Source organism: Canis lupus, chromosome 38 (assembly GCF_011100685.1).
Source record: "Canis lupus familiaris isolate Mischka breed German Shepherd chromosome 38, alternate assembly UU_Cfam_GSD_1.0, whole genome shotgun sequence".
In the NCBI taxonomy this organism is placed as follows: domain Eukaryota; kingdom Metazoa; phylum Chordata; class Mammalia; order Carnivora; family Canidae; genus Canis; species Canis lupus.
This window is the reverse complement of record NC_049259.1, coordinates 1,160,846-1,232,934: the sequence shown is the minus strand read 5'-3', so window position 1 is coordinate 1,232,934 and position 72,089 is coordinate 1,160,846. Positions and strand designations below refer to the sequence as shown.

Sequence of the window (72,089 nt, the reverse complement as noted above, 5' to 3'; positions counted from 1 at the left end):
AAGGAAGGAAGGAAGGAAGGAAGGAAGGAAGGAAGGAAGGAAGGAAAAGAAAGGACTCTGCCCTCCCCCACTATTTACCTAGAAGCAGGCTTAGGCTCTTAATAACCAGAGACTCTTATCAGCCCAGAGACAGCCCAGAGAGGAATCTGCAGGACAAAACTCACTGAAATAACCCTTATCTTCCATTAGCTTTCCCCATATATTTTCCTTCTCACAGTTTGCCACTCTTCGAAGCCTAAAACCCTTTCCTTTGGTTTGCCATTTCTCTACAAAGTACTGGTTTTTGTTAAGATGCTAGAAGCCTAAATTGTAACCAGTCCTTTGAATGATTCATCACTTTTCACTGTTACTCCCTCATTTATGAGCTCTATGTGGGTAAATAAACTGTTTTTCTCCTGTTAATCTGCCTTTTGTCAGTCTAATTTCCAGGGCCCCAGGAAATGAACCTAAGAGGGGAGAGGGAAAAGTTGTCTTTTTTTTTTTTTTTTTTTTTTAACGTCCTCTCCAATATTTCTCCCTTTAAAAGGTAGAGTCTAAGGATGCCTCAGTGGCTCAGGGGGTTGGGTGTCCAACTCTTGATTCCGGCTTTGGTTATGATCTCAGGGTCTTGATATGGGGCCCTGCATCAAGATTCTCAGCTCAGCAGGGAATCTGCTTGAGATTCTCTCCCTCTGCCCCTCTCCTTCTGTTTGTGCTCTCTCTTTCTCTAAAATAAATAAGTAATATTTAAAAATAAATAAATAAAAGATGAAGTCTAATTCTCCTACCTTTGATGGTGGGCTAGACTTAACGACTCACTTATCAGAAATATATTAAATTTTTTTTAAAGATTTTATTTATTTATTCATAGAGATGCAGAGAGAGAGAGAGAGGAGAGAGAGAGGCAGAGACACAGGCAGAGGGAGAAGCAGGCTCCCTGCAGAGAGCACGAGGTGGGACTCGATCCCGGGACTCTAGGATCATGCCCTGGGCTGCAGGCGGTGCTAAACTGCTGCACCACCGGGGCTGCCCCAGAAATAGATTCAAACAAAAATTGGCAATGTGTGAATTTGGAGACTAGATCATAAAAGGACTACACATTCTTCCCCTTTCTTTCCAGAGGAAGTTATGCCATATTGTGAGGACACACAAGCTGCCTATGGAGACATCCACATGAGTGGCTGAGGCTTCCAGCTGAGAACCAGAGAGGACCTGGGGCTCCCTGCCAAAAGCCATATAAATGAGCCATCCTGGTAAATCCCCAGCACTATGCAAGCCTTCAGATGACAAGAGCCTCAGCCAACATCCCAACTATAACTACGTGAAAGACTCTGAACAAAACCACCCAGCTGAGATGCTTTTGGAATTCTTGACCTGCAGAAACCTTGAAATAAATATTTGTTTTAGGTGACTAAAATTTTGGTGTAATTTGTTACACAACGGATAACTAATACAACAAGGGAATAAATGTTTTAAGGAAAGCATAATCAATGTCAATGCAGCTCAGAGGTCAAGCAGAATTTAGCAGGCGGTGCCCATAGTTACCTTCTAGAGTGTGTTGAGTCCTATGGGATTGTAGGAGTCCCTTGGCCAGGAGGAGTACAGCTGTGTGAAGCTGGCAGTCATTTGTCTTTTTCACTTATGTAATGCTGGAGGGGAAGAAAAGAAAGGAGCATCTGGGAGCTGCTCTGGCATCAGTTCTCCCTTATAAGATAGTTTTGGCCCATCCCAATGTGAATTTGGAAAAGTCTTATTTTTTTTTAAGAAGGCACCAATCACAAGTCCTCCTTGGGCCTTTGGCCAGGAGGCTTATGAGTAAAATCAAATACATAAATGTTCTCTGCTACCTCTCTGAATTCATCTGGGTGAAGCTGACAACTGTTGATGACCTTATTATTTTCTGTAAATGATCCAAAGTGACTTATGTGTTTCAGTCAGTTATCACCTGACCACGCAACTATTGAAGAGGAAAGTGTCCCAGGAATCTTCCTTCAGTTTCTACTTCTCACCTAAAATTTGTCTCTCAGAAACATCAGAGAACTGTGTGCCAAATTGACCAATCCTTTCTCAATTGCATACTTTTTGACATAGATCAGCTAGTTTGGTGAGAGAATGAAGCCCTAATGCTCCAGGCATCCCATATGTACGATGAATTGACTTTTCTGTGCGTTTATTTTATTTAAAAAAAATTTTTTTTAAATTTTTATTTATTTATGATAGTCACAGAGAGAGAGAGAGAGAGGCAGAGACACAGGCAGAGAGAGAAGCAGGCTCCATGCACCGGGAGCCCGACGTGGGATTCAATCCCGGGTCTCCAGGATCGCACCCTGGGCCAAAGGCAGGTGCTAAACCGCTGCGCCACCCAGGGATCCCTTTTCTGTGCATTTAAATGTAAATGGTACTAGCTCTGTACCATTTGGGGGGAGCATTGAGAAAATATTCACTCAAATAATTTTCAGTGTTCTGTCGTTTGGATGGGGAACCCTGGTTGAGAAAGACACTCACATATATGTGTTGGATTTTGGGGTTTCTTCAGCTTGAAGAATTCTGGCCAACTTAATGTGAGGTTGCTAAGCTTTCGAATTTGTTGCTCCATATTTAAACACATTTACTCTGGCTCCTTACTTCCTTGGTTCTTACATTTTATTTAATTTTATTATTTTAGCTTTTATTTTTTTTAAATTAATTTATTTAAATATGATAGTCACAGAGAGAGAGAGAGAGGCAGAGACATAGGCAGAGGGAGAAGCAGGCTACATGCACCAGGAGCCTGACGTGGGATTCGATCCCGGGTCTCCAGGATCGCGCCCTGGGCCAAAGGCAGGCGCTAAACCGCTGCGCCACCCAGGGATCCCTTATTTTAGCTTTTAAAAGTTATTTGGCCCTTTTAATCATTCGATCTTCAATTTGAACTGATTTGGCACAGTTTAATTGTTCTTTTTAAATTTATTTATTTATTTATTTATTTATTTATTTATTTATTTATTTATTTTATATTTGAGAGAGACCAAGAGCAAGAGAGATCACAGAAGGAGAGGGAGAAGCAAACTCACTGTTGAGCAGAGAGCAAAGAGCCAGATGCAGGGCTTGATACCAGGACTCCGAGATCACAACCTGAGCCTAAGGCAGATGCTTAGCAGACTGAGCCATCCAGGCACCCCCACTTTAATTGTTCTTAATGTGTTTTGCCTTTTCTTAGTATTTTATACATTTTCTTTTATTTCATTTTTTAAAAAAAGATTTTATTTATTTATCCATGATTGACACAGAGAGAGAGAGGGGGGTGGGGGCAGAGACAGGGGCAGAGGGACAAGCAGGCTCCATGCAGGGAGCCTGATGTGGGACTCGATCCCAGGACCCCAAGATCACACCCTGGGCTGAAGGCGGCACTAAACCACTGAGCCACCCAGGGATCCCCTCTTTAATTTCATTTAAAGTGCTTGTTCTCAATGATATTTTTTGTTTCTCTTTATCACTTTTAACTTTACGGTTGCCCTTTTTTAGATCTTGGGTTTATTACAGTTTCAATTTTCCATTTATTTTTATTTTTTTCTTTATATTGTGTTTTAAAAAATAACTTCTTTTCTGTTAGTTTATTAACTGGGATTCATAAACACAGTTCTGGGGGGAGCTCCACTATATGTGACCCATGTCAGAAGTTAAGGAGGCTTCCCTCTCCTTCACCTTTCCAGGTCCCTTTAAGGATACCATGTGGGGATGTCCCTTCCTGGTTCCAAAAAGTTTAACCTGATTAACATAGGAAACCCACCTATCAGAAGTTCCTCCCAGACCAAGTGTGATGGCCTCTGAGAGTCCCATCCCCCAGAGTACAGGACCATATAATCTGTTCTCTGTGCTTGAGTGTGATGGGATCCTGCATCAGATGGATTTCACTCCCAAGATTAGGTTATGTTATCTGACAATGTGAAGGGATTCTGCAGATATATTTAAGGTTCCAGATTAGTTGACTCTGAGTTCCTCGAAATGGAGATTATTCTGGTTGGGGCCAACCTAATTAAGTGAGCCCTTAAAAGAGACAGGGTCTGCCCTGAAGTCAGAGATGGGATGTATGACAGATTCTGCTGCTGGCCTTGGAGAGGTAGGTGCTGTGTTTGTTTGCGGATTGTGGCTGTTTTCTTTTTTTCCCTTTTTTAATGATACCTGACATTTATTGAACTTTTAGAGTGTGCCACCATTAACCTAAATATTTTTTATTGGCATATATAGGAGTATAGTTGGCACACAATAGTACATTAGTTTCAGGTGTACAACATGCTGATTCCACGACTCTATACCTCATGCTGTGCTCACCACAAGTGCAGCTACCATCTGTTACCACACAATGCTAGGACGGTCCCATCAACTAGATCCCCTGTGCCGTGCCTTTCATCCCTTGTGGACTTAAAAATGCCATAACCCGAAGCCTGTACCTCCTACTCCCCTTCCTCTAATTTTTTTTTTTTTTTTAGATTTTATTTATTTATTCATAAGAGACGCAGAGAGAGAGGCAGAGGCAGAGGCAGAGGGAGAAGCAGGCTCCGTGTGGGGAGCCCGACGCAGGACTCGATCCCAGGACCCCAGGATCACGACCTGAGCCAAAGGCAGACGCTCAACTGCTGATCTACCCAGGGGTCCCTCCCCTTCCTCTAATTTATCCTTCCTTCCTCCCACCCTCTCCCCTCTGGCGATCACCAGTTTGCAGCTCTGTGTTCACGGTTACGCTACTAGGTTTAAATGGCCTGTGAAGGCTATATGGCCAAGGGCCTTAGACCTACTTGCTGACAGGAGCCCCCAGCTAACAGCTAGCGAGGACAATGACGACTCCAGGCATACAAATGCAAGGAAATGAACTCTGCCAACAACCTGAGCGAGCTTGCAAATGGACCTTTCTGTAGATGAGCCTCCAGATGAAAACAAACCAGCTGACACTTCGATTTCTGCCTTGTGACACCACGAGCAGAGGGCCGTCTAAAACATGCCGGACTCCTGACCCAGGGAAACTGTGGGGTAACAACTGTGTGTTATTTTAAGCCACTAAACTTGTTCTGCATCAATAAAACCTAATGTGTCATGTGAAGTCATATTGATAATTTTTTTGAACTGCTGAAATGGAGCAATTCACATCATAATGTCAAGTTTCTTTCTGAGGAGGTACAGCCTACAATCTCCATCCTCCTCCAGACACTTTGGACATTGAGCAAATCCTTTACACACATCACCACGCATCAGGAAGGGAAGCTAGGCAAGAAGTTCCATTTGGGGAAGGATATTTATTTTTTCAATTTTTAATTTTATTTATTTGAGAGAGAGAGAGTACAAATAAGGAGGGGGCAGAGGGAAGGAGAGAGGGAGAGGGAAAAGCAGACTCCCCGCTGAGCAGTGAGCTTGACATGGGGCTAGATCCCAGGATCACCAGATGACAACCTGAGCCAAAGGCAGACGCTTAACCCACTGAGCCACCAAGGAGCCCCTGGGGATGAATCACCCTAAAATTTACCTAAATTTAGGGTGATTTGCCTAAATTTACCTAAAATTAACCATAAAAATGGTTAAAGGTAACAACAACAACAACAAAAAACCCAACAAGATTCCTTGGAAGGAAGTAAGGTAGAAGACACCAAACTTAGTGTCACAATTATATTTTCCAAAGCAAAACAATATTGCCCATTCCATGTTATCGTATAAAGTGACTTTGAGGGCAGCCCCGGTGGTGCAGCGGTTTAGCACCGCCTGCAGCCCGGGGGGTGATCCTGGAAACCTGGGATCGAGTCCCACCTGCGGCTCCCTGCATGGAGCCTGCTTCTCCCTCTGCCTGTCTCTGCCTCTCTCTGTCTCTGAATAAATAAATAAGTAAATAAATCTTAAAAAAAAATAATAAAGTGATTTTGACACTCCTCCTGTTAAGAAGTAATTTCTATGTCCTCTTCCTTTGACACCAAGCAGATTTAGGACAGAAGTAACACTGTGATTTCTTCTCTTTTTAATCTAAAGATTTTATTTATCTATTCATTAGAGACACAGAGAGAGGCAGAGATACAGGCAGGGGGAGAAGTAGGCTCCCTGCTGGGTGCTCCATGTGGGACTCCATCCCTGCACCTGGGACCACGACCTGAGCTAAAGGCAGATGCTCAACCACTGAGCTACCCAGGTGCCCCAACGCTTTGACTTCTAAGCTAAATCACCAGGACATTCATCCTAGAAGTTTTCAGCCACCGTGGAAGAAGTCTGATTACCCAGAGGACACAATCCTTGGAGCTAAATGAAATCAGCCCGGCAGCAGGCCCTGTGACAATATGAAGAGTAAAACATCTCACCAGCCCCCAACCTCTTCAGATCCCCCACTGTTCCAGCTCCAGCTGGTTGACTACAATCATATAAGAGATCCCAAACCACAACTGCGCAACCAATCCCTTGCAAATTCCTGCCCCACGGAAACAGTGAGAGATAGTGAAACTACTGCTGATGTTTTAAGTCATTAAATTTTAGGGTGATTCATTATGCAGCAACAGATAACCTCATTTGAGCTTGAAATTCTTCCTTAGGTCAGCCTACCTCTTGCATTGTTCTTAGTCTTGACTGGTCTCCTTTCTACTCTTACCTACTTTGCCCCCGTAATCTTCATGAGCAGGATTATGAAAGGTGTATAAATTGCCTCCATCCCTTTCTTTTGTTTTGAGAGCAAGGAGAATTTGCCTAAAATTGGAATCATCCTCAGTGGCTCTTCCAGTCCTGAGTCATCTATGTTTTTGCTGGGTTAACTGAGAGACAGATGAAAGTTATGCTAGCTAAAAAAAAAAAAAAAAAAAGTTATGCTAGCTATGAGGGACAGAAGGCATGAAACATGACGGTGACCTCAAGGAATTTACAATCTATTTGGTGGTTTGGTTTTCTTTTTTAAGATTTTATTTATTTATCCATGAGAGACACACACACACACACACACACACAGAGAGAGAGAGAGAGAGAGAGGCAGAGACATAGGCAGAGAGAAAAGCAGGCTCCATGCGGGGAGCCCGATGCAGGACTCTATCCTGGGACTCCAGGATCACGCCTTGGGCCAAAGACAGGCGCTCAACCCCTGAGCCACTCAGGACGTCCCTATTTAGTGTTTTTTTTTTGTTGTTGTTTTTTGTTTTTTGTTTTTTTTTTTTAAGAATCAAACAACGGGGCACCTGGGTGGCTCAGCAGTTGAGTGTCTGCCTTTGGTTCAGGTCTTCCCAGGGTCCAGGGATTGAATCCTGCACAGGGCTCCCCACAGGGAGCCTTCTCTCTCTGCCTGTGTCTTTGCCTCTCATGAATAAATAAAATCTTTAAAAAAAAAAAAAGTCGGGATCCCTGGGTGGCGCAGCGGTTTGGCGCCTGCCTTTGGCCCAGGGCGCGATCCTGGAGACCCAGGATCGAATCCCACATCAGGCTCCCGGTGCATGGAGCCTGCTTCTCCCTCTGCCTGTGTCTCTGCCTCTCTCTCTCTCTCTCTGTGACTATCATAAATAAATAAAAATTAAAAAAAAAAAAAAGTCAAACAATGATGCATGCTCTTGAGAAAACCCCAGTGGCTCCATGTTACTCTATGTAGAATGATCATTTCATTTGTTACCCAAATGAAAACAGTTTTGAAAGTGAAAGGGAGCACTATTACTGATCACCTTGGGAAACCAGGCATAAGGTAGCACTACCCTGGGCAAACCAGCGCATGTGTTCCTCAGAACCACAAGAACATAAATCAGGCGAGCCATACCAGCTCTTTCTCATTGTCTAACCTCAACTTTGTTTATTTATTTTTTTTTTTTTAAATTTTTATTTATTTATGATAGTCACACACACAGAGAGAGAGAGAGGCAGAGACACAGGCAGAGGGAGAAGCAGGCTCCATGCACCGGGAGCCCGACGTGGGATTCGATCCCGGGTCTCCAGGATCGCGCCCTGGGCCAAAGGCAGGCGCCAAACCGCTGCGCCACCCAGGGATCCCTCAACTTTGTTTAAACCCAGTCTCTCCTTCCGCACTGCACCTGCTCCTACGCAGCTGAACAGGGCTGAGAGCAATCCACAGCTATGCTGACTGGTTAACTGTACATCCATGGGCATTTGTCACGCATGACTCTTAAGGCTGCATAGCAGACATGCCCTATTTCCTACTCTCCTCCCTTCTCCCTCTCAAACTCCAACACATCCTCACACTGAGTCGGAGATTTTACTCCATCCAGCCACTCCCCTGCTCCTGGGCCCAGGCCCTCTGCCCCTGGCCCTGCTAGTGGGTACACTGTCTGTGCTCTTTGATGAGGACAACCTGCCTCCTACACTAGCTCTCAGCAACTCTCACCCCCTCAGGATTCTGCCCCAGCAGTTCTACTGTCCTACCTCTTCCATTAGGTCTCCCTTCTCATCACTTGTCAGCACACAAACATGGGGCTGTATCTCCCATCTTTTAGAAACCCTCTCTTGGGGATCCCTGGGTGGCTCAGCGGTTTGGCGCCTGCCTTTGGCCCAGGGCGTGATCCTGGAGTCCCGGATCAAGTCCCACGTCGGGCTCCCGGCATGGAGCCTGCTTCTCCCTCCTCTTTTGTCTCTGCCTCTCTCTCTCTGTCTATCATAAATAAATAAATAAATCTTTAAAAAATAATAAATAAATAAATAAATAAATAATTAATTAATTAAATAATTAATAAAAAAAAAAACCCTCTCTCGAGGGGCCTGGGTGGCTCAGTCGGTTAAGCACCCAACTCTTGGTTTCAGCTCCGGTTAGGATCTCAGGGTCCGGAGATGAAGCCCTGCATCAGGTTCTCCCATCAGTAGGGAGTCCATTTGAAGATTCTCTCCCTCTGCCTCTCCCCTTGCTCTCTCTCTCTCAAATAAACAAATCTTTAAAAAAAACATCTCTTGACTCCATTTTCCCCTTCAGTTAAGACTCCAACTTACTTCCTCCCTACACACAAAATTATTTGAAAGAATACTCAGTCTCGGGACACCTGAGAGGCTCTGTGGTTGGGCGTCTGCCTTTGGCTCAGGGCGTGATCCCAGGGTGTTGGGATCGAGTCCTGCATCGGGCTTCCTGCAGGAGCCTGCTTCTCTCTCTGACGATGTCTCTGACTTTCTCTCTCTGCATCTCTCATGAATAAATAAATAAAATCTAAAAAGAAAGAAAGAAAGAAAGAAAGAAAGAAAGAAAGAAAGAAAGAAAGAAAGAAAGAAAGAGAAAGGAAGAAAGAAAGAAAAAGGAAGGAAGGAAGGAAGGAAGGAAGGAAGGAAGGAAGGAAGGAAGGAAGGAAGGAAGGAAGAAAGAAAACTCCGTCTCTCTTGGGGATCCCTGGGTGGCGCAGCGGTTTAGCGCCTGCCTTTGGCCCAGGGCGCGATCCTGGAGACCCGGGATCGAATCCCACGTCGGGCTCCCGGTGCATGGAGCCTGCTTCTCCCTCTGCCTATGTCTCTGCCTCTCTCTCTCTCTCTCACTGTGTGCCTATCATAAATAAATAAAATAAAATTAAAAAAAAAAAAAAAAAAAAAAAAAGAAAACTCCGTCTCTCATTTATCTCCTTTCAAACTATCTTCAACGCCCTCCAGTGAGGGTTTTGCCTCCACCACTCCACCAGAACTGCTCCAGTCATGGTAGCAGAAGAACTCTACAGGCCATATCCAGGGGACATTTCTCATCCTCTCAGTAGCTTTTTTTTTTTTTTTTTTTTCCTCTCAGTAGCTTTTGATAAAGAGCATCTTCTTCTTCTTTTTTTTTTTTTAAGATTATTTATTTATTTATTCATGAGAGACACACACACACACAGAGAGAGAGAGAGAGGTAGAGAGAGAAGCAGGCTCCATGCAGGGAGCCGGATGTGGGACTTGATCCCTGGTCTCCAGGATCAGGCCCTGGGCTGAAGGCAGCGCTAAACTGCTGAGCCACTGGGGCTGCCCTAAAGAGCATCTTCTAAGTCTTCCTTTTTTTCCCTTCCTTTCCTTCCTCCTCTTCCTCCTGACATCCCACAGCCTACCCATTAGCAAATCCTGAGTGTTCAACCAAAATTAGACCATCGTCACCTCTCACCTCCTAACCATCACCTCTTACCACCATCTCTCACCTCCTAACTTAACTTCTTGCTCCTGCTCTTGCTTCCCCTTTGGTCTATTCCTTCTGTTTCTTTTTAAATATTTTATTTATTTATTCATGAGAGACACACAGAGAGAGGCAGAGGGAGAAGTGGGCTCCCTTGGGGAGTCTGATCCAGGACTCAATCCCAGGACCCCAGGATCACGCCCTAAGCCTAAGGCAGATGCTCAACCACTGAGCCACCCAGGCATCCGCCTTTGGCCTATTATCAAAACAACAACCAGATAAACTCTGTTAAATCCTGAGTCCGATCATATCACTCCTACTAAAACTCGTATTTCACTTAAGGTAAAGAAGGAAGCATTCCCCTTTCCTGTCACCTCTTTGATATCTTCTCTTCCTCTCCCTCTCATCCATTCTGCTGCAGCTCATTGCACACGGTGTACTTCCAACACACGAGGCATGTGCATTTGTTCATGCTGTTTCACCTACGTAGAATGACTTTCCCCCAGATATTCTAATGGCTACCTCCCTTATTTCCTTCAAGGGTTAATCCAAAGGTCATTTTCTTAATGAGGACTTTCTTTTTTTTATAGTTTTTTTTAAAAAAGATTTTTAAATTTATTTATTCATGAGAGACACATACACACACACAGAGAGAGAGAGAGAGAGAGAGACATGAGGCACAGGCAGAGGGAGAAGCAGGCTCCATGCAGGGAGCCGGACATGGGACTCAATTCCGGGTCTCCAGGATCACGCCCTGGGAGGGAAGGCAGCGCTAAACCTCTGAGCGACCCGGGCTGCCCTTAATGAGGACTTTCTTGGTCACTATGATAGTTAGCCTCCAAAATAGCCCCTAATGAATCTTAAAAAAGGAGGGGGGGCACCTGGGGGCTCAGTGGTTGAGTGTCTGCCTTGGCTCAGAGCGTGATCCTGGGGTCCTGGGATCAAGTCCCACCTCAGGCTCCCTGCATGGAGCCTGCTTCTCCCTCTGCCTGTGTCTCTGCACTCCCCCCGCCCCCCGGCCCGTCTCTCATAAATAAATAAATAAAATTAAAAACAACAACAAAACAAAAATAGCCCCTCATGATCAATTGTATCTTGATACCCGTACTCTTGTGTTTTCCTGTTGTCCCCTCCCACGTTGTACTAGGGTTAGTTTGTGTGGCAGCCGAAGTGATGATGGGTCACTTCTGAGGTTAGGTTATAAAAGCCTATGACTTCCACCTTGGGCATGCAATCTCTCTCTTGAATCATTCTCTCTAGGTAAAGCAAGTTACCATGTCACAAGTTGTTCTATGGAAAAGGGCAAGGAACTGAGGCTTCAAGGTATGACGTGAGCATGGAAGCTGGTAACCCATACCTTAACTGTGATTTCATGAAAGATCCTGAGCCAGAACCACTCTAGTTAATCTACTCTTGTCTTTCTTAACCTCAGAATCTGTGTGAGACAGTAAATATTTTTGTTTTGTTTTTGTTTTGAGTAAAGGGATAGAAGTTTATTAAGTAACGATACAGAGAAAGCTCTCAGAAGTGAGAGGGGTCCTGACAGGGTTGGCCGAGATAGGAAATATTTGTTGCCTTCAGATGTTAAAGTTGAAGATAGTTTGTTATACAGCAGTAAATAATATTGACACCATATCCAAACCCAGCCCCTGAGATATTATATCAACTTTCTTTTTTTTTCCCCGCCCCCCTTATATCAACTTTCTTGTTTTATTTTTTTCTTCTTAGCATTGATTGCTATCTAACATACTATATATTTTATTTATTTATCTTGTGTTTGTCTCTCTCCTCAACTAGGATATAAACTCCTGGCAGGCAGGATTTTTGTCCCTTTTCTTCATTGCTGTAACTTCAACACTTAGAACAGAGCCTGGTATACAATATGCACGGAACAAGTATTTGTCAACTGAATGCATAAAGAATAAATTAATCTAAAAAAAAAAAGAATAAATTAATCTGACATCAACTTTATGTCTGAAATTCTCCTACATAAATGCAGCCATAATCCTAATCATTTGTTCACAGTTTTCCAAGTAGTATTTTATTTATTTATTTATTTATTTATTTATTTATTTATTTATTTAGATTTTATTTATTTATTTATGAGAGACAGAGCGAGAGAGATGCAGAGACACAGGCAGAGGGAGAAGCAGGCTCCATGCAGGAAGCCGGACCTGGGACTCGATCCTGGGTCTCCAGGATCACACCCTGGACTGAAGGTGGTACTAAACCACTGAGCCACCCGGGGCTGCCCCCAAGTAGTATTTTTATTACCAAAACCTATACAGTCAGTTCTGCTATAAAGTAACATATGCTACTAAAAATAACCACACTATGCAAAAGCCTTATGATGAAAACCAAGGGCTTATGGGAAAAATGGGGTCAGAGATCACAATACTCAAACACTTTGTTAGTAACAACAAAAGACAGGAGCCTAATAAAATAGTAGCACAGTTTATTCACTTTAAATAGTTGAGAAATATGTAAATACTATAATAAACATAGCACTATACCCCAGAACAGACTTGAACTTTGCATATGGAAGCGGATGTTGGAAGGGGCACAACTTTTGAGTTACTGTGAAGTGGTGGGAGGGGAGTTTATCTGAGACTGGAAAGAACATTATAACGCCGGATATAAATGGGTATGGTTTACAACACTGTGAACTGCGCTCACTTCAGCAGAACATAGACTAAAATATAACACTGTGAACTCAGGTGGGGGTAAACATTTGAGGGGTGTGCTTTATGTACATTTTGTGTATTCCTACCCTGCATAGTTCTGCTGGGTGCATTTTCTCCACCTAATGTTTTCCAGGGCAAAATCAAGCATTGCGCAAATGCAAAAATCACATTATGTTCAAATTGCTCCCTAATGTATGAATCAAATTGGAACAAATTCATGTTTTCAAAACAAGCCTCACAGCATAACCAACTGTATCTTTGTTTATATCATTTTCTAAGGTCATTCCTTCTCCTTTTTGCCTGACCAATTCCACTTTTACTTCAAGGCTTATTTTCCTTGACTCTTTTATTACCGGTATTGACTTTATCTTCTTTTAACTTGTGCTTCCTTCTCAATTTTATTTTAATGTCCTCTTGAAATCTATCAATTCACTCTACATATGATTATGTCTTTTTCTCCAGCTAGCTGTGAACTACTTGAGGGCAGGGCTAGCCTCCAACTCACTGCATCTTTTTGCTCATCCTCCAGTTCTCGTCCTAGAACTGTGTCTTGCATACAATGGATATTGAAAAACCCTTGTTGACTTGATCCCCGAGCAGGGGCGGCATGAGGCCTTTTTCATCTTATAGCTTGATGCCTAATGAAAGCAGTAGGGTCGCTTATGGAGAAAACTCAGACCAAGAATGAGTAAGGGAAACCAAAGCCTGAGAGCAAAGATGAATATGCTAAGTAGGTAATGAATCCCAAGAAAGGGGCAGTGTTCAATGACCACAGCCTAGCTGGTTTGATCAGGAACTTAATCCTAGAATGCCTGACTTTTCAACAGAATTTTGAAAAAAACAAAGGATAATTTTGACTCAGATTTTTTTTTTTTTAAGATTTTATTTATTTATTCATGAGAGACACAGGCAGAAGAAAAAGTAGGCTCCATGCAGGGACCCCAATGTGGGACTCGATCCCAGGACTCCAGGATCATGCCCTGAGCCAGAGGCAGACACTTAACCACTGAGCCATCCAGGTGTCTCTTGACTCAGAATTTAAAATGTCTAAGCTAGAAGGAAAGTAGTCCTTGATTTTGGACACCTAGTCCACTAGCACAGCATAAATTAATGCCTCCTGAAAGGTAAAGGATAGGTTGAAATTACATTTTTCTCTCCAAAGATAGCAGGCAGAGACACAGAACAGGTGATGACAGTGATCTAGGTACCGAAGGTTAGGCAATGGGAAAGGAAGTGGGATGACTTTGGTGCCTCACTGATGGGGCACAGACTTAATAGGCAAAAATGGGTGGGGCCACATCCTTGCTTATTCCAGAGGCATCATTCAGATGGCAGTCTCCGTGAACTAACTTTCTTTCTTTCAAGTTTATTTAAGTATTCTCTACACCCAGCGTGGGGCTCACACTCACAACCCTGAGATCAAGAGTTGCATGCTCTTCTGACTGAGCCAGCCAGGTACCCCTCTGTGAACTTTCTGTCTGCCACCTGGAAATGAGTCTTTAAAAGAGAGATTGACAATCTACTCGCTTCCAAGTGTGCCTCAGGTTGGGGAAGTAGATGAGGGCAGGGAGTGGTGCAGATAATGCACAATACTAATTAGGGTCTATGGTAGGACAAACAATCAAAACCTTGCATTATTAACTCTAAAAGAAGAGCTCAAGTTTACAGTTATTTTACATGTGCCTTTCATATTCATCAGCAAAAGCTGAAATCCCTTCTTCAACTTTCACAACCCAGAAGGCTCTTTTTCAGAGGATCACCCTCCCTCCTCTCATCTTTCCAAGAAGTCCAGGGGCCCTTGCATTTCCCCAAATAGAGGAAGAAAAACTGTTTTCTCTCCACATATATTAGGTTCACTAGTTGCCTCTGTAAATTAGACTGATAAAAGACAGATTCACAAGAGAAAAATAGAAGTTTACTAACATGTATGTTGTGCATACACATAGGTGTACCCAGTGATGAGTAACTCACAGGTGGTTAGAACTTGGACTTATATAGCATCTTAACAATAAATTTTTAGAGAAGTGACAGGACAAAGGACTTTGAGTTTTTGGTTTTTGTTTTTTAAGATTTTATTTATTTATTCATGAGAGACACGGGGTAGGGGGTGGGGTGGGCAGAGACACAGGCAGAGGGAGAAGCAGGCTCCATGCAGGGAGCCGGACGTGGGACTCGATCCCGGGTCTCTAGGATCATGCCCTGGGCTGAAGGTAGCGTTAAACCGCTGCACCACCAGGGCTGCCCGGACTTCGAGTTTCTAAGGAAGCAATTGATGGGAAGGTAAATACATGAGAACTAATAGCTGATATGGGTTACTTCAGTAAAATTTGTTAAGTAGATTTCTCTGTTGCCATCTCTGGGCTGATAAGGGTCTAGAGTTGTCTCCAATGATTGATCTTTGTTCTTCCTGGTAGAGCAGGGAGGGGGGACACCTTTACAAATGTATGTCCTGCTTTTAGGCAGGAAGTCAGAGCTATTCTTGTATCTGCTTCTTCTCAATTGCCTTCAGGTCAATATAGTGGCATGTTTTGGGCTTGCATATTTTGCTACCCTTCATTAATGAATGTGAGTAGGCTCTTCAATTCTCCATCCCAGGATATGTCTGCAGTAACCTAATTTCTACTTGTTGAACTTCCTTGGGAACTCTGAGCCATTGCCCAATACTGGCTGACGGGATCCTATAGCTTATCCTTTGACTTTGGAAAATGGTGTCATCCTTTCTGCCCACACCCTGCTATGTATTGGCCAGAGAGGTAGCTGGTGGAGGATGATTAGGTCATGTCAGGAGACACAGGAACGTGCAGAAGTGGTGGAAGATCATGTAAGGCTCTTGTTATCCCTGTCTTAGGAGAGCTAAGAGCACAGCTGCTGTTGTGGCGGCTGCTGCTTGCTGAGTGTTGTGCTCTGTTGCTGAGAACTCAGAACTCATTACAAATATGCTCAATGGTATGCCATCCCAAACCTTAATATTTTTTCTCTCCTCTGCTCTCCCCTAATCTGGGGAGTGGAGGTGGAGGATAATCTGAGATAAATGGGTCTGGGAGGAGTTGGAAAGAAACTTTTGAAAAGCTGATTTTCCAGTTTGGCTGGCCAGTAGGTTGCCAGCCCCAGATACTCTCCCCTCATCCAAGACATTGCCCACAGATCAGAAATTACACTGCTATTCATTTCACCGGAGGAAATGGACTGGTTTGATAAGGGAGGGGTCAAATAAACCCTGCAATGGTTTATAAATTCTTTTAAAGATTTTATTTATTTATTCATGAGAGACACAGAGAGGGCACAGACACAGGCAGAGGGAGAAAAGCAGGTTCCCTGCGGGGAGCCTGATGCCGAACTTGATCCTGGGACCCCAGGATCATGCCCTGAGCCAAAGGCAGACACTCAACAACCACTGAGCCACCCAGGCTTCCCTGGTTTATAAATTTGTATACATTGGTTGAGTACTTGGGAGTCATGATTGTCTTTATAGAAGATGATGAAATTGAACATATTATGATTAAAACAACCACACGAAGAAAGCTTTTTAGAAGTTAGCACCAACAAATGTACTTTTTTTTAACCTCTGGAGAAAGAAATATTTCATTGTAATTATAAAATTTTGATTCTATTCATTTATAACTTTCCCCCCTACAATTGGGAAGATAGCACCATTGTCTAAACAACAGCAGCAGGGCAGCCCGAGTGGTCAGTGGTTTAGCACCTGCCTTCAGCCCAGGGCGTGATCTTGGAGACCTGGGATCGGGTCCCACATCGGGCTCTCTGCATGGAGCCTGAGTCTGTCTCTGCCTCTCTCTCTCTCTGTGTCTCTCATGAATAAATAAATAAAATCTTTTTTAAAAAAATAAACAACAGCAGCAAAATCTTTCAGTCCAAGAAAAGAGTTTTGAATTGGTATAACCATAATAGCCCTGAATGCCCATCTCTGCCTGGGAATGACTTAGAGTTGTAGGGCAGGCAGCAGCAGCCCCCCCCCCCCCCCGCCCCCCGGAAACCCCATTTGCACCAAGGACATCAGGAAGGAGGAGGAGATGTTACCATCTATACTTTGAAAAAATAATGAAATTCTATGTCCTGTGCTCTGAGGCCCTTCCAGAACCCTTCATTCCACCCTGTACAGGCCTAGAGACCTCTCCTTCTCTCCTATCATTATAGATTGTGTTAGCCAGCCTCAGGCTGCCATAACAAAATACCATAGACTGGGTGGCTTCAATGGTAGAAATTTATTTTTCACAGTTCTAGAAGCTGAGATGTCCCAGATCAAGGTCCAGCAGGGTCAGTTTCCAGTAAGAGCTCTCTTCCTGGGATCCCTGGGTGGTGCAGCGGTTTAGCGCCTGCCTTTGGCCCAGGGCGCGATCCTGGAGACCCGGGATCGAATCCCACGTCGGGCTCCCGGTGCATGGAGCCTGCTTCTCCCTCTGCCTGTGTCTCTGCCTCTCTCTCTCTCTGTGTGACTATCATAAATAAATAAAAAAATTAAAAAAAAAAAAAAAGAGCTCTCTTCCTACCTTATAGATGGCTGCCTTCCCACTCTCTTTCCTCATGTGGTGGGGACAAAGAGAGCTCTCTGGTACCTCCTCTTATAGGACCCTTAACCTATCAGGGCCTCACTACTATGACTTTATTTAACCTTGATTACGTCCCTACTCCAAAAACTGTCACGTTGGGAGTTAGGGCTTCAGCATATTAATTTGGGGAGTGGATACAATTTGGGCCATAGCATTCTACCCTTGTCCCCCACCCAAATTCATGACTTATTGCATGCAAAACACAATTGTTTCCATCTCAACAGCCCCCAAAGTCTTAACTCATTCTAATATTAAACCTAAAGTCTAGGGCAGCCCAGGTGGCTCAGCAGTTTAGCGCTGCCTTCGGTCCAGGGCCTGATCCTAGAGAACTGGGATCGAGTCCCATGTCAGGCTCCCTGCAGGGAGCCTGCTTCTCCCTCTGCCTGTGTCTCTGCTTCTCTCTCTGTGTGTCTCTCATAAATAAATAAATAAACAAATAAAATCTTAAAAAAAAAACACCCAAAAACCTAAAGCCTAAAGTCTCATTTAAATATTTAAATCAGGGGATACCTGGGTGGCGCAGCAGTTTAGCGCCTACCTTTGGCCCAGGGCGAGATCCTGGAGACCCGGGATTGAGTCCCACATCGGGCTCCCGGTGCATGGAGCCTGCTTCTCCCTCTGCCTGTGTCTCTGCCTCTCTCTCTCTCTCTCTCTGTGTGACTATCATAAATAAATAAAAATTTAAAAAAATATTTAAATCAGAAAAAATAAATATTCAAATCAGGTATGCATGACTCGAGGTACATTCCTTTTTTTTTCTTCCTTTTTTTAAAATAGGTTTATTTATTTATTTTTTAAAGATTTATTTATTTATTCATGAAAGACACACACACACACAGAGGCAGAGACACAGAGGGAGAAGCAGGCCCCCTGCAGAGAGCCTGATGTGGGACTCGATTTCAGAGACTCCACGATCACCCCTGGGTCAAAGGCAGGCACTAAACCACTGAGCCACCCAGGCGTCCCAAGGTATTCCTTCTGAAAGAAAATGCCTCTTCAGCTGTTAATTTGTAAATCAGACAAATTATGTACTTCCAAACTACAATGGTGGACAAGCATAGGATAGACATTCCCATTATATCTTTTTCTCTTTTAAAAAATTAATTTTGTAATTAGGCTCCACCATCATGGGGCTCAAACTCATGACCCCCAGATCAAGAGTCCTGTGTTCTACAGACTGACCCAGTGAGATGTCCCAATTTTTTCCTTTTCTTTAAGAATATCACACATTTGGGACTGGGTGGCTCAGCGGTTGGCATCTGTCTTTGGCTCAGGGTATGATCCTGGAGTTCTGGGATCGAGTGCCACATCGGGTTCCCTGCATGGAGCCTGCTTCTCCCTCTGCCTATGTCTCTGCCTTTTTCTGTGTCTCTCATGAATAAATAAATAAAATCTTTAAAAAAAAAAAAAAAAAAAAGAATAGGGCAGCCTTGGGTGGCTCAGCAGTTTAGCACTGCCTTCAGCCCAGGACTTGATCCTGGAGACCCGGGATCGAGTCCCACGTCGGGCTCCCTGCATGGGGCCTGCTTCTCCTTCTGCCTGTGTCTCTGCCTCTCTCTCTCTCTCTCTCTCTCTCTCTGTCTCTCATGAATAAATAAATAAAATCTTAAAAAAAAAAAAGAATATCACACGTTTGATAAATAGCCCTATGGTCCTATTCTATAGGATCTAAAAAAGCCCAACACTCTTCCTTCATTTTGTCTTGTTTTAGTTCAAACACTGGCAGTGTCTTTGCTTATATAATCACATTTCTTTGCCTGGCTGCTGCTGAGGTGGCTGATTATATCCATGAGTTACACCCAGAATCTCTTCATCAAATTGTTGTTTAGCCACACTCTTACTGTTCTCTGCAGAACAAGCTTTCTCATTTTTTACAGTCTGGATAGGCTGATAATTTTCCCAATCCTTAAGCTCTGGTTCCTTTTTTAAAAATTTATTTCATTTATTTTATTTTTAAAAAAGATGTTATTTATTTATTCATGAGAGACACAGAGAGAGAGACAGAGACATAGGCAGAGGGAGAAGCAGGCTCCATGCAAGGAGCCCGATGTGGGATTCGAACCTGGGAATCCAGGATCATGCTCTGAGCCAAAGGCAGGCAGGTGTTCAACCTCTGAGCCACTCAGGCGTCCTGCTCTGGTTCCTTTTTGCTTAATAATTCCTTCTTCAGGGATCCCTGGGTGGTGCAGCGGTTTGGCGCCTGCCTTTGGTCCAGGGCGCGATCCTGGAAGCCCAGGTCCGAATCCCACGTCGGGCTCCCGGTGCATGGAGCCTGCTTCTCCCTCTGCCTGTGTCTCTGCCTCTCTCTCTCTCTCTCTCTCTCTCTGTGACTATCATAAAAATAAAATAAAATAAAATAAAATAAAATAAAATAAATAATAAAATAAAATAATAAAAAAATAAAATAAAATAAAATAAAATAATAAAAATAATTCCTTCTTCAATGTATCTCTATAAGAGTCAGGAAGAACCAAGTCATTCCTTTGATACTTTGCTTGGAAATCTCAGCTAAATATCCAGTTTCATTGCTTAAAAGTTCTACCTTCCACAAAACACTAGAACATAGTTTAGCCAAATTCTTTCCACTTTATAATGAGGATCACTTTCCCTCTAGTTTTTTTTTTTTTTTTCAAGACTTTTATTTATTTGAGAGAAAGAGAGAGAGCACAAGTGTGGAAAGGGGGAGAGGGAAGGAGAGATTCTGAAACAGGTTCCCTGCTGAGTGAGGAGCCCATTGCTAGGATCCATCTCAGGACACTGAGATCATGACTTGAGCTGAAACCAAGAGTTGAATGCCCAACTGACTGAGCCATCCAGGTGTCCCTCCTCCAGTTTCTAATAACACGTTCCTCATTTCTATCTGAAACCTCATCAGAATGACCTTAACATCCATATTTCTAGCATGCATGTCAAAAATCTGCCAGCCTCTGCCCAGTGCCCAGTTTTAAAGCCACTTCCACATATTTGGGTATTTGTTAGAGCAGCATTCCCACTTCTTGGTACCAAAATCTGTATTAGCATTCTCTAGAGAAACAGAATCACAAATACAAAGAGATTTATCACAAGGCATTGGTACATATGATTACAAGTCCCAAGATCCACAGTGAGCAAGCTAGAGACCCAGAGAGCTGATGACATAGAACCAATCCAGGTCCAAAGGACTGAGAACCGTCGCAGCCAATGATGTACATTTCAGTCCGAAAGCTAGTAAGCCTTAGACCCAGGAAGAACCATGTTTCAGTTTACCTCCCAAGACAGAAGACCAATGTCTCAGCTCATCAATCAGGCAGGCAAAACTCCCTCCTAGCCAGCCTTTTTTGTTTCATTCAGGGCTTCAGTTGATTGGATGAGGCTCACCCAACATTAGACCCAGCAGCTTGCTGCTTTACTGAGTCTACAATTCAAATGTTAATCTCATTCACAAATACTCTCACAGACACATCCAGAAGAATGCCTGAACAAATGTCTGGGTATCCTTGGCCCAGTCAACCCATAAAATTACCCATCACAGCGATCATCCAGGGAGGTTCTAACAAGTGATTTAAACCTTTCTCCTGGAGCAGCCCCAGTGGCTCAGTGGTTTAGCACCGCCTTCAGCCCAGGGCCTGATCCTGGAGATCCCGGATCCAGTCCCAAGTCAGGCTTCCCTGCAGGGAGCCTGCTTCTCTCTCTGCCTATGTCTCTGCCTCTCTCTGTGTCTCTCATGAATAAATAGAAATCTTTAAAAAATAATAAAGTAAACCTTTCTCTCAACATGCCTTGAATGACCATATGCTGAGTGCAAGGTCCCATTTCCTAAGCTCTTAAAAGTCAATGTAATCCTGTTCACATTCATTGGAGTCCAACTATGGCTGAGATTGTTTTTGTTTTGTTTTGTATTTTAAAGATTTTATTTACCCATTCATGAAAGACAGACAGAGAGAGAGAGAGAGAGAGAGAGGCAGAGACACAGGCAGAGGGAGAAGCAGGCTCCATGCAGGGAGCCTGATGTGGGACTGGACCCCGGGACTCCAGGATCACGTCCTGGGCCAAAGGTGGCGCTAAACCCCTGAGCCACCCAGGCTGCCCCTGAGATTGTTACCACATGTGGTGAGCTCATCTCTACAGAGATTTTATTGTAGATGCCCACTGAATGGCCTGGTCTAGCTCCCAGAATCTAGGCTATGAATGGCAAGGAGTATGGGCAGGAGTATGGGGAGGCAGAGAGGGAAGAAGCTATAGTAGGTCCAAGCTTCTCAAGGAGTATGTGAATTACTTGGGGAACTTGTTAAAATGCAGATTTGATTCAGTAACTTGAGACGAAAGCCTGAGATTTTGCATTTCTAACAAACTCCCAGGTGATGCGAATGCTGTTGGTCCAGGGACTACACTTTGAGTAGCAAGGTAGTAACTAGATGAGCTTTATTGTATTTTATTTTTATTTTTAAAAGATTTTATTTATTTATTTATGAGAGACACAGAGAGCAGGCAGAGACACAGGCAGAGGGAGAAGCAGACTCCTCACAAGGAGCCCGATGTGGGACTTGATCCCAGAATTCCAGGATTACACCCCGATGTGAAGGCAGATGCTCAACCGCTAAGCCACCCAGGCATCCCCTAGATGAGCTTTAATGTCCCTTCTGAGTCTCTAAGTTTGGTCCAATTCAGCGAGTGTTCATTGAAAACCAATTATATGCCATGATGCCATAAGGTAGCCCATAGAGGTATGAAATGTGTTTCCATCCTTTAATGAGCAAACTTATATTGAGAAAGATGGACCAACAGCCACAAGTCCCACAAGTTAAGCGATGGCTCAACCTCCTGGGTCAACCTCTTTGTGTCTAGTTTCTTAGGAAGGCATTCTCACTGAAGTTTTGTTGTTGTTGTTGTTGTTGTTGTTTTTAAGATTTTATTTATTTATTCATGAGAGACACACAGAGAGAAGGGCAGAGACATAGGCAGAGGGAGAAGCAGGCTCCATGCAGGGAGCCTGATGTGGGACTTGATGCCGGGACTCCAGGACCACTCTCTGGGCTGAAGGCAGGCACTAAACCCACTGAGCTATCCAGGGATCCCCTCCCTGAAGTTTTAATATCAATACCTTACCAAGAAGTTTGGTCTCCATTTTTTTGTAGAAGCCAGAGACCTGAAATGTAGTAGTTCAGCCACCTAAAAAAAAAAAAAAAAAAAAAAAATCTAAATAGAAGAATATGAACAATAACAAAAAGATCAGTTAATTCAGAAAGTGTAGGGTTTGTTCTTCCTAAGCACATGGGGACAGCTGCAGTGGGTTACAACCCTGAGAAAACCAAGAGTGCAACAGTGTCATACACAAAGTGGCCCTGAGAAAGGACAGCTCTGACCCAATAGTTTTAAGGTCAGAGTCCTTCTAGGAAGGAAAATAGTGGAGATACTTAGTGGGGAATGGCTACCACTGGGGTCAAGGGTGCCCTGATGGGAATGGCCATTGGGTTTATAAAAAAGGCCTGTGCTACCAGTCTTTTCCCAAGCTAAGACTAGTTATTCTGATCTTTAGGTTCAACTTGGAGTGGCAGAGGTGGTCTGGAGGTGGGGGGTGGGGGCTAGTCAAGAACCTGTTAAATCTATGTATCTAAATGGAAGAAAGCAATGGCTCTTGAAGGAGGGGGACAGAAGGCTGGGTAGGATCCCTTATGGCCTTGGCTATTAAATGAAGAGCCACCCACAACAGGCAAAACACTTGCTGAGCACGCCTTTTTACAATGAATAGCTCAGGCTGGTCTTGTGACTATTGGTGAAGGCAGACTCCACTTCCCCTTAAACAATCCTCCTCAACACCTAGTTTTCTAATCCCTACTTCCCCAGTCCTAACCTCGTCTTTCTTCCCTCCATGGAGGTCCTAGTAAGATTGGGGGCCCCTGGAAGGCCTGATAGAGACCCTCCCTGCTTGGTCCCTTGGTCCCCTTCCAAAATGCACACACACACACACACACACACATACACCCCTAACAGGCCAGTGACTTGAGCTCAGAATGGCTGGAGCTGGTGGGGGTTGGAAAGGGGGGAAGGGGGAGGGAAGGAAGAGGAGAATCAAACAGAAACCTTCTCATCTTTCTATCAGCAGCCATGCAAGGAATATTGTTCAGCATGGCACAAAAGCAGCACTGAAAATAGCTACAGCCAGAGCGGGGCTGCCAACCACTGCCTGAGATAACGTCTACTTGGAGACACTGGTGTCTTTGTGGGGCTGTCAGTGTCCCTATTGTTCCTGAGCCTATTGCCTGGGGAATATTGTTCCCAGCTTTTGTCTCCCCCGGTTCACTTTTGTTTGCCTTTACTTACCATTTCATTCCTCGCTCCCTTTGTGCTCTCCCATTCCCTCCTTTGTCTCTCCCTCTTGAAGCCTGCCTGTGGCTGTGGATTAGTGCCCAGGGAGACAATAGGCCCTACCCCCTCTCAACCTACGGTCCCACCCTGAACCTCCACAACCACAGTGCCATTCATTCCTTCTCTCCTTCTCCCAAGAGCACCCAACAAGTCCCAGAGGCAGGACAGCCCTAAGGGAGGGTGGGGTCCAAGCCACGACTCCCCTTCCAGCACAGCAAGAAAGGGCCAATGGAATATTTGGACCGCAGAGGAAGTCTGAGATGCCTGAAGTACGTTCCTGCTTCTTTCTAGATCTCCTTTTTTTTCTTTAAAATAGGTTTCTCCAGTCAAAAGAAGAAGGACAACTCACACTCCACATCCCCCAAACCCTCTTGCAAGTGCCCAGCATGCACTTCTCTGACCAGGGCACTCCATTTTCTTCTCCCTCCCTCTCAGCCTGGCGGATCAAAGCCACTTCTGTTTATTTGCACATTCAAATCCAGACTGCCTCCAGTAACCCGATCCAGTCAGGCGCCAGGGTGGTGCGAGAAAAAGCCCGCCTGCACACCCTCCCCCATTTAACAGCCCTTTTGGCAGCATTGGGCAAGGAAGGGGCACAGGGGTCTCCTAGGGTCAGAGTTGGGAGTGGAAGAGGAGCCATGCAGTGACCAAAAAGCAGACCGCCAATCCTGTTAGAATGTCCTTTGGTCCCCTCACCTCAATAGCAGGGGGGAAACCAAGGCATCAAAAGAGATTTACAAAATACAGGAATCAAGCCCTGGGCTTTACTGCCCACCTCCAGCTTATTCAGGTGTCCTACTGCAGTCCTGTGGAGAGATTCCTTCTTAGTGCTAGCTCTAGAGGGCAGACCACAAGTAGTACTTAGAAGCTGGGGCTCACTTTGGGTTTCAGAAGCAGTTAATAGAAAGTGCTTTTTCCGCCTACCTCCCCCAACTTCCTGCCTTTAGACAGATGGAAACAGTGATTGGAGAGTTGAGGAAGCTTTTACTTTGGTGGGGAAGGCTGGGAGCTGGGATGTAGCCTGAAGCCAAGGAGGAGGCTCTACTCTCTCATTGTTCTAGTTCCAAGGACAATGGGAATAGTCTCCAGAGAGTCATTGTTTCAAAAGCTGGAAATTGGGTAGGGGATTTCCGGAAAGTTTGAATGGAAGCCAAGCTTGGCTGTGAGGAGACAGGAGGAGGAGGAAGAGGAGGAGGAAGGGGAAAAGGATGGGGAGGAGGCAGTCTGGGGTTAGGAGAAACTACCACTAGGCCCCGAGGGCAAATTTGTCCTCCTGATTTCACTGTTCTCTGTCTCAGACTACTCATTTTTGTTCTAATTCTTGCTCTGCCCTTCTCACCTAATCCCCTTTTCCAGCTAAAATTAGCTCTAGATTCCTAATGCTCTTAAGAATAAAGAGAAGCTAAAATAATTTGTCCCTGCCTTGGAAGCAACAATTGAGTCTGATCCACCTTTACAACCCTAGTCCCAAGGCCAGAGCATAGTACAAGCTCTGGAAATGTGTGAGGAATAAATGAAGGAAGGCAGTGTTGACTCTTGATCCCAGAAAATCACATTGACTATCCCTGGACTTCCAGGACAGTAGGCATGGAACTGAAAGTTTAAGATGAGAAAAAACTAAAGATGGGGGATAGTGAGGATTTTGGGATAGACCAGACATATGGTGGAGAAGGCGAGGTGTGATTATTAGAGGAGAAAATGCACGGCAATGTAGTGGTGCCTGTCTGGCTCAGTCAGTTGAGCATGCAGCATTTGATCTCAAGGTTGTGGGTTTGAACCCCATGTTGGGAGTAGAGATTACTTCAAAAAATAAAAATCTTAAGAAAAAAAGAAAAAAAGGCACAGCAATACAAAATAATATTTGGCCTCCAGAGTGAAATCCCCTGCCTTAAGCGTCTTGTCTTTTCCTATTCATCCTACCTAGCCTGGGCTAGCTTTCAGAAATACAGATGTGATCACATCTCTCCTCTGTGTAAGATGATTTGGTGGCTTCCCCTTAAGGGCCTTCAGGCACCTGTGAGTCAGTGAAATTGGAACTCCCCAAAGACAGGGCCATGTTGAGTGTCCCTGTACCCACCACAGGTAACTGGCACCTAGTCAGCACTAAAGCCACTCAGTAAACATGGAACTGAATTAACCAGCAATTGTGTGAGCTAATTTTGCCAATTTTACAGTGCTCTCTGGATGGTATTTCAAGGTTGGTACAGTCAACGATTTTGACACTTAATGTTTTATCCATTTTATAGCTATTGATTTGATCTTTGAAAATAGCCAAGGGCCATGAAAGTCAAAAGATATATATATATTTTTTTTTTTTAATTTATTCATTCATGATAGACAGAGAGGCAGAGACACAGGCAGAGGGAGAAGCAGGCTCCATGCCGGGAGCCCGATGTGGGACTTGATCCCAGGACTCCAGGATGATGCCCTGGGCCAAAGGCAGGCGCCAAACCGCTGAGCCACCCTAGTGATTCCCGATAAATATTTATTTTAAATATTGGATCATAGTCCATCTAACTAGAATATAATTGAGAATGAGGAAGAAAGCTAATGTACACCATAGAGCAACCAAAGGGGATGGCACAAAGGCAATATATTCCATTTAGATTATAGCTAGGGATGGCCAATGAAATACAAATAGAAGATGTAGGGTGTCTAGGAACTTCTTTTTTTTTTTTTAAGATTGTATTTATTTATTTATGAGAGACACAGAAAGAGGCAGGCAGAGACATAAGCAGAGGGAGAAGCAGGCTCTATGCAGGGAGCCTGATGTGGGACTCGATCCTGGGTCTCCAGGATCACGCCCTGGGCTGAAGGCAGATGCTCAGCCGCTGCGCCACCCAGGCATCCCCTGTCTAGCAACTTCTAAGAGGGGGTTGACTCAGGTAGGGAGCATACTTTTTGGCCCTTCTCATCTTTTTCTTGGTCTTGGCTGGAATGTGGTTGTGATGGCTGGCAATCTAGCAACAATTTTGTGAACATGAAAGGACAAGGAGTTTGAAAGCTTTATGTTAAAGAAGGCTAAACAGAAAAATAGAAAGTGCTTGGATCCTTGAAGACTAAGGAGCCACAATACTAGCCTCAAACTTCCTATGAAGCTTAACCTATCAAGTTTATTTAATGTGGAGTAAAAAAAGCTTTATTAGATTAAGCCCTTTTATTTGGGTCTTTATTATTAGGAGTCAGACACAATGTTCACTAATACAGTAGCATGATTTATATCAATAAATAAATTTCTATACCATTTCTTTCTGTTTGCTGAACTGGTAGAAAAAAGAAAAGGAGTCAGAAGATATCTCCCACTGTGTACTAGAGCACATGAATAATCCTATGGGTTTTCAAAGTGGAGCTGCAAGCTGAGTTTGGAGGCAGGAGCTAGAGAGAACACAATGCTCTGCACAACAAAGCAGAAGGAATAAATCTGAGGTAGCTGGGGAGCAGGGAAGAGGCCAAGCAACATGCAGTAGATTGCTATGGATGGGTATATGGGCATTAGGATGAAATGGCAGCTGATAGCCTGAAAGAAAAGAAGCGGGAGGGGGAAACCCTAAAAAAAGACACAGAACTACAAAAACATAGAAGTTTATTAATAATACTTAAGGTAGGGCAGCTCCGGTGGCACAGCCGTTTGGCACCGCCTGCAGCCCGGGGTGTGATTCTGGAGACCCAGGATCGAGTCCCACGTCGGGCTCCCTGCATGGAGCCTGCTTCTCCCTCTGCCTGTGTCTCTGCCTCTGTGTGTGTGTGTGTGTGTGTGTGTGTGTCTCTATGAATAAATAAATAAAATATTAAAAAAATAATTATAATGCTTAAGGTAAATCCAAATAGTTCTGTAAGCTTCATCAGATGCCTGAGGGGCATCAGGCTTTTGCAGCATTACACAAAAATGGACAATTCAAAATGATGAGTACATGTCATTAAAGCAAGTCCTCTCCTAGTAATACAGAAGCCAAGTTCTGCATCAAGACAGCAGGTGGAACAGATGCTAAAACCTCCTCCTCCATCTCTGAATACATGAAATGAGGGAGAAAATAGATTTAAAAACTCATAGCCACACTTGAAAACAAGAAAGGGAAATATTAAAAGCTATCAAAGAAGGAAGATGGATTATGTACCAAGAAACAAGAATATGATTGATACCAAACTTTCTCTTATGTAACAGCAGATGCTAAAAGACAGCGGAATAAAATCTTCAATATAATGAAATAAAATAATGGTAAAGTTCTATGCCTGGTGAGACTATTATTCCAGAGTAAGAGTAAAATAAAGACATCTTCAGGTATGCAAGAACTCAAAAGTTTTAGTAATCATAGACTTTCACCAAAAGAACTGTTTCAAAAGAAGAAAAGTGAATCCTGGAAAGAAGAAATGTGGGATGTAGAGTTCAGCAGGTTTTACATACAGCACAGGTAAAATTTTGTAAAAAGGAAGTACATAGGTAGGTGATGCTACAGTGACAAATAACATCCTCAAATCCCAAAAGTTTATAATCCCAAAGGGGTTATATTTCTTGCTTATGTCAGCTCAGCTGCAGGTTGACTCAGATTCTGCTCTATATGTCTTCTTTATTCTGGGATTTAAGTGGAAGCAAAAGCTTCTCTTAGGAAGAAGGTCTTTTCCTGGCAGAGGGAAAAGAAAACCATGAGAAGAACCAAAGAAGAACCAAAGAACACCATGGCTCTTAAAGCATCAATTAGGAAGTGGCAAATAGCTTTTGACTCACAAAACATGTCAGGTGGCTAGGCCTGCCATCAATGGGATGTGTCCTGAAAATCACAATGGCAATGGGAAGGACATATGTAGAATTTTTTTCAGAAAGGGGCATGAACAATTGGGGAAAAGTAATACAATCTACCAAACAGAACAAACTCATTTGTATCCTGCTTTTTTAAGTCGAATATTAATATTGTGAATGTAGAGAAGGGAAAAAAAATTCTCTGGCTGGGGCGGAATTAAACTGACAAACGATAGAATGCATACACACAAGGGGAGGGCACCCAAGGATGAGTAACTCAAAGGGATGGTTAGAATTTGGAGCTTATATAGCATCTTTTTAAATTTAAGAGTAGGGGAAGGAGCAGAGGAAGAGGGAGAAAGAGAATCCTAAGCAGCCTCCACGCCCAACATGGGGCCCTAATGGGGGCTCAGTCTCACAACCCCAAGATCATGATCTATGCCAAAATCAAGAGTTAGACACTTAACTGATGGAGCAACCCAGGTATCCAGAGCTTATACAGCATCTTAACAGAGAATAATAAAATTGCAGAGAAGTGACAAGATAAAATGAGTTTAAGCTTTTAGGGGTGGCAAACAGGGAAGGTGAATATAGAGGAGTCAACTAATAGAAGATAAGGGTTAGGGATGCCTGGGTAGCTCAGCAGTTGAGCGTCTGCCTTCGGCTCACAGGGTCCAGGATCGAGTCCCACATCAGGCTCCTTGCATGGAGCCTGCTTCTCTCTCTGCCTCTTTCTCTGTGTCTTTCATGAATAAGTAAATAAAATCTTAAAAAAGAAGAAGAAGAAGAAGAAGAAGAAGAAGAAGAAGAAGAAGAAGAAGAAGAAGAAGAAGAAGAAGAAGAAGAAGGAGGAGGAGGGGGAGGAAGAGAAGAAAAGGGTTATTTCAGTAAGGTTTATTTGCAGCAGTGCTGACTTTCCCTCTTCTACATTGTCAGAAAATGTCCCCAGGAGATTTATGACAGTCCTCATTTCCCAGAAGTTTCCGCTTTCGGTTCGACAGGGAAGGCTCTGAGGAGGCTTCTTTCTGGGATCCCTGGGTGGCGCAGCGGTTTGGTGCCTGCCTTTGGCCCAGGGCGCGATCCTGGAGACCCGGGATCGAATCCCACATCGGGCTCCCGGTGCATGGAGCCTGCTTCTCCCTCTGCCTGTGTCTCTGTGCCTCTCTCTCTCTCTGTGACTATCATAAATAAATAAAAATAAAAAAAAATTAAAAAAAAAAAAAAAAAAAAAGGAGGCTTCTTTCTACAACTGCTGATTCTCATTTGCTGCAGCTCAAAATCATTCTTCTGCCAAAGTGGTATATTGGGAGGTGGCATATTTTGATCTTTCACAGGAACATTTGCTCAGACCATTAATAGTCCTCCTTGTTTTCTTTTATAAGAAGTAGAGAACTAATATGGTTTAGGAAAAGCAAGATGGTTGGGGTGCCTGGGTGGCTCAGTTGGTTAAGCATTTGACTCTTGATCTCAAGGTCATGAGTTCAAGCCCTGTGTTCTGCTCCATGCTCAGCATGAAGCCTACTTAAAAACCAAAATGGTTGAGATGATAGACTTTGGGGCTCAAAGAAATAAAACTTACGCAGGGGCACATGAGTGGTTCAATGAGTTAAAAATCTGACTCTTGATTTTAGCTCAGATTGTGATCTCATGGATCTTTTTTTTTTTTTAAATATATTTTTTAATTTTTTATTTATTTATGATAGTCACAGAGAGAGAAAGAGAGGCAGAGACACAGGCAGAGAGAAGCAGGCTCCATGCACCGGGAGCCCGATGTGGGAATCGATCCTGGGTCTCCAGGATCGCGCCCTAGGCCAAAGGCAGGTGCCAAACCGCTGCGCCACCCAGGGATCCCTAATCTCATGGGTCTTGAGATCAAGCCCCACATTGGACTCTACACTCAGTGAGGAATCTGCTTGGGATTCTCTCTCTCCTTCTCCCTCTGCTCTGCCACTCCAGTACATGCACACATGCTCTCTCCCTCTCTCAAATAAATAAGTAAATCTTAAAAAAAAAATAAAGAAATAAAACTTACACACATTTCCCAAGGAACCCAGATATCTGGTGCTTTATTATGCATGATTATGACTGAGTGCCATATAACTTTAAATAATTAAATATGAAACCTCATTTTAAAAAATGAAAAGGCACAAAACACTGAGCACATAAAAATATTGGATAGTGAGAGAATCATAAAGAAATATGCTTACCAACAACTCAGGTTTTTTCTGTTATCAGGAAAAAATTTTTTTTTTTTTCAGGAAAAATTGTGAAAGATTTTGAAATGGGTCAAAAAATTATTGGATGTTTTTAATGGAAATCTATGCATTATCTAGAGCACACCATTCTAAATTCCCTAGTTCTATGGGAGTTTCACTTTTCATCTTTTTGAGCTATTTTACAACACGGTAAATTGTAGAGAATATAGCAATACAAATAATTCAGTTTTATACAAGTGAAAACGAATCCTATGTAGTCCGTAAAGGGTTAACTTATTTCTCTGCCCTCCCACCCTCCGCCAAACAACAACAACTAGTTTTACATCTATATGTAGATTCATTTTATGACTACGTATTTGCACAGTCTTTGAATTTCTCTTTTGAAGTGGTTGAAACATCTTATTTATCCCTTCATTAATTAATGAGTTAAATAAAATCTTTGATGTGCTCACTTTATATTTGTATGGGCATCAAGATTTTATCTTACACTTTCACACTGAATATTCCATAAAACGTCACTGGAACACTTATTGGGTATAATATAAGTTATAAGACACTATTTTGAATTATTAACTCATGATTTTTCCCTCTTGACTCACATCTTGTTTAGCCCAAACTTAACCTGTCAGATTACCTGTAGCGGGACCCTGTCTTTTGTAGGATTGTGGATGGAGTCCTGGGAGAGGAGGCATGCTGGTTGATGAGGAGGAAGGCAGACACACAGAGTGCCCTCAGATTGGTTTCTGCCTGCTTCCTGACTTGGCAACTTTTTTTTTTTTTTTTAAAGATTTTATTTATGGGACACCTGGGTGGCTCAGCGGTTGAGCGGCTGCCTTCGGCTCACAGGATCCAGGATCGAGTCCCACATTGGACTCCCTGTGGGAAGCCTGCTTCTCCCTCTGCCTGTGTCTCTGCCTCTCTCTGTGTCTCTCATGAATGAATGAATGAATGAATGAATCTTTAAAAACAAATACAGGCATGACTCCTTATGTCACTCAGAGTAAAAACCAAAGTCCTTACGATGGTTTAGAAAGGCTCTGCATATTCTGACCCCTATCACATCTCTGGCTGTGGAGGCCGAGAAAAATTAAGGCCATTCCACCTCAAGTTTAGCATCAGCACAAGTACAGCCATCGTAGGTCCCTGGGAATAAGAGCTGAACTTTACGGGAAAAACTGCAGAATGTCCTAGGCAGGGAATCCCATATCCGAAAGACAGTAAAGCCTAGAATGCCCTCGGCAGAGAATCCCATATCAGATATTAAGAAACTCCCCCACCCTTTCCCCATATTGGAAAGAAAAAAAAATTTTCCTCCACCCGTTTTGAAAATCCCCTAGACCAGCCCATAAAAACCCAGCTGTAACCCACTTCGGGGTCCAAGCCCCTGCTCTACTGTGTGGAGTATACTTGGATCCAAGCTCGAGCTTGTAAATAAACCCTCGTGTACTTGCATCGGTGACGGCTCCTTGGTGGTTTCTCGGATTCACAATCTTGGGCACAACATGGCTTTATCTCCTACCGCTCCCAGTCACCCTGCTCCAGCCACACAGCTTTTCATAAGATGCCATGCAGGTTCCTGCCTTAAGACCTTAGAAGAATTTTGCTTCCTTTGCCAGGAATTCCCTGCTTCTAGATATTCACATGACTGAATATCTAATTCGCCTCCTTCAACTTTTGTTCCAATGTCACAAGCTAAAGGAGGTTTCTCTGTTTAAAACTGAAATCTACACCTCCCCTTCTCTGTACTCCCATTGACTTTTACTTTTTTTCTTTTTTTCTTCAAAGTGCTTACTTATCATGTTCCAATATCCTATACAATTTAATTATTTTTATTGTGAGCCCATCCACCGTCCTTACCACGGGGGTGGAAACTGCTCTAGGGCAAGGAACTTGCGTCTGTTATGTGTTCTAGTGCATTCCAAGAGCTTACAACAGTGGCACATAGTGGACACTCAATAGGTATCTGTTGAATGAATGTTAGGCTAATCAGAGTAGACTGATGCAATAAGACAAATTCCAGTTGTGGGTGGCCAAGCTGGAAGCAGAAATGAAAAGCAGAACCACAAATCAGATTCTGAAATTCAAATCAATACATCAATTACTCACCAGGTGCAAATGCACCCAACCAAATGCTCTCTGATTTGCTGCTCCTTTTTCTCTGGGACAAGAGGATACACTTGCTTGGGAAAGTGTGGAATCCTGAAATCCCTGGGAATATGGGGAAAGCATCAGGCATTCCTGGAACCCTGACCCTGGCCCCCAAATAGCCGCTTCTCCTGCATGCCTTTGCTGAAAGAGGGCTCTCATTCCAAGGCTAAAAATGGAATGCAGTTGGGGAGCATGGGCAACATTCCTTGGGCGATTAGAGAAGATAGGTTCATTGCAAACTCCTTTCTACCTCTTTGTTTTGGGTCAATGCCTGGAGGTTAAGGCCATTAAGGAGAAAACAATTGGAGATGCTAAGAAATAGAAGACCAGCAGTCCTGGCTGAGGCCTGATTTTTCAGCACAGTAGGGATGGAAGTTCACGTGGCAAGACCCAGCAATGTTACAGACATTCCTTCATCCATAAACAAATATTTATTGAGCTCCTTTTCTGTATCAGACAATTCTTGGCCTTGAGGAAACAATGGTGATTAATATAAGGTGTCTCTTTTCATGGAGCTTTATGTTCTGGTTGGGGCAACAAAATAATCAAGTGAAAAATATCTAAGATAATTTCAGATCAAGGTACTTAGTAGGCACTAAGGAGAAAATAAAAGTGGAAATGCGCTGGGGCTGGGCTGCTTTAGACAAGATAGGCAGGAAAGACTTCTGGGAGAAGGTAAGATTTCATTAGAGCTAGATGATGCAAGGGAGCCAGTCATGCAAAGAACATTCAGGTAGACAGAACAGCAAGCACCAAGGTGCTGGATTGGGAAGGATGACCACAGGAAGCCTATGTGGCTGGAGTAGTGAGAATGAGTAGAAAACAAATGGAAGAGGAAGCTGAAAAGGCAGGATGAGGTCAGACCATACAATGAACAGACACTAACGGTTATAGAGCAGTGAATATTATATTCTGATTTTAATTTTATAAATAGTATCATGAATTATAGGGATAATTTAAAAACCAGCTCAATGGTCCAGGTGAAAGATTATCACAGCTTAAGCAAGTGTGATGATAGAAATGAAAACACATGAATGGATTCAGGAGATATTAGATAGGGCAGCCCTGGTGGCACAGCGGTTTAGCGCCGCCTGCAGCCCAGGGCATGATCCTGGAGACCCAGGATCGAGTCCCACCTCGGGCTTCCTGCATGGAGCCTGCTTCTCCCTCTGTCTGTGTCTCTGCCTCTCTCTCATTCTCTCTGTGTGTCTCTCATGAATAAATAAATAAAATCTTTAAAAAAAAAAAAAGGAGATATTAGATATTTTGGAGTGTGAAGAATAAAGTACCCTGGACTGTTGTGCCCAAGATTGCGAATCCGAGAAACCACCAAGGAGCAGACACCGATGCAAGTACACGAGGGTTTATTTACAAGCTCGAGCTTGAGTGGAAGTACACCCGACACAGCGGAGCAGGGACTTGGACCCCAAGGTGGGTTCCAGCTTACTTGTATGGGCTGGTCTAGGGGACCTCCAGAAGGGGTGGAGGAATTTCTCAAGTTCTGTTTACATTCTGATATGGGGCTTTCAAGGGCATGGAGCTCTGTTCTCATTCTGATATAGGACTTTCTGCCAAGGGCATTGAGCTCTGTTCTTATTCTAATATGGAGCTTAGCTGAAGTAAGGTAAAGTTCAGCTCTTATTCACAGGGGCCTGAGATGGCTGTACTTGTGCTAATGCTGAACTTAAGGTGGAATGGCCTTAATTTTCTCGGCCTCCACAGGACAATTAACCAAGGTAATTTCTATTTCACAGAGAAACATAAGAGGTGGATAATTACATACTGTCAGTCACACAGCAGCATTTATACATTTTTAAAGTGCATACATGAAACCCAAAGATAAAAAAAAAAAAAAAAAAAACGAAACCCAAAGATACATGGCAGGCCTCAGTGGCTTAGCAGGTTAAGTAGCTGACTCCTGATTTTGGCTCAGGCCCTAATCTCAGCCTATGGGCTCCTCTCAGACTCCATGTTCTGCAGTGGGAGTCTGCTTAGGATTCTCTTCCTCTGCCCCATTCCCCCATGCGTGTGCGCACACACACACACACACACACTCTCTCTCAAAAATAAATAAATAAATAAATAATTTAAAAACCAAACCCAAAGATAGAGTTTTTCTGTAGCATATAAAAATAAGAAGCATAAGAACTTAAATTATACCGGGCAGCCCGGGTGGCCCAGCGGTTTAGCGCTGCCTGCAGCCCAGGGTGTGATCCTGGGGTCCCGGGTTCGAGTCCCACATCGGGCTCCCTGAATGGAGCCTGCTTCTCCCTTTGCTTGTGTCTCTGCCTCTCTCTCTCTCTCTCATGAATAAATAAATAAAATATTAAAAAAAAGAACTTAAATTATACCAATCAGCATTTTAGTATTTTATCTTGGAAATGATCTAGATGTCTAATGAATATCTATTAAATAACTCAATTTACTGTTCAGAGTTTTAATTACCCAAAGATCTTGAAAACTAACTTCAAATTGGATTAAAAAAAAGAAACTAACTTCAAATTAATTATTGTTAAAATAAACATTTTTTGAGTAATTATTCTATTTGGTTAAATACAAATTTACACTTTTTGTAATTCTAAACATTAAGTAGAAGTAACGCTAGCTTATTCAGTCAGTAAACCAATTAAGTTTAAGAACATATCTAAGTAGAATAAAAATTTATACTAATATTTTACTTAATATCTATAATTCAGAGAAAAAAGCTATTCTTATCAAACCAAAAATTTTTTAAAAGATTTTATTCATTGATTCATGAGAGACACACACAGAGAGAGAGGCAGAAGCACAGGCAGAGGGAGAAGCAGGCTCCACACAGGGAGCCTGACACGGGACTCGATCCTGGGTCTCCAGGATTACTCCCTGGGCTGAAGTCGGCACTAAACCACCGAGCCACCTGGGCTGCCCTCAAACCAAAATTATTAAACTAGTTTTGTTTGTCAGAGATTTATCTAAATTATGTTAACTTTATTTATTTTTTAAAAATTTAAAAAAAAATTAAAAAAAAAATTTTTAAGATTTTATTTATTTATTCAAATGAGACACACAGAGAGAGAGAGAGAGAGGCAGAGACACAGGCAGAGGGAGAAGCAGGCTCCATGCAGGGAGCCAGATGTGGGACTCGATCCTGGGTCTCCAGGATCAGGCCCTGGGCTGAAGGCAGCACTAAACCTGAGCCACCAGGCTGCCCTAAACTATGTTAACTTTAAATGTTACAATGTTTGAGTTGGTTTTCTATAAAAACTCTCCCCCCTTTGTAATTTTTTTTTTTTTTAAAGATTTTACTTCTTTAGTCATGAGAGACACAGAGAGAGGCAGAGACACAGGCAGGGTGAGAAGCAGGCTCCATGCAGGGAGCCCATTGTGGGACTCAGTCCCAGAACTCCAGAAGCACACTCTGAGCCAAAGGCAGGCATTCAACTCCTAGCCACCTAGGTATCCCAAAATGCCTTTTTTTCACATTAAAAGTATTAGAAGTTCAATTTTCTTAATTTCTGGGAATTTTAAGAATGTTTAATTTATTATTATTATTATTATTATTTTTTAAGATTTTATTTATTTATTCATGATAGTCACACAGAGAGAGAAAGAGGCAGAGACACAGGCAGAGGGAGAAGCAGGCTCCATGCACCGGGAGCCTGACGTGGGATTCGATCCCGGGTCTCCAGGATGGCACCCCGGGCCAAAGACAGGCACGAAACCACTGCGCCACCCAGGGATCCCGAATGTTTAATTTATATAAGTGCTTATTTATCTCTAAGCCAATCAAATTAGCACTCTAACAGATTTTTATAATCTAATTTGGTAATGCCATCTTTTTTTTTTTAATTTTTTTTATTTATTTATGATAGTTACAGAGAGAGAGAGAGGCAGAGACACAGGCAGAGGGAGAAGCAGGCTCCATGCACCGGGAGCCCGACGTGGGATTCGATCCCGGGTCTCCAGGATCGCGCCCTGGGCCAAAGGCAGGCACCAAACCGCTGCGCCACCCAGGGATCCCTGGTAATGCCATCTGAAGGCAGGAAAATATTATACATTCACACAGGGAGGTAAAGAGTTTCCTGAATTATAGACATAAACATACATATACACTGAAACACAAAGTTTAAAATTTCATCTGTGGGTCAAGCATAACCATGAAAGTGGGTCACACAGTTAGAACACTGTAGAACCAGGACTCCCAATGGATTAAGTGGTCAAATTAACCACTTGCATTAACCAGTCTTGCTTTATAGAATTGGAGAAAAACAGCACAGTGACAATAAAGAGCTCCTCTAAGAAAAGGAGAATGAAGGAAACTTCCAGGAGAGTTTCAGACATGGGTCACCAGTCAAGCATATGGCAGGTCCTGATGGACAGGGATATTTAGGTTAAAGGTAACAGGAATAGTCTTAGGTCAAGTATTTGTTTCCTTAATTAGAGATTGGTTTTGAGTTTCCTGGTCAACAATTAAATTGCCAAAAATTCCGTCCTCTGAGAGGCTATATGTTGTCCCATTCTCTTCAGATCATAGTTGGTGGCCTGCTATCTAAACATCTTTTGGCTGGTAGTGTCAGCCAATGGCTACAAAAATGCAAAAGCAATACCTCCCCCTTCCAAGAAGTACTTTTGACCAACTATTCTCAAAACTAGTTGAACTTCAGGCTCACTTCTTAAGGCTAAATCTTTACAAAATCCCCAAGTTTCTTTCTCAAGACAGAACATCCTTTTTGGAATGGTCCTCGTGCTGCAGCATCATGAATGAAGTCTGGGGTTGTACAGTGTTCCGGCTGGTCTTCCAGTTTCTGGAGCTGTGACCTGAACCGTCTGCTGCTCAGCCTAGTCAATGAAGAAGTAACTTCTGCTATCTCTCCTCCTGGGAGTCTCAGTGACTGCACAGCTGAGTACGTCCTGTGCCTGATAAATGCACCACTCTCTTCTCTTGAGCATCACCTAAGTCTTTATTGTCGTTGGTATAAGCTTTGATTATACCAAAGCTTTGATTTGAATTGTTCTGCCATCATTCAGGGCTCTTGCAGACGAAGTTGGTATACTACTGAGATTCTCTGGGCTGATTACTGTCTCCTGTCTGTGCTCATCATCTGAATATGGGCAATAAGTTATTCAATGAACTTCCAGGTCATTGTCCTAATTCTTATATGTACCTATATTATAGTGCCAATAGCACCAAATCTATGAAGCTCTGACAGGATTCAATCACAATTTAAAACTTCAGTGACCACTCTGGGGATTTGATATGTAAAGAAACTTATTTTACCTAGTGCTTCAGAATCAAAGGATTCAAAAATTCCAAATGATTTGATGATCTATATTCTTTGATTGTTGTAAAAAGGCCTCTGAAAAGCAGAAAAAGTTTTAAATTGCTTTTAAAATTATTAAGTTATAGAGACTTAATCCAAACTGCTCTCACCCACTATGAATGGGCCTCTCCTCTGATCTTCTTGTACCTTTACCTCTTCTTTACTCTGCCTTCCTGGCCCTCCTTTTGTACCAGCACTGAGACCTCATCTCTTCCCTTCACTGCTCTTTTTTTTTTAAAAAAAAAAAAAAGATTTTTAAATTTATTTATTCATGAGAGACACACACACAGAGAGAGAGAGAGAGAGAGGCAGAGACACAGGCAGAGGGAGAAGCAGGCTCCATGCAGGGAGCCTGACGTGGGACTCGATCCTGGGTCTCCAGGATCAGGCCCCGGGCTGAAGGCAGCGCTAAACTGCTGAGCCACCTGGGCTGCCCTCACTGCTCTTTTCTAAACACATTCCTATCACTGACAATATCTCCTCTTGATGGCTTATAATAAAGGGTGAATAAAAATCACCTTCTATATCAACAGACTTATACATTTAAACCTCCACCAAAATCAAATTTCCATAACGTAGTCAAAGACTTGAGTAATTTTCACACACACACACACACACACACACACACACAAAAGATTAAAATTCACCAAAGATGTTAGGGTTGTTCTAAAAATGTATAGCTTGGTTAATTCATATCTTTCTGTGACCTAGAGATGCAAAACTTGTATAGAAAATGCAGGTGGGGATCCCTGGATGGCGCAGCGGTTTGGCGCCTGCCTTTGGCCCAGGGCGCGATCCTGGAGACCCGGGATCGAGTCCCACATCGGGCTCCCGGTGCATGGAGCCTGCTTCTCCCTCTGCCTGTGTCTCTACCTCTCTCTCTGTGACTATCATAAATAAATAAATACCTTAAAAAAATTAAAAAAAAAAAAAAAAAAGAAAATGCAGGTGGGATGTACCACCAAATTAAATTATGTTGAATACTATATATATCAAAATTTAAGCAAAGATGGTTATTTAAAAGTATAAAAATAAGACAAAATATCTTAGTTTTCTTTAAAAAAAAAAAGATTTTATTTATTTGAAGGAGAAAGAGAGAGGGGAGAGGGACAAGCAGACTCTATGTTGAGTGCAGAACTCAATATGAAGCTTAACTCACAACCCCAGACCACGACCTGAGCTGAAGAGTCAGAAGCCCAATAGACTAAGCCACCCAGGTGCCTCTCTTTTCCTTTCTTTCTTTCTTTTTTTTAAGATTTTTATTTCCAAGTAATCTCTCTCTACACCCAATGTAGGGCTTGAACTCACAACCCCAACATCAAGAGTTGCATGCTCTACCAACTAAGCCAGCCAGTACCCCTATCCTAGTAGTTTTCCATGAAGTCTTTCCTGTAAAAGGGTAAAGTAAAAAAAGGTGCTCAAAAATCAAGTTTGTAAATGGAAAAAGAATAAATCCATCCTAATTTCAGACACCATTTAACCATCACTTTCCAGGAATGCTCTAGTCGTGTTAAGGTTAATGATATCACAGCTGCCTTATGAAATTATTTTGTTGATGGATTTAGATAAGGTGGCAGATTTAGTTAAAAAATCGAAGATGAGGGATCCCTGGGAGGCTCAGTGGTTTAGCGTCTGCCTTCGGCCCAGGGCGTGACCTGGAGTCCTGGGATCAAGTCCCACATCAGGCTACCTGCATGGAGCCTGCTTCGCCATCTGCCTGTGTCTCTGCCTCTCTCTGTCTCTGTATCTTTCATGAATAAATAAATAAAAATCTTAAAAAAAAAAATCGAAGATGGAAGGGTGCCTGGATTGACTTTTGATTTTGGCTCAGGTCTTGATCTTGGGGTCATGTGATTGAATCCCAAGTCAGGCTCCATGCTCAGTGCAGAGTCTGCTTGAGATTCTCTCTCTCTCACTCTCCCTCTGCCCCTTTTCTCACTGACATGTATGGTCCCTCTAAAGAAAGGAAGGAAGGTAGCATGGAAGGAAGGAAGGAAGGAAGGAAGGAAGGAAGGAAGGAAGGAAGGAAAGAAAGAAAATCTTAAAAAAAAAAAGGAGAGAAAAAAAGGAGAAGTTGGAGGAGGAGGAGAAGAAGAAGAAGAAAGAGGAGGAGGAGGAAGAGGTGGAGGAGGAGGAGGAGGAGCCTGGCTGGCTCAGTTGGTAGAGCATGTGGCTCTTGATCTCAAAGTGATGAGTTTCAGCCCCATATTAGGGTTAGAGTTTACTTAAAAAGAAGAAAGAAGGGATCCCTGGGTGGCGCAGCGGTTTAGCGCCTGCCTTTGGCCCAGGGCGTGATCCTGGAGACCCGGGGTTCAAGTCCCACGTCAGGCTCCCGGTGCATGGAGCCTGCTTCTCCCTCTGCCTGTGTCTCTGCCTCTCTCTCTCTGTGCATGACTATCATAAATAAATAAAATAAAAAAAGAAGAAGAAGAAAGAAAAGAAAAAAAAAGAAGATAGCATGCCTCCTACTCTAAATGACAAAATTTTTCAGGCCCCCATGAAGGTACTTTGACTTGAGGTGGAGGAAAAGTTATATATACATAACTCTTTAGATTAGGTAACTAGATAGAGCTAGAACAAGGACACCTCTATGTCTAGTCTAGACAAAGACACTTGTCAGTACTGTAAGAAAAGAGGTCATCGCAAGGACAACTGCTCTGCTTTAGCTTGGAAGATAGGGTCTGAAAGACAAAGGACAGAGTTTGGCTGACAAAATGACACCTCTCTGTTGAAGTAGCTGCTCTGGTCTGCCCCCAATTGCCCTTACTGCAAAAGAGAGATTTCCAAGTAGTTGCAAAAACAGGATGTTTTCTTTTCTTTTTTTTTTTTTTAAGATTTTATTTATTTATTCATGAGAGACATACAGAGAGAGAGAGAGAGAGAGAGAGAGAGAGGCAGAGATACAGGCAGAGGGAGAAGCAGGCTCCATGCAGGGAGCCCGATGTGGGACTCAATCCCAGGCCTCCAGGACCACACTGTGGGCTGAAGGCAGGCACTAAACCACTGAGCCACCCAGGGATCCCCAGGATGTTTTATTTCTACCATAAACCGTATAATCTTTCTATAATTCCCTTCCTGGAGTAACAGAAAGCTTTCAGTGGTAGGAGACTCAAATACACCTTTGACTCTGCCTTTGTCTGTCACTTACTGTGTCTTTGGGCCTTCTCATTAGTCAACATGCTTTTCTGCTTAGTAATTTCACTCCAGTGAATTTGCTGAAATTAGAATACCATAATTTGGCCAATAATTTTATGATGGCACAGATAATTTTCCACTGCCTAATGCCTCCTCCACTAACATGTCAGACCTTGAACCAAACCCTGATAGCCTCTAGGCCAAAGATAATTCAGATGTGGGACACATAGAGGAGGCTGAATTCTGAAAGGTTTCAATCCATCCAACTATGTTCTTCCAAAATTGACCCATAACCTACTACAAAAATAAGGATATTGAAGGTCTTTTTTTTTTTTATTTTTATTTATTTATGATAGTCACAGAGAGAGAGAGAGAGGCGCAGAGACACAGGCAGAGACAGAAGCAGGCTCCATGCACTGGGAGCCCGACGTGGGATTCGATCCCGGGTCTCCAGGATCGCGCCCTGGGCCAAAGGCAGGCGCCAAACCGCTGTGCCACCCAGGGATCCCTTAAGATCATAATATTCTGTACATCACCAGAAAGACACATTATTCCTTGTACTAGCCCATCAAAAAGGCCAACAGGCTCAGTAGCCAATTTGTACAAGATATGTATGCCACTATGTAAGTTAGTACGCCACTAACATAGTTGTGTTTCTTCACTTCCCTGGAACCCCCAACCCCAGTTCCATTTTATCCTTTATCCCTGAGACAGCTTCTTACTCCAGTGGTAGATCTATACTTCATATTCTTTAGAACACTTGCAATCAAACAATGTATTTATTTGTTTTCATTGGGGAAAACTAACAATACACAAGAACAATTATGCCCCAAGAGCATATTTTTTCCAAATATTCAACCATAATCTTAGACATATCCAATTTCCTCAGGAATCCATTCTTATACAATATGATAATATTCTCCCAGTGGAGAGCCTTGCAAAATTGATTCCCTCCATTTGCAGACAGTGTTGATGTACAAGGGACACAACATATCTAAGAATAAACTCCAATTTTATCAGATCTAAGTGCATATTTAGGGATCCCTGGGTGGCTCAGCAGTTTAGTGCCTACCTTCAGCCCAGGGCATGATTCTGGAGTCCTGGGATCGAGTCCCACGTCAGGCTCCCTGCATGGAGCCTGCTTCTCCCTCTGCCTGTGTCTCTGCCTCTCTCTCTGTATCTCTCATGAATAAATAAATAAAATCTTAAAAAAAATAAGTGCATATTTAGGCCAAGACATAATACAAAGTGAAAAGTCTCTTTCTCCTCACATATTTGAAACTATTCAGAACTTGCCTCCACCTAATTACCAAATGATAATGTCAAGGATTTCTCAGTCTCACAATATACTATAGACACTGGATTTCTAATGTTTCAGGATTGGCTTTTCCTTTATATGTTCTGATAAGAGCAGAAATACCTGAGTTCTTACCCTGAATAGTCTGTAGGGACTGCTTTCTGTAACTTAAAGAACTCTGTTCAAAATCTTTCTATCTTTGAACTCCTCAATAATTATAAATCTTTCTATGTAAGCATGAAAGATCAGAACCGGTTTGGGGGTTCTAAATCAAAAGCTCAATGGACATTGTACCATATAGTCCTACTGCTTATTTTCACTTCACACTTGACCCTACAGCAAAAGCCTACACTCCTTGTTTACTGAGATTTGTTTTATTGTCCAGAATATGGTCTGTGGCATATGGTTCCATGTGTATTATTATTATTATTATTATTATTATTATTATTTTAAAGACTTTATTTATTTATTCATGAAAGACACAGAGAGAGAGAGAGGCAGAGACACAGGCAGAGGGAGAAGCAGGCCCCATGCAGGGAGCCTGATGTGAGACTTGATCCCGGGACTCCAGGATCATGCCCTGGGCCAAAGACAGGTGCCAAACCGCTGAGCCACCCAGGGATTCCCGGTTCCATGTGTATTAAAAAAGAATATTCTTGCAAGAGTTTGGGTCAACTACATATAAGTCACAGTACTCAACATCTCACCTCTGACACCACCTGTAAGTTCATGGTGTTCCCAAAATGACCCTGAGTTTTGATAATTTGTTAGAACTCATTGAAAATATATTCACAGTTATAGTGTATCACAGGAAAATTATACAGACTAAACTCAGCCAAATGAAACACAATGGGCAGAATCTGTATATACCAAATTCGGAGCTCCAATTTTCCTCTCCCTGAAGAATCAGAATGCATTGTTTTTCTGACATTAGTGTGTGACAATCCACAAAGAAGTACTGCCAACCACAAAAGTTCACCTGAGCTTCAGTGTCCAGAGTTTTTGTTGGGGCATCATTGCGTGGGAATGAATGACTGCCCACATGGTTGAATTCAATCCGTAGGCTGATTGATAGTGAATGACCCAAAGCCCCTACACTAAGATGATTGTATGTTTCTGTACCCATCATAAGATCTAATGTGGCCAGTTCCTAACACTCCTATCAGGTATGTCTGATTACCTCCCAGAAGCCAAGGACAAAGGCCAGACTTCTCTTTGAACAAGACCAAATTCTTTACTACACAATTCTGTCATTGTTATGGGCATGCTATAAATGTCAACTAGGTGAAATTGGTTAATAATGTGGGCCAAGTTTTCTATATATTTACTTATTTTCTGTCTATTTTTTAATTTATTTTTTTAATTTTTATTTTCTGTCTATTTATATCAATCATTGTGAGACAGGTATTAAAATCTTCAGTTGTAACTGTGGCTTTGTCTATTTACACTTATAGTTCTCTGTTTTTTCATCAAAAATGCTCTGCAATAATGTGCTTAAACATTTAAGATTATCATGTCCTCTCACTAAATTGACATCTTTATCATTATGGAATGACCCTTTCCTTGGTAATATGTATCAGGACTTTATAACTTTTTATAGCAGAATAATATTCCACTGTATAGATACACCATTTATCATAGACATTTGGGTTACATCTATTTTTTGGACATTATAAAGAGTGATGCTATAAACATTCCTGTATAAGTCTCTGTGTGGACATATGTTTTCAAATTTCTTGGCATATACCTTGGTGAAGGTACATGGCTCCTCTATTTTAAAATTTTTAAAGACTTGCCTAGCTGTTTTCTTTTTTTTCTTTCTTTCTTTAAAGATTTTGTTATTTATTTGAGAGAAAGAGTATGAGAGAGAGCAAGCAGAGATCACAAGCAGGGAGATGGGAGGAGAGGGGCAGAGGGAGAGGTCGAAGCAGACTCCCCACTGAGCAGGGGTCTGATGTGGGGCTCAGTCCCAGGACCCTGAGATCATGACCCGAGCTGAAGGCAGATGCTTAACCCTTTACCGGGCTGTTATCCAAAGCAATTGTATCATTTTACATTTTCAACAGCCATGTATGAGGGTTCTAATTTCCTCACACCCCCAGCAACACTTGTTATTATCCTCATTTTGGTTATAGCCATCCTAATGGCTATGCAGTGTTATCTTATTGTGGTTTTAATTTCTATTTCCTCATTGACTATAGTGATGTTAAGCATCTTTTCCTGTGCTTAATAGCCATTCATATATCTTCTTTGGAGAAATGTCTATTTCCATCCTTTGCCATTTTTATTTATTTTATTTTATTTTATTTTATTTTATTTTATTTTATTTTATTTTATTTTATTTTTTTCCTTTGCCATTTTCAAAGTAAGCTCTATGCTCAATGTAGAGTTTGAGTTCATGACTCTGAGATTAAGAGTCACATACTCAAAAACAAAAACAAAAACAAAAACAAAAGAGTCACATGGTCTACCAACTGAGCCAGCCAGGTGCCCCAATCATTTGCCATTTTATTTATTTATTTATTTTTTTAATTTTTCAAACTTTGTATCTTTTTTTTCTAAATTTTATTTATGATAGTCACAGAGAGAGAGAGAGAGAGAGAGAGGCAGAGACATAGGCAGAGGGAGAAGCAGGCTCCATGCACCGGGAGCCCGACGTGGGATTCGATCCCGGGTCTCCAGGATCGCGCCCTGGGCTGAAGGCAGGCGCCAAACCGCTGTGCCACCCAGGGATTCCTCATTTGCCATTTTAAAATTGGATTGTCTTTTATTGGTGTTGTGTAAGAATTCTTTATGTATTCTTGATATAAGTCTTTTATCAGATAAATGAGTTGCAAATATTTTCTCACATTCCATGGTTCATTTGTTCTTTCTTTTTTTTTTAATTTTTTATTTATTTATGATAGTCACAGAGAGAGAGAGAGAGAGGCAGAGACACAGGCAGAGGGAGAAGCAGGCTCCATGCACCGGGAGCCCGACGTGGGATTCGATCCTGGGTCTCCAGGATGGCGCCCTGGGCCAAAGGCAGGTGCCAAACTGCTGTGCCACCCAGGGATCCCGTCTTTCTCTTTCTTTCTTTCTTTCTTTCTTTCTTTCTTTCTTTCTTTATCTTTCGGTCTTTCTGTCTTCTTTCTCTCTTTCTTGCTTTCTTTTTCTTTCTTTCTTTCTGCTGTCTTTTCTGTCGTTTCTTTCTTCTGGCTCGTCGTTCTATTTCTGGCCTCTCTTTCTCTCTGTCTTTCTTTCTTTCTTCTTTCTTTCTCTTTCTTTCTTCTATCAAGATTTTATTATTTTTTTTATTTTTATTTATTTTTTTTTTAAATTTATTTATGAGAGTCCACACAGAGAGAGAGAGAGGGAGGAGAGAGAGAGAGGCAGAGACACAGGCAGAGGGAGAAGCAGGCTCCATGCACCGGGATGCCCGACGTGGGACTTCGATCCCGGGTCTCCAGGATCGCGCCCTGGACCAAAGGCAGGCGCTAAACCGCTGCGCCACCCAGGGATCCCCCTATCAAGATTTTAGATATTTGAGAGGTAGAAAGAGTATGAGCAGGGAGAGAAGCTGAGGGAGAGGGACAAGCAGATTCCCTGCTGAGTAGGGAGCCAGGCATGGGGCTTGATCTTAGGACCCTAAGATCATGACCTGATCTGAAGTCAGATGTTTAACTGAGTGAGCCACCCAGGCATCCCTGAATTTTTTTTTTTTAAAGATTTTATTTATTTATTCATAGAGATACAGAGAGAGAGACAGAGAGAGACAGAGAGAGACAGAGACACAGGCAGAGGGAGAAGCAGGCTCCATGCAGGGGACCCAATGTGGGACTCGATCCCGGGTCTCCAGAATCATACCCCAGGCTGCAGGCGAGGCTAAACTGCTGCGCCACCAGGGCTGCCCGGCATCCCTGAATTATATTGGTTTTTGTTTATATGGAAATGTCTTAATTTCTTGGTCATTTTTTGAAGGATAATTGTGCTGGATATAGAACTTTTGGGTGACAATAGCATTTTGGCTTCCATTGTTTCTGATGAGAAACCAGTTGTTATTTATTGAGGACCTCTTGTATGTGATGAATCATGTTTCTCTTTCTGCTTTCAAATTTCTTGGTCTTTTGATAGTTTTTCTGACATATCAAGGTGTGGATGCGATTTAGTTTCCTGAGAGTCCATTGAGCTTCTTGGATTTGCCAACTAATACTTTTCATCACTTTCTGACTGTTATTCTTTTGAATATTCCTTTTGCCCATTTCCCCTCTCCTCTCTTTCTGAGACTTCAGTTATGCTTCTGTTGGTTCACTTGATGGTGTTCCATATGACTCCAGGCTCAGTTCATTTTCTTCATTTTTTTTTTTTTTACTATTTTTTTCTTATGTTTTTTAAAGTTTCAATTCTTCAAAATGGGTAATCTCAATTGACCTTTTTCTATGTTCTCTGATTCTTTCTTCTGCCTGATGAAATCTACTCTTTAGTCCATTTGGTGAGACACACTTCAGTTTCTTTAGATATTTCATAAATTTTCACCTATACATGAATATTTTGTTGAAAACTGGGTATCTTAAATTATACAATGTGATGGGGTGCCTGAGTGGCTCAGTAGCTTGAGCATCCAACTCTTGATTTTGGCTCAGGGTTTTCAGCTCTGATCTCAGGGCTGTGAGGGCAAGTCCTGCATCAGACTCTATGCTCAGTGCAGAGTCGGCTTGTCCCTCTCCTCCCACTTCCTCCACTCTCTTCTCTCTCTCTCTAAAATAAATAAAATAATCCCTCCACTCTCTTCTTCTCTCCAAAATAAATAAAATAAAACCTTAAAGTATACAATGCGGCAACTTGCAAATCAGATACTCACTCTCTCCTCAGGATTTGTTTAATGAGTTTTCTGGGCTAATTCTGTAAAGTGTATATTCTTTGTTATATGGAATCACTGCAAAGTTAGCTTAGCAGCCAGTTCAATGATTGAACAGAGATTTCCTTAAATACTTAAACAAATGAGTCTTCCAGATTTTGCTAAATGACTCTGTGTGTATTGGGATATGGTCTCAACAAATTTTTTTTTTTTAAAAGATTTTATTTATTTATTCTTGAGAGACACAGAGAAAGAGAGAGAGGCAGAGACAGGCAGAGGGAGAAGCAGGCTCCCCTCCATGCAGGGAGCCCGATGTGGGACTCGATCCCTGGTCTCCAGGATCACACCCTGGGCTGAAGGCAGCGCTAAACCACTGAGCCACCAGGGCTGCCCATCAACAATTTTTTAAAAATTTTATATATTCATGAGAGACACAGAGAGAGAGAGAGAGAGAGGCAGAGGGAGAAGCAGGCTCCATGCAGGGACCCTGACATGGGACTCGATCCCAGGTCTCTAGGATCAGGCCCTGGGCCAAAGGTGGTACTAAACCTCTGCGCCACCCGGGCTCCCTGGTGTCGATACTTTGTCAGGCAGTTTACACCTCTTATTAGCCTTCACTTACTTTAGCAAAACCTGAAATTAGCCAGCAGTGAGACATTATGGTCTTTTCAGGTCTTTCTTGAGTGTGCACATACCATGCATGTGGCATTATAAATTCCTAAGACTATGTCAGATTTTCACAACTCTCCCTATGGGCATCTTAGTTTCTAACTTTTCCTTTTAAGATTTTTTTTCATCAGCCTATTCTTTTTTTTTTTTTTTTTTTTTTTTTAAGATTTTACTTATTTATTCATGAGAGAGACACACAGAGAGAGAGAGGCAGAGACACAGGCAGAGGGAGAAGCAGGCTCCCTGTGGGGAGCCGGATGTGGGACTTGATTCCAGGACCTGGGATCACGCCCTGAGCTGAAGGCAGATGCTCAACCACTGAGCCACCCAGGTGCCCCTCATCAGCCTATTCTTAGCTGCAATTGTTAACAACACCTATAGAAGCTTGGATGTTAAACAGTTGCCACAGATTGTTTTTGATAAATGTCCTGTGGATAGGACTATTCTTAAAGATTGAGTTCTGATTCAGGTCAAATAAAGACAAGCTCTGAGAACGGCATTATTCAGTGAGCTGCCAGACTACTCAAATAGTGACAATTCTCTGGGATTGGGGCATTTGGGGAACTCTAAATCCATTTTCTCCTCTCCAATGGCTTCTAGCCTGCTAGTTTTCATAGCTACTATTATAGTTGTGAGCTTATCAGGTTTAAATTGGACGTGGAAGCTGGGAGGAGGGGTATTGGATTAGGGAAAGTTAAGATTCCCCAGAACTCATTGTTCATACTGAGAGTCAGACATTTTTTTGTGAATAAACACTCTTAGATTATCAGAAGGCTTTGTTTAATTTCAAGGGCTTGAAAAAGTTTATTTTGGCAGATTTCTATCCAGATTTCTCATTACCTTTATGGAGTAGTAGATTTTTGGAGTTCCTTAATGCCATTTTGACAGCTATGTAGATGGAGAGTTAGAGCGCTTTTCATCTTTCTCTGCTTTTGTATTAGCATGATATATCATTTTGCATCCTTTTATTTTATTCTATTTGTGTTTTTATTTTATATATATAAACATTTTTTAAGTTTTCATTAAATCCAGTTGATTTTTCTTAAAGTGAGCTCCATGCCCAAGAGTCACATGCTTTACTCACTGAGCTAAGCAGTTGCTCATATTTTTGTCTTTATTTTAAAATGAATTTCTTGGGATGACTAGCTGGATCTGTCAGTGGAATATGTGACTCTTGGTCTCTGGGTTATGAATGAGTTCAAGCCCTACATTGAGTATAGAGATTTCTTAAAAATAAAATCTTAAGAAATAAATAAATAAATAAATAAATAAATAAATAAATTTCTTGATGGTTATATTTGTTGGATATTGAGTTTTAAATTTTATATATTTTATTTTTTTATTTTAAAGATTTTATTTATTTATTCATGAGAGACACACAGAGAGAGAAGAGAGAGGCAGAGACACAGGCAGAGGGAGAAGCAGGCTCCATGCAGGGAGCCTGATGTGGGACTTGATCCCGGGTCTGCAGGATCACGCCCTGGACTGAAGGCGGCGCGTAAACCACTGACCCACCGGGGTGCCCAATTTTATATATTTTAAAAGATTTATTATTTTGAGAGAGAGAGAGAAAAAAAAGAGTGGGGGGAGTGGCAAAGGGAGAAATAATTCTGAAGCCGACTCCTCACTGATGGCAGAGATGGACATAGGACTCAATCCTAGGACCCTGAGACCATGACTTGGGCTGAAATCAAGCCAGTTTCTTAACTCACTGAGCCACCCAGGTGCCCCTGGATATTGCTTTTTTAAAATAAAATTTGAAAATATTTTTAATTCAGATGTTAAGACTTAAAATTGTTTAATGATGTTAAATTTAAAGTTAACTATTTGTTAATATCTTTCTGTTTGTTCCACCTGCTCATTGTCCTCCTTTTCTCTCTTTAAAAAAAAAAAACTCTTTTGGGAGTGCCTGGATGGCTCAGTTAGTTCAGTGTCTGACTTTGGCTCAGGTTGTGACTTCAGGGGCCTGGGATTAAGACCCACATAGAGGATCCCTGGGTGGCGCAGCGGTTTGGCGCCTGCCTTTGGCCCAGGGCGCGATCCTGGAGACCCGGGATCGAATCCCACATCGGGCTCCCGGTGCATGGAGCCTGCTTCTCCCTCTGCCTGTGTCTCTGCCTCTCTCTCTCTCTCTCTCTCTGTGACTATCATAAATAAATAAAAAATTAAAAAAAAAAAAAAAACACAAAAAGACCCACATAGAGCAACCTGCTCAGTGGGGAGTCCACTTGTTGCTCTCCCTCTGCCTCTTCCCCACTCCTACCCCCACTCATGTTTGAGCTCTATGTCTATTTTCTCAAATAAATACATAAAATCACTAAAAAAAAAAAAAAAAAAAAAACCTCTTTTGGACAGAGGATTTTTTATGATTCTATTTTATCTTTTTCATTGCTTTATTAGCTTCTAGTGCTTTGGATTTTGTTTTGTTGAGTAGTTGCTTTATGGTCTATAGAATACATCTTATCACTGTCTACTTTGAAGTAACATTATACTACTGAACTCAGCTCAAGAGTTAGATGCTTAACTGACTGAGCCACCCAGGTGTGCCTATTGTTTGCTTAAATAGTTTTATTTTATTATTTTTTAAAGATTTTATTATCAAAAAATTCTCTATACCTCTGTGGGGCTCAAAGTCACAACCCCAACATCAAGAGTCCCATGCTCAACTAACTAAAATAGTCATGTGCCCTCAGTTTTCTTTTAAAGAAATTTAAATTTAAATAATTTTTTAAAAAGATTTTATTTATTTATTCATGAAAGACAGAGAGAGAGAGAGTCAGAGACACAGGCAGAGGGAGAGGCAGGCTCCAAGCAGGGAGCCTGACGTGGGACTTAATCCCGGGACTCCAGGATCATGCCCTGGGCTGAAGGCGGCGCTAAACCACTGACCCACCCAGGCTGCCCCTAAATTTACATAATTTTAAAAGGTCTTTCACATCCACCATATATTTATCATTTCCACTTTTTGGTATAGATTCAGATTTCCATTTGATAATATTCTCCTTTCTATAGGCTTACTTTAGCATTCTTATAGTTCAGGTGTGCTTGTATGAATTTCTTCAGATTTTGTATGCTGAAAACATCTTTATTTGACCATTGTTTTGCACATTTTTCTCTGGGCACAGAATTCTAGATTGATAATTTTTTCTTTCAGTACTTTAAATATATTATTTTACTTTTTTACACTTGCATTATTTCCAACAAGAAATCTACTGCATTATCTTTAAGTCTGAAAAAATGTACTGCATTATCTTTAAGTCTTCTTTTTTTAAAAAAAGATTTTATTTATTTATTCATGAGAGACACAGAGAGAGGCAGAGATACAGGCAGAGGGAGAAGCAGACTCCCTGGGGGGAGCCTGATGTAGGACTTGATCCCAGGACCCCGGGGATCATGACTTGAGCCAAAGGCAGACACTCAACCACTGAGTCACCCAGGTGCCCCAATAAGTTGCCTTTTTAAATCTGTTTTCACGATTTAAGATTTTCTTCTTGGGGCATCTGGGTAACTCAGTTGGTTAAGCATCTGCCTTCAGCTCAGGTCATGATCCCAGGGTCCTGGAATTGAGCTCCTACATCAGGCTCCCTGCTTCCTTCTCCCCCTCCCTCTCTTCCTCCCTCTCTGCCTTCACTTGTGCTCCCTCTCTCTCAATAAATGAATCTTTAAACAAAAAAAAAAAAAAAAAAAAAAGAAGAAGAAGAAGAAGATTTTCTCCTTATCAGTAGTTCTAAGCAATTTGTGATGTACTTGTTCCTGTGTCTTGGCTTGAGGTTTGTTGACATTCTTGGATCTGTGGATTTAATTAAAAAAAAAACAAAAACAAAAAACACTTTTTTTTCTTTTCTTTTTATTTTTTGATATTTTATTTACTTATTCAGGAGAGACACAGAAAGAGACAGAGACACAGGCAGAGGGAGAAGCAGGCTCCAACCAGGAAGCCTGATGTGGGACTCGATCCCGGGACTCCAGGATCATGCCCTGGGCCGAAGGCAGGCACTAAACCGCTGAGCCACCCTGGGCTGCCCTTTTTTTTCTTTTAAAGTAGGCTCCATTCCCAATGTGGGGCTTCAACTCATGACCCTGAGATCAAGAATAACATGCTCTACCAACTGAATTAGGCAGATGCCCCAGATCTGTGGATTTATGATTTTTATAAATTTGGAAAAATTTTTATCCATTAGGCTTTAAGTATTTAAATATTTCTTCTGCCTGACCTTTCTCTCATTCAGGGATTATACATATTAGGCCACTTGAAGTTGTCCCACATCTCATGCTGTTTTGCTTATATTTTTCAGTGTTGTTTATCCTTTTGTGTTTTTCATTTTGTACAGTTTCCATTGCTACATCTTCAAGTTCTCCAATCAATTTTTGTTGTGTTTGGTCTGCTATTAATCCTGTCATCAGGATCCCTGGGTGGCGCAGCGGTTTGGCGCCTGCCTTCAGCCCAGGGCGCGATCCTGGAGACCCGGGATCGAATCCCACGTCGGGCTCCCGGTGCATGGAGCCTGCTTCTCCCTCTGCCTGTGTCTCTGCGCCTGTCTCTCTCTCTCTGTGACTATCATAAATAAATAAAAAAAGAAAATTAAAAAAAAAATCCTGTCATCAATTGAATTATGCCTCCCTCAAAGGTCATATGTTAAAATCTTAACCCCCAATATTACTTTATTTGGAGATAGGGCCTTTACAGAAGTAATTAAGGTAAAATGAGACCATATGGATGGGGCCCTAACCTAATAGGATTGATATCCTTATAAGCGAAAGAAATCAGAAGTGCACTCATACAAAGAAAAGGTCATGTGAGGACACAGCAAGAAGGTGGCCATCTCTAAGCAAAGGAAGAATCCTCATTAGATGTAAACTTTGCTGTAAACTTGATCTTGAACATCAGTCTCCAGAAATAGCTTCTGTGGATTAAGCCATCCAGGCTGTGATTCTGTTATGGAGGCTCTAACAATACAATTCTCTCCAGTTTATTTTTCTTCCTTTTTTTAAAGTATTTTGTTTATTTATTCATAGACACACACACACACACACACAGAGAGAGAGAGAGAGAGAGAGAGAGAGAGAGAGAATGAGTGGCGGCAAGGGCAGAGGGAGAGGGAGAGGGAGAGGGAGAAGCAGGCTCTTCACTGAGCAGGGAGCCCAAAGTGGGACTTGATCCCAGGACCCTGGGATCATGACCTGAGCCAAAGGCAGATGCTTAACTGACTGAGCCACCCAGGTGCTCCAATCCACTGTATTTTTCATCTCTCAAAGTTCTATGTGGGGGCATCTGGCTGACTTAGTCAATAAAGCATGTGACTCTTTATTTCAAAGAATTCAAGCCCCATGTTGGGTGTAGAGCTTACTTAAATAATAATAATGAAAATATAATAAAATAAAAACTTAAACATAATAAAGTTATATGTGAATTTTATATAGTTTTTTAAAAATTTATTTGAGAGAGGGATGCCTGGGTGGCTCAGCAGTTAAGCATCTGCCTTTGGCTCGGGCATGATCCTGGAGTTCCGGGATCGAGTTCTGCATCCGGCTCCCTGCATGGAGCCTGCTTCTCCCTCTGCTTATGTCTCTGCCTCTCTGTGTCTCCCATGAATAAATAAATAAAATCTTTAAAACAAAACAAAACAAAAACAAAAAGAATTTATTTGAGATAGAAAGCTCATGAGCATGGGGAGGGGCAGGCAGAGGAACAAGCAGACGTTGTGTTCACAAAGAGCTTGATTTCATGACCCTGAGATGATCTGAGCCAAAATTAAGAGGTAGACACTTAACTGACTGATGACCCAGATACTCCAGTTATATGTGAATTTGAAAAAAAATACCTTCCATGTTTTTCAACATTCTCATAATTTATTGTAATTGTTTGAAATTATGGAATATATGCCTATTATTTATGTCATTTCTGAATCTATTTCTATCATGATTTTTCTCCTCATTATGGATTGTATTTTCGTGTATATTTGCTGCCTAATAATTTTTTGTTGGATGATGAACATTGTGAATTTTATACTCTTGGGTGATGGTGGGTTTTTTGTTGTTATTGTCTAAATACTATGTTTATTCTGGGATACTGTTAATTTTTTTTTAAGATTTTATTTATTTATTCATGAGAGAGGCAGAGAGACACAGGCAGTGGGAGAAGCAGGGATGAGAACTTGATCACGCCCTTAGCTGAAGGCAGATGCTCAACTTCTGAGCCACCCAGGCGACCCAGGATACTATTAAATTATTGGAAATAATTTGGTTCGTTCATGGGTTGCTTTTTAGCTTTGTTAAGTAAAATTTTTTTAAAAAAGTAAAATCATAGCTATCTTTATCCTATTGCCTACTGAGGCAATCCTTAGTATTCTACGCTAGTTTTTTGTATTACAAGGTTGCTCCACTCTGATTATTGGGAATATGAACTATTTTCAACCTTGTATATTTTCTGGGAGTTATTCTGCATCTTCTACCCAGTGGTGCTTTCATTGGTCTATGGCAGTTTTCTCACAGCATGGGTTGATCAGTATTCAACTGGAGACTAAAGGGAAGTGCCCTGTATATCTTTGCAGCTCTTTCCTCCCTAACACTTTGCCCTGTAAAATATAGATGCCCCGATCTGCCAAATTGTCAACTACACTCCTCAACTTAAGGACACTCTGGGCTGTTTCTGTTCACTGTTCTGAAATCTAGAAACTATCTCCAGGTATGTGGCTGGGTGATTCACTTTCTCTTCTTCTCCCTGGGACCACTGGGACCACTCTCCTGCATTGCTTCTCTTGCACTTTTTTTTTTAAATCGATGTTATCATTGACATACACTGTTACTCGGTTTCAGGTGTACAACATAGTGATTCAAGAATTCTGTTATGCTATGTTCACCATAAGCTTAAAGCTATCATCTGTCACTATACAACACTATTATGATATCCTTGATTATAATTCTATGTTGTACCTTTTTTTTTTAATTTTTTTTTAAAATTTATTTATTATAGTCACACAGAGAGAGAGAGAGAGGCAGAGACACAGGCAGAGGGAGAAGCAGGCTCCATGCACCGGGAGCCTGACGTGGGATTCAATCTTGGGTCTCCAGGATCACGCCCTGGGCCAAAGGCCGGCGCCAAACCGCTGCGCCACCCAGGGATCCCTGATGTACTTTTTAAAAAAATATTTTATTTATTTATTCATAGAGACAGAGAGAGAGAGAGAGAGAGTCAGAAACACAGGCAGAGGGAGAAGCAGGCTCCATGCTGGGAGCCCGACATGGGACTGTATCCTGGGTCTCTAGGATCAGGCCCTGGGCTGAAGGTGGTGCTAAACCACTGAGCCACCTGGGGCCCACTGATGTAGATTTTTAAAAAATCTTTTCCAAAATCAGTATATGTGGGGGTCCTGGGTGGCTGAGTTGATTAAGCCTCAACTCTTGATTTTGGCTCAGGCCATGATCTTGGGGTCCTGGGATTGAGTCCTATGTTGGGTTCTATGCTTGGCATGGAGTCTGCTTGTCCTTCTTCCTCTGTTATTCCCCTGCTCTCTTTCTCTGTCTCTCTCAAATAAATAAATAAAATCTTAAAAAAAAAAAAAAAGATCGATACCTGCATAACAGCTATTTGGTTTCTCCCAGGCAATATACCATTTCTGGAACAACAGCTATAACTGGAACCATTATCTGATAAATTTTATGACCCTAGGTAAATAGGGGAGTTGAATGGGGATAATTTTTAAATCAATACCCCTGAACATATCGATCTAGGAAGCAAGGATCAATAAATACCAAAAAACCTAACTATTGTGTTGGTCACATTTTCTGATTATAATGAGGTAAAATTAGAGATGAATAATAAAAACATATCTTTTAGGGGTGCCTGGGTGGCTTAGGCATCTGACTCAATTTTGGCTCCGGTCATGATTTTAGGGTCATAGGATTGAGATGTGCACCAGGCTCCATGTCAGCAGGGAATCTACTTAAGATTCTCTTTCCCTCTCCCTCTGCCGCTTTCCCCATGCTCTCTCTCTAAAATATATAATAAATCTTAAAAAAAAACCCATATATTTTAAGTGCACACATTTGGAAAACTTAAAACACGTCTCCGTGGACTTTCATGAAAAGAAAACATACACAGTTGAAATAAATAACTCAAAATACTGAGTATTGTTTAATATGATTACCACTTTTGTAATGATATATTACATTTGTGTATATATATTTGCAGGTATATATAAAAATTATTTGGAAATATACTCCCAAAATTTAACACTGGACACGTGTATTGGGGAGTGTATAAAACTATGTAGATAGGATCAGTAGTAGGATGGAAACTTCATTTAATACCATTTCACAGGGGCAGCTTGAGTGGCTCAGTGGTTTAGCACGGCCTTCAGTCCAGGGAGTAATCCTGGAGACCTGAGATCAAGTCCTCCATGCAGGGAGCCCGTTTCTCCCTCTGCCTGTGTCTCTGCCTCTCTCTCGATCTGTGTCTCTATGAATAAATAAATAAAATCTTTTTTTAAAAAAAAGAATACCATTTCACATTTTTCATCTTTGATTTTTATGAAAATATTAGCTAACCAAAAATTAAGTGCTTAAAATTACTTATAAAACACATTTTAATAATCCATGAGCCAAAGAAGGAAATATAATGAAGAATTAGAATATATCTAGAATTGTTATCATAATACAATCCTTACATTTCAAAATCAGTAAAAAATGGCTGAAACAGTACCAAGTGGAACATCAATAGTCTTAAATGCATAGAATAGAAGAGAAGATAGACTCAAGCTAAAGTGGCAAGTATTCTCTCCTAAAAATTAGAAAAAAAAATAGTACAAATTCAAGGAAAATTTTTTTATATCAATTAATTTTTTAAATTTAATTTCAATTAATTAACATATAGTATATTATTAATTTCAAGTAAATATTTTAATTGAATTTTATTTCTGCCTACATAATGAAGTTACAAGGAGTTAATTTTTTTTAACATGGAGTTAATTTGAACAAACCTTCTGTTTCACTTAAAATTATGAATAAAATATTATTTTTTGGGATGCCTGGATGGCTCAGTGGTTGGGTGTTTGCCTTTAGCTTGGGGAGTGATCCTAGAGATTCAGAATCAAGTCCCACATCAGGCTCCCAACAGGAAGCCTGCTTTTCTCTCTGCCTATGTCTCTGCCTCTCCCTCTGTGTCTCTTATGAATAAATAAATGAACTCTTTAAAAGATTAAAGAGTTTGGGATCCCTGGGTGGCGCAGTGGTTTGGCGCCTGCCTTTGGCCCAGGGCGTGATCCTGGAGACCTCGGATTGAGTCCCAAGTCGGGCTCCTGGTGCATGGAGCCTGCTTCTCCCTCTGCCTGTGTCTCTGCCTCTCTATGTGTGTGACTATCATAAATAAATAAAAAATTAAAAAAAAAGATTAAAGAGTTTATTTATTTGAGAGAAAGCAATATATATATATATATATAGAGAGAGAGAGAGAGAGAGAGAGAGAATGAGAGAGAGTGAGCACTGAGTGAGGTGAGGGGCAGATGGAGAAGCCGACTCCCCTCTGAGTAGGCAGCCCAACAAGGGGCTCAATCCCAGTACCCTAGGATTATGAGTTGAGCTGAAGCGAGATGCTTAACCAACTGAGTCCTGAAATATTATTTAGCAAAAAAACTTTTAAATGTGTTGCTGGGCTAGCATAAAAGAAATCTCCAAAGTCGCACTATGAGTTATAAGAGAAGTTCTGGAAGTTCAATGCTCTGGCACCCACTTTGAGGTTTTCTGACCAACCCTGAAGCCTTGTATTCTACTTTGATAGCTACATGGATCACAGAACCTGCTAAGTAGATAATTTAATAGTAGGTGGCTACTTAGAGTTAGGACCCAAGGAAGAGCACCCATGGTATAAAAATAAAAAAAATTGAATCTTATTTTTTAAAAAATCAGTTGGCAAGGATATATATCTGGCCTCACTTTATTTATTATTATTTTTTAAAGATTTTATTTAAGGGAAAGCACATGAGCAGGGGGAGGAGCAGGGAGGGGGAGACATGCGGACTCCCCGTCAAGACCTGAGCCAAAGGCAGACACTTAGCAGACAGAGCCACACAGGCGTCCCCTAGCCACACTTTAAATACTTCATTGTCAAAGGCCATTTCTATCACTGCAGAAAGTTCTATCAGACAGTGCTATGTGAGATCTGACAGGAGGGGGAATTCAGTACTTCACAAATCAGGACACAACAGCAGCTCAGCTGAAACGTCTCACATTTATTACTGAACCAACCTACTGGTATAGAGGCATAGTAACAGAGAAAATCATTCCCTTGGTAAGACATGTCTATTGGCCAGGTAGGAAGGATGTTTTCATATTGATAGGATAGGAACATGTGATCTCCATGCGGCTTCAATATGTGTGCCAATTATGTTTGCTATTTCATGATGTGCGATGCTTCCTCATAGACCCAGCTTGGTTCTTCTCCAGTGCCTCCTCTTGGAGTTGTACCTAATTTTATTACCAGTTTTCATCCGAATCCACTGGGGAATGGGACGATTCTGCTTTTGTTTCTTGGCCAGGAATCGCTTGATTCTGAAAGTCTTGTGAGAAGATATGGCGATCACAGTCAACCACATGCAACCAGGATGGCAGCGGAAGGGCCGGGCCTCACTTTAGTATTGAAAAGAATGAGGAGAAAGTTTCCTTGGATAATTTACAACAAGAAGCCATGTGTGGTGGCCAGCATCTAAGATGGTCCCAGTTTTCTCTACCTTCTGGTATTCCCATTCTTGAATGTAGTCACTACCTACATTGAATATGGCTTACTTATATAGATAATAGGATATTTCAGAAATGACTTTGTGTGAGTTTCATGGCTTGGTCACAGAAGATATTGAGGATTGTAGTTTCTCTCTCTTGGAACATTCATTCTGGGAGAAATCAGCTGCTATGTCACAAAGACTCTCAAGCAGTTTTATGAAGAGGCAAGGAACTGAGGCCTCCTCTTAGCAACCAGCATTAACTTGTCAGGCTTTTGAGTAAGCCACCTTGGAAGTGTATCCTTCAGCTCCAGTGAAGCTAAGGCTTTAGATGGTTGCTCCTTCCTGACATCTTATATGCAACCTCAAGTGAGACCCTGAGCTAAAACTACTCACCTAAATTACCCCCAGATTCTACAGAGACCACTTAAACTTTTTTAAAATTTATTTTTATTATTATTTTTTGTTTAGAGATTTTACTTATTTATTCATGAGAGACACAGGAAGAGAGGCAGAGACACAGAGGGAGGAGAGGCAGGCTCCATGCAAATATCCTGATGCGGGACTCGATTCAGGGCATCTGGGATCACACCTTCAGCCAAAGGCAGACTCCCAACCGCTGAGCCACCCAGACGTCCCTAAATTTTTTTTATTTTTTAATTTTTATTTTTTTAAAGATTTTTATTTATTCATGAGAGACACAGAGAGAGACAGAGACAGAGACATAGGCAGAGGTAGAAGCAGGCTCCATGCAGGGAGCCTGACATGGGACTCAATCCCGGATCTCCAGGATCAGGCCCTGGCTGAAGGTGGCGCTAAACCACTGAGCCACCCGGGCTGCCCCCTTAATTTTTTTTTTAAAAGATTTTATTATTTATTTATTTATTTATTTATTCATTCATTCATTCATTCATGAGAGACACAGAGAGAGATTGGCAGAGACATAGGCAAAGGGAGAAGCAGGCTCCCCACAGGGGCCCAATGCAGGACTTGATCCTGGAACCTGGGATCATGCATGACCTGAGCCGAAGGCTGATGCTCAACCACTGAGCCACCCAGGCGTCCCTACAGAGGCAATTTAAAGATAATAAATGTTTATTGCTTTCAGCTGCTAAGATATGCAATTTGTTATGCAATAGATAAATAATATGCTAGTACTCACAAAGGCTTTTGGTTGGAATTTCTGTTGCTCGTGTGGTTAGAAAAAATTTAAGTAGAAATTTGATAATTGGTAGAAGCAAATACTTTCTTAGGAAGAGCTTATTTTTAACCCAGGTCTCAAAGAATTACTGAGGCTTAAATACCTACAAGCAAAAGATACCATGAGTGAGAGTCAGAAATCTGATATAGTGGAAGCTGAAATGTAAAGACTCCATATATTGAATTTTTATCAATGAAATAATATAAAATGATTATGTTTAATATGCTTCAAGAAATAAAAGCAGGAAAAATAAACTGAGCAGGAAAAGAAACCATAATGAATAACTAAGCAGATTTTTTTAAAGAACAAAGTAGAACTTCTATAAATAAAAAATACATGATGTTATTTAAATTGTCAAGGACTGATTATACAGTAGAATGGACACAATTGAAAAAAAGAACCAGTGCAGTATAAAATAGATCCAAAGAATTTACCCAGAATGCTGTCCATGGATTCAAAGATAGAAAATATGAATGAAGGGTTAAGAAAAAATGGAAGACTGAATAAAAAAGTCAAACATATAGCTCAGTGGAGTTCCAGAAGGAGATAATGGAGAGATTGGGGATGAAGCAATATTTGAAGATAAAATGACTAGGAATTTTTCAGGGTTGTTGAGAGAAATCAATCCTCAGATCCAGAAAAGCTCCCCCAAATTGAAAAAAAGAAATTTATAAATAAAATCAAATTCAACAGAAACATCAGTTTAATTGCAAATCAGAAAAGAACAAGAAATGATCTTAGAGTGGCTCAGTCAGTTGTCTGCCTTCATCTCAGGTCCTGATCCCAGAGTCACTGAATGGAGCCCTGCATGGAGCTCCCAGTTCAGCAAGAAATCTGCTTCTCCCTCTGCCCCCATGCTACTTTGAGCTCTCTCTTGCTCACTCTTTCTTTTTCTCCTTCAAATAAATAAGTAAAATCTTTTTAAAAAGAAAGAAATTATCAAGAATTTGATAATTCAATTATCAAGAATTATCAAATTCAAATTTGAATTATCAAATTCAAATCAAGAATTTGAATAATCAAGAAATTATCTTGAAAAGCAGAGTAATATTAAAGAAAGCATATCGGAGAAATAATACAGGTAAAAACAAAAATTATCAAAATAGAGATGACACCATAGAGGGATCTATAAAGACAAAGCAGGAGTTAAAATTGAGTCCCACATCAGGCTCCCCTCGAGGTGCCTGCTTCTCTCTTTGCCTATGTCTCTGCCTCTCTCTGTGTGTGTCTCTCATGAATAAATGAATCTTTAAAAAAAAATAGACAAACTTATAACAAGATCGATAATAAATAAGTAAGATTACATATGGCTCTTTAGAAAGATGTAGTCACAGCTACAGCAGAACTTTGGATGCCCTGTTCCTGCTTCTGCCTCACTGCTGTTCTCTGTTGCCAAGGAACAAGTCCATTAGGAAGCCATGCTGCAGATATGGCTTTTAAAGACACTAGGGAAGACACCATGGAACCAGAGCTGGCAATTCACTGAATTAGAATTACTCTAACCAGCTGGAATGTAAAATCTTTGGAGAAGGTATGTGCTGACTTGATCAGAGGTGCAAAAGAAAAGAATCTCAACGTGACAGGCCCAGTTCAGTTGCCAAGCAAGACTCAGAATCACTACAAGGAAAACTTCTGGTGAAAGTTCCAAGACTTGGGATGGTTTTCTGGTGAGAATCTACAAGTCATTCATTGATTTGCACAGTCCTTCTGAGATTGTTAAGCAGATCACTTCCATCAGTATTGGGCCAGGAGTTAGTTGAGGTTGAAGTCACCATTGCAGAGGCTTAACTCAACTTAAAAAAAATTTTTTTTTTTTTTAAGATTTTATTTACTCATGAGACACACAGAGAGAGGCAGAGACATAGGAAGAGGAAGAAGCAGGCTCCCTGTGGGGAGCTCGATACGGGACTCGATCCCAGGACCTGAGCCAAAAGCAGACACTCAACCACTGAGCCACCCAGGCATCCCTTAAATCAACTTTTTAAAAAAATATCAGTGTTAAAAAAAAAGATTACATATGAATCATACCAGGAATGAAAAGGGGGAACATAATTCTCTTACATTAAAGTCTTTAAATATTATAGAAATTACTATAAATTTTATGTTAATAAATTAGTAAACTTAAGTGAAATTTCAGGATAAGGTATTAGAATATATTTGGCTTCACATTAGGGAATATCTGATTAACAGTTGTTTGAGCAATAAGACATTTAATTAAAATATAGATGGATCTGGGGCAGACAGACTAATGCTTTTTACACAGGTTTGAAACTAATCATTTTCTTTTTTTTTTTTTTTAGAGAGATTTTATTTATTTATTAATGAGAGACACAGAGAGAGAGAGAGAGAGGCAGAGACACAGGCAGAGGGAGCAGCAGGCTCCATGCAGGGACCCAATGCGGGACTCGATTCTGGGACTCTGGGATCACACCCTGAGCCAAAGGCAGCTGCTCAACTGCTGAGCCATCCAGGTGTCCCAGGAACTAATCAATTTCCATACAAACTTTATTTAATTATTTATTTATTTATTTATTTATTTATTTATTTATTTTTTCAAATTTTTAAAAGTAAAACATTGATGTAGAGAAAAGTACACAAATCAAGTATATATATATATATATATATATATATAATATAATTTTTTTCACAAAGTGAACACATCCAAGTAACTATCACCCAACTCCTGTGGCAGTAATAATTTAAAGCTTAACTGTCACAAGTTCTTTTAGTCCATATGGATTCAGCTGGCTTGTTTTTGTTTTTGTGTTTTTAAAGATTTTATTTATTTTTTTAGAGAGAGAGTGAGAAAGATCACAAGCATGGGGGAACGGTAGTGGGAGAAGCAAGACACCTCACTGAGCAGAAAGCTGATGCAGGACTGTATCCCAGGACCCTGGGGTCATGACCTGAGCCAAAGGCAGACACTTAACTGACTGAGCCACCTGGGCTGGCTTGTATTTTAAAAGTGTAAACATTTTTCTGCCCATCAAGCACTAAAAGAGCTACAAATTGAGATGTTTGCTTGCCCCTAGAATTCATATTCTTTCTTCAGCTCTGCCTGTTAACTGCATTCTCTAGATCCACCAGTGTGTGTTATGGTTTCCAAGAGGTCCACACACATGGACTGAGACCAGCGCCATAGTTAAATGTTTGGGGTGTAGCAGTATTGTACACCCTGAGGTCACTGGAGGCCACCTGAGGCTTATGCAGTAGCTTTGCCAAGAGGTGTACTGTCTTGCGAGGTACCACATCTTTGTGTAAGGTCCAGTGTGTGCAGCTTTGCTCTAAAGAAGTATAAGCTATAATACCCTGACATAAGCTGTAGTCACCCACCAAGATCAAAATATGAGGTGGCTTAAGACTTAAAGCCTCTTGCAGAAGTTAAAAGCTATATCTACACAACTGTAAAAACTCACCTGGCTTTATATAACCTCTTAAATTGTCCAAGTCAAAACCTACTAAGTATACTCTAAAGTCTAAAGCTCAAAGCTACATACCCTACTTCATCAAAAGCCTCTTTCTGGAGATATTTTGTCACCCAGAATTTGAATCCCTATTTATTTATTTAACAATGTTTACGGGGATCCCTGGGTGGCGCAGCGGTTTAGCGCCTGCCTTTGGCTCAGGGCGCGATCCTGGAGACCCGGGATCGAATCCCACGTCAGGCTCCCAGAGCATGGAGCCTGCTTCTCTCTCTGCCTGTGTCTCTGCCTCTCTCTCTCTCTCTGTGACTATCATAAATAAAAAAAAAAAAAAAAAAAAAAAAATGTTTACACCCAAGAGGTTGGTGGTTTGAGGTTACATCTCTAAAATGTCGATCCATTTAGTCCAATGGGAAGACCTGCCCCTGCATCTCTTATAGCATGTTAGACAGTAATAATCAGAAGATTCTACTCTTTACTGGCAAGGCTGCTTCCTAGATGAAGGGATTAAATTTATTTATGCTCATTTCCCCAAGCTATCACTTAAGTAACCCCCACTCCTCCTCCCAGGGAAGCTAGGAGTGAAAGGGAAGAGATGCCAGGAAAATTATCCTAGTGAACCTCTCCTCCCAGTGAAGGAAACACCAAGTAATAGAGAAATGTACTCTCCCCAAACCAATTGGTTCAAAGTATCAGAAAAGCATGCATTGAAAGTAAGGAGAAGATCTCATCCTAGCATGCCAAAATTCCACTAGGAAAATGTGTACCAGACCCAGGGAAGAGAGTCAGGATTTATGCACACAACTTGCCAAAAAGCTATAGCTTTGACCAGGTGCTCAGAAAATCTAAAAGAAAGCAGTAATGGAGCCAAGGAAAATCCACACTTCATGCTTTGTCTGAAAATAGTTAGGTCTTTATTAGGATATAAGAAGTCATATTCTCAGGGGATCCTTGGGTGGCTCAGTGGTTTAGCGCCTGCCTTTGGCCCAGGGCGTGATCCTGGAGACCCGGGATCGAGTCCCACATCGGGCTCCCTGCGTGGAGCCTGCTTCTCCCTCTGCCTGTGTCTCTGCACCCCTGCCCCTCTCTGTGTCTCTCATGAATAAAATCTTAAAAAAAAAAAAAAAAGAAGTCATATTCTCTACAAAAAGGGAGCAAAAGGAGCTGAAATTGATGTACTTGAAATACAAAGACCACAAGAGAGATGAAAAGGGAGTTGTATAAGATATGGGAGAACTACAGGTTATCTATCTACACATTAATATACAACAAAAAGAGGCAAAGTATTCATATTATAGACAATGCAATAAATTATCAAATATAAGACAAATATAAGAAAGTCTTTTAAAATGCGGAGGTAAAGGAGAAAGGATGAAATAATAAGAGAATAGATGATAGTAATAGAGGAGAAAGAACAAATTGCTTTTTCTTTTTTTTGCTTTTTTTTTTTTTTAAGATTTTATTTATTTATTCTTGAGAGACGGAGAGAGAGAGAGACAGAGGCAGAGACACAGGCAGAGGGAGAAGCAGGCTCCATGCAGGGAGCCCGATTTGGGACTTAATCCTGGGTCTCCAGGATCATGCCCTGGGCTGAAGGCAGGCACTAAACCGCTGAGCCACACGGGCTGCCCTTTTTTTTAAAAAAAATTTTATTTATTTAAGTAATCTCTACACCCAACATGGGGCTCAAACTCTTGACCCTGAGATCAAGAGTCACATGCTGCACAGATTGAGCCAGCCAGGTGCCTTGACAAAGAACAGATTTTAATCAAGAATTATTGCTGTTCTGGGCACCTGGCTGGCTCAGTTGGTGGAGTATGTGATTCTTGATCTCAGGGTTGTGAGTTTGAGCCCCATGTTGGGTGTAGAGATTACTTAAAACAAAATCTTAAAAAAAAAAAAAAAAAAAAAGATTTACTGCTATTCCTAAGGGGAAAAAAATAAAAAAGAAGTCAAAATTGAAAGTTTTCAGAGCTAGAAAAAACCCTAAGTATTTAGACTAAAGGAGATCACCATGTGGAATAAAAATGAACAAAGAGACCTACATAGACATACTCCAGCAAAATTTTCTATTACCAAAAAAAGTTACTATCTAAAGAGAATAAATAGGTTATCTATAAAGAAAAAAATTAAGTTTGATTTTAATTTTTTTCTGGAATACTAAATATAGTGGAACAACAGACACAGAATTTTTAGGGGAAAATTATCTGACATAGCCCTAAGTCAGCAAAAAGACATGTACTGAAATAGACATTTTTAAAAAATTTTTTATTTATCTACGATAGTCACAGAGAGATAGAGAGAGAAAGGCAGAGACACAGGCAGAGGGAGAAGCAGGCTCCATGCAGGGAGCCCGACGTGGGACTCGATCCCGGGTCTTCAGGATCATGCCCTGGGCCAAAGGCAGGCGCCAAACCGCTGTGCCACCCAGGGATCCCTGAAATAGACATTTTTGAAGTGATTCCAGGGACTCTCTGGGGTCTTAGAAATCTTTTCAGGGTATCTACAAGGTCAAAGCTATTTTTGTAATAATACTAAGATATTATTTGCCTTTTTTACCTTGTTAATATTTGTACTGTTGCTGCAAAAGCAATACTGGGTAAAATTGCTGGAAGCTTCAGCATAAACCAATGCCATGATACCAACTGTACTAGTAATGATGTTCTTTACCACCACATACTCCCACATGTCCTGGATGAAACAATAAAAATATTAATTTTACTAAATCTTGAATCTCAAATGCACATTTCTTTAATATTCTCTGTGGCAAATAGGAAGTATATAATGCACTTCTGCTATTTAGTAAAGTATGATGGTCTTCTTGAGGAAAAGCATTTGTGCAATTGGGTCACAAGCTGAACTAGCTACTTTTTTCATCTACTACCATTTTTACTTGAAAGGACGGACAGACAAACCATGGTTATTGAGACTTAGGTACTGGCAGACATTTTCTTGAAAATGAACCAAATGAGCCTGCTGCTTCAATTGACTATACTTTGCCATGAAAAAATTTGAGATTTTTTTTTTTAAGATTTTATTTATTTATTCATGAGAGACACGCAAAGAGAGGCAGAGACACAGGCAGAGGGAGAAGAAGCAGGCTCCATGCAGGGAGCCCGATGTGGTACTCAATCCCGGGACTCCAGGATCATACTTTGGGCCCAAGGCAGGCACTCAAATGCTAAGTCATCCAGGCATTCCAAATTTGAGATTTTAAGTGAAAATTAAAATATTAGAAAAATAGTATTTGCCAATCTCAGCTCAGATCCTTAATACTTAAAGACTTTTCTGATGAGAACAGTGATAATGTAAATGAATATGATTTTTAAAAATATTGATTAATAATATATGTTAACATTTGGGAGACAGGCATAAGTCAATAAACCAATAATTTCCAAATGACCAAATGCATGATGTTACAAAAATATGTGTGGGTAAAAAATCCATTCAATGTGATAGATCAATGGATTCTAATTTAACACAGTATGAATGTTCATTGATACAGTTTTTGGTTTTTTTTTTTTCTTTCTAAAAGACTTTATTTATTTATTCATGAGAGACACAGAGAGAGGCAGAGACACAGGCAGAGGGAGAAGCAGGCTCCATGCAGGGAGCCCAATGTGGGACTCGATCCTGGACTCTAGGATCATGCCCTGGGCCGAAGGCAGGCACCCAACCGCTGAGCCACCCAGGCCTTCCCCCGTTGATATGGTTTTATTTTATTTTATTTTTTATTTATTTATTTTTTTTTTGGTTTTCAATTCCACATTGCAATTAATCTTTAGGAAACTACTATTTGCTGATTTCTTTCTTTTTTTTTTTTTAAGATGTTATTTATTTATTCATGAGAGACCCAGAGAGAGAGGCAGAGACACAGGCAGAGGGAGAAGCAGGCTCTCCTCAGGAGCCCGATGTGGGACTCGATCCTGGTCCCTTAGCTGAAGGCAGACGCTCAACTGCTGAGCCACCCAGGTGTCCCTGAATTCTGATATAGTATCAAAGAAGAATATCCAGAATTATCTGAAAAGATTATTAGAATATTCCCCCTCCCCAAAGAAAATACTTTTTCCTTTGCCAATTACATATTGGTGTGAGGCCAGATTTTCTACATATATTCCAACTAAACCAACAACTACAACAGATTAGATGTAGGAATGCATGTTTCCATTAAGATAGACATGAAATATATTTGCACAACAGTATATTATAACCAACCTAAATGAATGTTTCTGAGGGAAAACAAAAGTATTCTCAGATATGTAAGGCCTTAGTAAATAAACCTACCCACTCTTCTTAAAAGAAATTACTTGTTTTTTAAGATTTTATTATTAATTTATTTAAGAGAGTAAGTGCACTGCATAGGGGTAGGGGTAGGGGCAGAAGAGGAGGAAGAGAAGACTCCTCCTGCTGAGCATGGAGCCGGTTGGGTGCCTGATCCCAGAACTCTGAGATCCTGACCTGAGCCAAAATAATAGTTGGACAAATGAGGCACCCAGGTACTCCTTAAAAGAAATTACTTGAGGATTAATTTCAGCCATTCAATATATGAATAATTATGATCACAAGAATGGAGAAATTGAGTGATAAAAGGATTGTTTTGTGAAATATAAATTGCCTCCAAATTATATGTACTATGGTTGAAAAAGGGCAGTTCCTCAAAAGGGGGAAGGGATGTTAGACAAACCAAAAACTAGGAATCAGTGTATCACCTTATTGAAGTTCCTCTGTTTAGAATGCTCACCTCTTTCTATGCTCATCCAAATCCCATTATATTTCAAGATAAAGCTCAGATCCCACATAGAATCATAGAAGCTCAGTACTGGAAAGGAGCAGGAGAGAGGAAAATCATTTATATTGAGGTCTATTATTATGTACCTGTCTGGGTGTTCAAAATTCATTCACATTTAATCCTTACAGAAAACCGGAAGACTAGGTTTTGCTATCCTCATTTTATAGACAAATCAGAGTTCAGAGAGATTAAACCCCTCACCCATTTTCATCCTACTACCTAGAGGTAGAATTTGGATGCAAACCCAGATCTTTCTTACTTTGAAGTTCATGAACTTGCATTTCACTATACTATCTTAAGGTTCATCTAATCTAAATAAACCCTGCCCAATCTGGAGTTTAAGTCCTCATCAAGACATCCCCATGAATGAGGGTGCCTGGGCGGCTCAGTTGGCTCAGTTGGTTGGGATTGAGCCCAGCTTGGGGCTCCCTGTTCAGCAGGGAGTCCGCTTCTCCCTCTGCTCACTCCCTGCTCTCTCACGCTTTCTCAAATAAATAAAATCTTAAAAAAAAAAAAAAAAAAAAAAAGACATTCTAATGAATGGTTAACAGCCAATCCCCTCCAGGAACAAAGAATTCCACACATTTTAATGCTGCCCATTATATCCATTTACTACTCTAAAAAGTTTCTTCTCAATATTAAGCTGACATAGTTCTTCTGAACCCCTTACCCATAAATCCTAATACTCTTTGGGATGGGGTTGTGCATCATGAGCTAGTGGGAGACCATTAGTGGGATATTGATCCTCTTTTAAATGTTTTATTTCTTTATTATTATTTTAAAGTAGGCCCCACACCCAATGTAGGGCTTGAACTCACGACCCTGAGATTAAGAGTTATGTGCTCTACTGACTGAGCTAGTCAGGTGCCCCTCTTCTTTTACAGAGGAATAGAATTTTTTTTGCCTCAGCACAGAGGCAGATGGACCAGTAATGAAACTGAAGCTTTAAGGTCCCTCACCTGCCAGGGCCCTGGCAGTTGCTGGAAGTTGTAGAGCGTTCTAGGTGGAGAGGGGAACAGATTGAAATTAGGAAGCATTTCTGGGGGCACCTAGGGGGCTCAGTGGTTGAGTGTCTGCTTTTAGCTCAGGTCATGGTCCCAGGGTCCCGGGATGGAGTCCCATATCTGGTTCCCCGCAGGGAGCCTGCTTCTCACTCTGACTGTGTCTCTGCCCCTCTCTCTGGGTCTCTCATAAATACATAAGTAAAATCTTCAAAAAAAGAAAAGAAAAAGAAAAAGAAAAAGAAAAAGAAAAAGAAAAGAAAAGAGAAAAGAAAGAAAAGAGAAAAGAAAGAAAGAAAGAAAAGAAAGAAAAGAAAAGGAAAGAAAAAAGAAAAGAAGAGAAAAGAAAAAAGAAGCATTTCTGATGATTTGGCTAAAGAGATCTCAGAAGAAAGGGACCTAAAATTCCGAAGCTCCAATAATTTATTATAATTCCGTTTTCTCATCTTAATAAATATTTTTGACCTAATTTTATTTTGGAAACTTTGTATTATTTTTCCTTAAAGAGGATTCCAAAACTTATATTCTGTTTCACAAAATCTGGACCAATCCTTGGTTCAATCCATAACAGTACTGTTAAATATATTTTCACTACTGTATTTATGTCTGGGTTACTTATTTAAGATATTTTATTTATTTATTTAAGATTTTATTTATTTATTCATGAGATACAGAGAGAGAGAGAGAGAGAGAGAGAGAGGCAGAGACACAGGCAGAGGGAGAAGCAGGCTCCATGCAGGGAGCCCAATGTGGAACTTGATCCTGGGACCCCGGGATCATGCCCAGAGCCAAAGGCAGATGCTCAACTACTGAACCACCCAGGTGCCCCAAGGCCTGCCTATTAAACTCATTATGGGGGCGACTGGCTGTTTCAGTCTGTTGAGCATGTGACTCGATTTCAGGGATGTGAGTTCAAGCTCCACATTGCGTGTGGAGCCTACTTGAAAATAAATAAATAAAAGTCGTTATGCACTCCCAAGAGGTATATAAGAAGCAAGCCAGGAAAAGGGCTCAGGAACTCCCAGCCTGTACCTTTCCATTTTAACAATTTGCCTGTTACTCTGTATCTCCTGAGCACCTAAATTATGTAGCTAAGAGTTTGAAACAAATGGGGGTAAAAATAGAAAAAAACTGTATGTCAAGGATCATACTGACTTAATTTTACAAGGGATGACTTCAGTAGGGCCCAAACTTACTTAACAAATAAATGGCTGGACCTCTGCTGCCACTCTGGTAAGAAAGTGATCCTGCATGCCCGTTGCTTTTTCATCATGTTTCTTTTTTTTTTAATGTATTTATTTATTTATTGGAGATATAGCGAGTGAGAGAGCGGAGTGAGAGAGCGAGCACATGAGCAGTGGAGAGGGCAGAGGGAAAGGGAGAAGCAGGCTCTCCACAGAACAGGACCCTGGGATCATGACCTGAGCCAAAGGCAAATGATTAACTGACTGAGCCACCCAGGCACTCCCATCCTGTTCCTTTCCTAATCAAAATCTCCAATAGGAGATTGGAGGCTTGGTGAGCCTACTTTAATGACTGTGCCTTAGTTAAAAGAGTCACTGACACAGTAAGGAACTGGCTTCTACTTTACTGAGGTAGGACTCATAATGTCAGAGAGAAAAGAAAAAAAAAAAAAAAAACCACAAGGGAAGAGTGGTCAAAGGATGCTGGAAACTTCAGAGTATACTGTCCCCACATCATGGCTTAACCCAGTTATCTTGTGGCATTGCCCTGGCCATTGAGATTTTTTGGCAATAAGCAGCTGGGCCATTTCATACCAATGAGATTTTGGGGGAAATTTCTAATGGTTGTTGTAAGAGAAGATCTCTTACTTTCAATTTGTATTGGAAGCTTGTTTCTTTTTCTGGACAATATGGTTTACGGGTAAGGTTTGGAATTACTGCAGCAATGCTGATGCTATGGGAAAAATTATGTCCTAGATATAGCAAGAACAGCAGGATGCAGAGTGGAGATATGGGAAGGCAGTGAGAAACTGAATTCCACCAATCCCAAAGACTGTGCATTGTACCTCTGGATCTTATTATTATGTCAGCCAATAAACCATCTTTATCATTTCAGCCTGTTTGAGATGTTTCCTTTGCCTAAAAAAAAACACACACATATCTGACAAAGGTCATGTATCTATAATATATAAACAATTCTCAAAGCTCAACAATAAAATAACAATTTTGCCAATTAAGAAAATGGGCAAAAGGTTTGAAGAGAAACTTGAAGAGTGCTCACAAGAAAAAATATACGGATGAATAATAAGCACAAGAAAAGATGATCAGCACCATTAGTTATCAGGAGCAAAGTCAAAGCACAACGAGAAACTACTACACATCTATAAGAATGGCTAAATTTTAAAATCTGACAATACCAAGTGCTGACGAAGATGCATAGCAACTAGAATTCTCACACAATGAAGGTGGGAATGCAAAATGAAACAGCCACTTTGGAAAACGGTTTGACAAGTTTTTAATTTTTTTCTTATTAAAGACTATATATATATATATTTTTAGCAATTTTAGGTTCACAGACAGCTTTTTTTTTTTTTAAGATTTTACTTATCTATTCATGAGAGACACACACACACACAGAGAGAGGCAGAGACACAGGAAGAGGGAGAAGCAGGCTCCATGCAGGGAGCCCAACGTGGGACTCAATCCTTGGTCTCCAGGATCAGGCCCCGGGCTGAAGGCGGCGCTAAACCGCTGTGCCACCGGGGCTGCCCCACAGACAGCTTCTTTTAAAGTTAAACATATAGTTACCATATGATCCAGCAATCCCACTCTTCAGTATTTATACAAGAGACATGAAAATTTATATTCACACAAAAACTTGTACATAAATGTTTATGGTAGCTTTTTTTTTTAATTTTATTTATTTATGATAGGCACACAGTGAGAGAGAGAGAGAGAGGCAGAGACATAGGCAGAGGGAGAAGCAGGCTCCATGCACCTGGGAGCCTGACGTGGGATTCGAATCCCGGGTCTCCAGGATCGC

The 72,089-nt window shown here is 41.4% G+C and overlaps 1 protein-coding gene and 1 pseudogene across 1 annotated transcript; one reads left to right on the top strand and one right to left on the bottom strand.

The window, feature by feature from the left end:
* Positions 1–57,971: 57,971 nt before the first annotated feature.
* Positions 57,972–59,141, bottom strand: LOC111094581 (60S ribosomal protein L39-like). Its single transcript, XM_038585974.1, has one exon. The coding sequence runs from the start codon at positions 58,545–58,547 to the stop codon at positions 58,371–58,373; it is 177 nt and encodes a 58-aa protein (XP_038441902.1). The 5' UTR covers positions 58,548–59,141; the 3' UTR covers positions 57,972–58,370.
* A 2,159-nt stretch (positions 59,142–61,300) lies between these two features.
* Positions 61,301–61,659, top strand: LOC100856063 (annotated as a pseudogene).
* The last annotated feature ends 10,430 nt before the right edge of the window (positions 61,660–72,089 follow it).

What these genes read in the sequence shown, in the direction of transcription:
- LOC111094581 (XM_038585974.1), bottom strand. Translation starts at nt 58,547, where the DNA reads ATGTGGTTGACTGTGATCGCCATATCTTCTCACAAGACTTTCAGAATC.